Source organism: Octodon degus, unplaced genomic scaffold (genome assembly GCF_000260255.1).
Source record: "Octodon degus isolate 3935 unplaced genomic scaffold, OctDeg1.0 scaffold00026, whole genome shotgun sequence".
Classification (NCBI taxonomy): domain Eukaryota; kingdom Metazoa; phylum Chordata; class Mammalia; order Rodentia; family Octodontidae; genus Octodon; species Octodon degus.
Window position 1 is genome coordinate 3847799 of NW_004524602.1, and position 70612 is coordinate 3918410.

Genomic DNA, 70612 nt, shown 5'->3' on the forward strand with positions numbered 1-70612 from the left:
ACATGCCAGGAAGACATGGGCTGGTTTTCTTTCTGGCTGTGGAGAGGGAGGAGAATGAGGAGGTGTCTTCCTGCACCACAGAGGTTTGTGTAAGAAGGAAGGCAGGAAGGAGATGCTTGGAGTTGCCCAGGCTAGAGAGAGAAATCTGGGCCCACGTGCAGATCCAAAACCACCTCAAAACATGTGCAAACAAGCATTACTATCAAGAGCTTTGGGGGCCGGGGAGATGGCTCAGCAGGATAAGTGCTTGACCTTGCAAATGCAAGGATCTGAGTTCAATCCCCAGTTCCGCCAAAAAAAAAAAGAGCTTTGTGGCCAGAGCTGCCACCAATAGCCACCAACAGTTCAGTGGTCAAGACCCTTCCCCACAGATCCACCATCTAGACTACAGCACCCCCAACTATTCTGGACAGTAAAACTGAGGGGGCTGGGGACTAGCAGTGGCACAGCACCTGCCTGGCTGGCATGAGGCTCTGAGTTCAATCCCCCTTGCCCCCAAAAACAAAAGAAAACAAAGCTGAGCAGAAACCCAGGATAGGATCTTCTAAACCCTTGGGCTTTTCAGTTCCCTTGCAGCCTAGTTTGGAGGCGCTGTCCATGGTTCTTCACAGGTCTCAGCTCCAGCCTGGTGTCCTGTTCTTTCAGAATCTAGGCTTGCCTCCCTCACTTCCTCCAGCCCCTGAGTCTGTCACAGCGGCGCACTCCCATACCTGCCATCAGATCTAGCTTGGCTTCAGCTGAGAACCTTGGGGCAAGGTTCTCATTCATGGGGAGCTCCAGAGTGTCCCCCAAGACAGGGCTGCCTTCAACAGCTTAGGAACCAGAGCCTATGCCCAAACTACCTATTAGAAGAAAATCATTTTAAGGAAATGTTGTGCTACTACATTGAAGTTGTCCTCATAAATATTTTAGAGGTGTTTATTAGGAAAACTGCAGGAGCAAGAAGGAGACTGGTGAGTCTGAGAAGAGAGGTGTCCCTATGGTTTCATTGTCACTGCCATCACCCATGAAATATTTACTCCCCAGAAGAGGGTGGCCCTCTGGGGAATGCAAAGAGGACCCAGTTTGCTGGGCTGACCCAGCCCTTGCAGGAAGTGACAGCTTGGATGTCCACACCCCTGACATCCCACATGGGCATAAAGCAGAGTCCTGAAGACATGGCACTGCAGGTGCCCCTGGGCCCAACTCTAAGCTTTGCCCCCCTTCGCTGGACAATTTCTCTTGTTCTCTGAGCTCGGTGATACAGTGGAGGACAGGGGGAGTTTCCTTCCTTGGCAGTCTGTGTGCCCTGATTTGTAAATGTGTCCTTTGTCCCCTCCTCTTCAGTTCCCCTCCTCCCCATTATCCAGGGCTGCCCACATCAGACCAGGAGCAGCCCCGGTGGAGCAGGTTCCTGGAGTCAGCAACCTGGGAGTCCCACAGTCCAGGCACTTGGCCAGGCAGGGAGAGCCCTGGCTGGAGTCTGGGGAAGGGTAAGCCCTGTGTGCTTACCTCTCTGGAGGGAGTGTGGCAAGGATGGAGACACCATAGCCACATCCAGGGCAGCTCTCTTTCCAAGAAGGAGCTTCTTCCTCTTCTCCAAGTCAGCATGCCATTAAACTGAGACAGCAGGGGCTACCCTAGGCCAGGGAATTAGACTGAGGTGCTGTGCTGGGGCTCAGGGGCGTGGCTGCTTCCTCCTGCTTCCTCCTGGTTGCTTTGAGAGCAATCTGGAGCTAAGCAATGAGCAACACTGCCTCTGCCTCAGTCCTTCCCTCCCACTGCACACCCACTGTGACAACCCAACCCCTTGATGTTGGCCTCAGGTCAGATCTCTTGCCACGTGCACAGAGCTACCTATCCACACCCCATGATGGTCCTGTCCTCTGGGGAATCTCTTTCCATTTCAGTCAACTAAAGAAATGGGGTGCTCTTTTTTCCAGTCTTGGGAGTCAAAGTCAGGGTCTTCTACACACCAGGCCAAGCAAGTGCTCTGCCACTAAGCTCCGTCTCCCACCCAGAAGTGAGGAACTCTTGACCCATTTTCTAGCTGGGGCTCTCAAGTACACAGGGCCTCCAGTGCCCAGCTCCCTGGTTGTTCCCACCGCACAGAGCATGGGACGAGGCCAGCAGAGCCTAAAGAGCCTTCTCTGGTAAATTAAACAACATCAAAAAAAGTTGCAATTACTATATCAATTGTTTCTGGGTAGGGGCTGGAGAGATGGCTCAGTGGTCTAAGGCACCTACTTAGAACAAGCTTGGCAAAGCATCAGGGACTGCGGTTCAATCCCCCAGCACCACATGCCAGCCAGCCCCGCCCCCTGGTGGGCTGAGCTGGCCCCACTCTCTCTCTCTCTCTCTCTCTCTCTCTCTCTCTCTCTCTCTCTCTCTCAAATAAATAAAAAATAAAAAAAAATTGGTTTAAAAAAATTGTTTCTGGGTAAATAGGGGCTTCTAAAAGATTTTTAAAATAGATTATTCCTTTAAATAGGTTAAGCACCCCTTGGAAGCCTTATTTACATTATTCATTTGCTGGGAAACCCTTTCTTTTTCTTTTTTTTTTTTTTTTTCCTCTCTTTCACGGTGAGTGCAGAAGTGAATTCCAGCCACAGTCAGGTCCACTCAGAGACTCAGATCCATAGGTTCATGCTCCAAGAGTGAGCCACAGGCTGGAATCTCTGCACCCAGGACTAAACAACCTCATCCCCCCCCACCGCCCCCCCCCCCCAGTGCAAAGGATGGGCCAAGACCTGGGTAAGGCACAGAGTTCAGGAAAAGAGGGAGGGACTGGGCGTGTAGAGGCCTGCGGTGGAGGAAAGATGCTGAGCAAACGCTTGGAGCCGAGACTGAACAGGGAATGTGGGCTTCTGCCTCCCCATCAGCACCTTGGCCGCTTCTCCCCTATACCCACTGTGTCCCCACTCCCTCATCAGCCATCTGCAGACAGAAGGGAACACACTGTCTGCCCCCACCAACATCCTAGGCCAAGAGCCCCCAGCCCCAGCACATCTTCCTGTTGGGCTAGCGCAGATCCTCCTGGCCACATGGAAGAGCAACGCAGACAAGGCCCCTGGAATTCAGCACCCTGGCCACACCTCCCAGGTCACCAAAGGCCTCGGCCTGGTCATCGAAGAAGGCTGAGCCTCCTTTGTGCCCTGGCCAGCTCTCGTGGCTGGAAAGCTGGTGGAGGCTGCCATCAGCAAGCACGTGGGCCTCAATGCAATTACAAAAGTGATGGGAACAAGAAGTGCGTCCATTCATTAGCAGCAAATTACACTCAATTATCTTAGCAAATACAGCACAACATCAGTGCAGTGGCTGGCAGGCTGCTCAGGGAGCCAGGAGGGCCCTCTTCTTTACCTCAATGAAGGGGAGCTTGCACCATGCTGGAACATTTTCAGGAGGTAGGAATAAAACGCGAGGCATGCAGGGACCACAGTGGCCTGTGCCTTATGGGATAAAGCAGTCAGCCAATGCATTCTTAGAGGAGCAGGAACTGGAGGTCAGAAAGCTCAGGAAGTTAAGGGTGGGGGAGGGGTAAAGGGGGGAGTACTGCCTGCGGTCCCTCTGGATACTGCATATCTGCCCAGTGGGGGGGGAACCCTAGGATGCCCTGGGGAGGGGCCACACCCTGGGTGGGGCAGGGGCAGCGTGAGAGAGAGGGGGCTCTTTCTGCTGAGGCTGGCACAGGCACAGACTGGTGGTGAAGGAGCAGACAGATGGTCCTTCTCTCTGTGGAGCTCCCAGTGCTGGAGGGCAGAGGCAGCCAGAAGCTGCAACATGACTGTGCACATCTGGAGGCCTGGGGGTGACAGGGAGAGACGCACAGGGAGAAAGGGGGAAGGGGAAGGGAAGAGAGAGGACCTAGGGGGGAAAGCGGAAGTCCCATTTCCCTGCAGCAGCCAGAAATAGCCTAACCATCACCCGTGGGTGCCACACACACACACACACACACACACACACACACACACACACACACACACCATTGCTTGACTGATGGCAGGAGTTTGGGGTTTCTGCTCTTCCTTGAACTCTCTCTTTTGAGACTTGGCCCACACTAAGCTTGGCCACTTCCCCCAACCTTTCGGCTTCTGAATTTTCCATGCTTCCCTTAATTAGGAAACAAATCTTTTGGTGCTGACGCCAGTGATCAGAGAATAGCTCACCCTGCTCAGGTGCCTCACCTCAAAGTCTTTCCTCCGAAATCTATTTTGCATTAACTTGCAAGCCAGGCTAGAACTCCTGGAGTATGCACATCAAATATTTAGCAATGATCTCAAGCAACTGCATCAGAACTCCTAGGGAGGGAACCCAGGCACCAGTTATTAAAAATTCCCTAAGTGATTCTAATGGGCAGCCATGGTTGAAAACAACTGGACTAATGGAATCTGGGTCTGTATGACCAAGAGCATAATGTGCAGAATTGAGGAGGTGAAAGGCTGATCTATTATGAACTGAAACACAGTGCAAAGCAGAGCTTTGATCTGAAAGGAACAATGAGGAAACCTGTCTGGAGGAGGCCAGTGGGGGTGAGGCAGCCTCATTAGCAGAGCGAAGGGAAATGTGTTGCTGCTCAGGTGCTAGGGCACAGCTGGGGTAAAGGTCACCAGGCTTAAATCTGAGGCTGCGGTGCCTGTCCTTGGAGACCTGGGCTTTTCTTTGCTTTAACAAAACCTAGCCTCATTAGTAAGAAAGCAGGGCCACCACAATTATCCGGAGCTGGTGGTGCTAAGTGGCAGGTCATGGGCATACCCTGAGGCTCTGCACTCAACAAGATGCCAACGAATCTCCACATCAGCTCTGGCTGCGGGCTCATGGTGCACACCCACTCACCACCCCACAGGAGTCTCACACCGGCCTCAGTTTCTGGGGCACTGAGGAGGCTGAACCACAGACAGACACTGAAGAACCCACAGGGGGTGATGGGAAGGGATGTCACATGCCCTGCCCACCCCGGAGAGCACAGCGAGGGTGTGAACTTCAATCACAGTTCTTGCCCTGTCTAACATCAGTTTTGCTAGTGGCCCAGGGCTCTTGTCTAGTGTGTTCTTACATGTGACCAGCCACAAGGGCTGCCTGAGCTGTGGCCATTGCCCCCAGAGATCCCTTTCCTAGGAGTCCCTATTGCAGAAACTGGAGCACCACCACCACAAGACACTTCTCTATTTGTATCCAACTATGGTAAAATGTATTCTAGAAGAATAACACTACAGGATACTACGGAGTCACTTAGAAAGAATGAAGGAGAGCCTTGCAAGGAACCAGACACAAAATAGCACGTACTACAGGATTCCATTTATATCAAGTTCATGAACAAGTGAAGCTGAGCCAGCGAGATAGCTCAGCAGTCTAAATCGCCTGCTTAGGCAAGCTTAGGCAGGCGCAGGGGACCATGGTTCAATCCCAGCCCCACATACCCTTTAGCTCCACTCTCAAGGGCTGGCTGAGCCAGACGGGGGGAAAAAAAAAGAACAAGTGAAACTCATTTGTGGGGAAAGCAATCAGAATAGTATTTTGGGGTAGAGCTATTGACTGCGAAGGGGCACTAGGGCACTTTTGGGAGTCCAGGATTGTTTTCTATGTATTATCATGTCTGTCTGTCTGTCTGTCTGTGATACTGGACAGTATGCTAGCGCTTTGTGCATGCGAGGCAAGCATTCCTCCACAAAACTACATCCCCAGCCCTTTGAACGTTGAGACAGGGTCTAAGTCACCCAGGCTGGCCTGGGACTTATGATCTTCCTGCCTCAGCCTCCCAAGTTGTAGCTCATATTATAGGCATGTGACAGCATCCCCAAGTTACAAAGTTGTCCAGCATATTGATTTGGATAGTGGTTACATAAATGCTTGTGTAAAAATTTACGGAGCCAGACGATAAGGATTAATATTTGTAAAAATTAGAGTTTTACACATGAGTTTGATAAGTGGATGACACTCTAGAAATGACTTGGGAAAACAATAAAGCCAAGCAAAGAACACACTGCAGAACAGTAGGTAGGATGCCATTTCTGTAAGCATACGAGCCTGAGGAAAAATCTGGAAGGATGTCACGCCCTCGGTGACAATTCGTGCTTCTTGGGCGCTCTTGCACTGGAAGATTAGAGGTTTTAACTACTTGGGCAAACTTTGGCCTCAGTTTGAGACTTGGGCTTTGTAGTGGATCTCTAGACATCATCTGTCTGGGGTCTCTGCCCAGCAGCCTATGCCTGCTAACATCCTGCTCAGGGACAGAGAAGGGCAGACCCCACAGCAGGTGCCATCCACGGCTGTGCATGTGAGCAGAAGTCCCTGTGCTAAGCCAGCAGAAGAGGCAGGCCGACTCCAGGCTGCCACCACCACGCTCCCCCTCAACAGCTCCTCCCCCCCAGTTTCTGAGTGGTCTGCTCCACTCCGTCGTCTTCACAGGCCTGGTTACAAATGGCCTTGGAGGCCAAATGCGGTCACTCCTTGGGCCAGGCAAATGAACCCTCGCTGTCCTCGCTTTAATAGGAATGTGACACCTGCAGCCTACAGCTTGTCGCACTGTGAGAATTATTTCTCCATTAAGATGCAGGAGTTGGAGCTTTGCCCAGGAAGGGCAGCTAAAAATACTACTCTCGAAGGCATTTGTCACCCAGCGCCCTGATGGCCACATTCCTCACCCCACAGCTCCCAGGCAAGTGCCACACCTGCTGGGTCTCTCTTGAAGCTCATCACACTCTGTCCTGTCAGAACCCAAGCCCAGCCCCGACAGAGATGAAGCACGGGTCACCACGTGTCACGTAGGTTTCCATAGCAGGGCCACTACTTCTAATCTAAAGCCACCTAGACAGCCAGTGTGGTCCCAATTGCTGGGAAGAACAGAACCAGCCCTCCCCCATGGGGGCTGAGGACCAGCAAAGGGAAGCAACATGCCCACAGGCGTGAGGGTGAATGTAGGGGCAAAGGCCAATCTTCTGCACAAGTCTTTGGACTCCAAGACCCACCTAGAGCACTATAGGTAGACTACAAGCAAGGTAGTTCCCAAAGCCACCAACTTCAGAATAATCTTCTACATGCAACCAGGCGTACTGGTGCATACCTGCAATCCTAGCACTTTGGGAAGCTGAAGCAAGAGGATCACAAATTCAAGCCCCCTCTGGGTGATTTTAGTGACTTAACAAAGCATTTCTCAAATAAGAAAAAAATACTTTAAAAATAACACGCACTTTCCGAGAGAAGCTTTATCACCTCTGTTTGATGAAGAAATTAAGATTGAGAGCACCAGGAATGTGGTTACCAGTTAGCGGCAGAACAGGAACACCAAGGGGAAAGCACTATAGACCTCACCAACTGGTCCTGGTCTCTGGCTTCCCGCGTGCCTGCCATGCTCACCCCTCTCCTCTGCCTTTCCAAGAGAGTGGCATTAGAACTTCTGTCCCATGTTCATGCCGGAAAATCAAGGTCCAAGAAGGTCGGTCTCCTGCTCAGTCGCAGAGCAGAGCTAGGTCCTGGACAAGGCCTGATACCAGCTCCATGGGTCAGTCAAGAAGTGTACATAATTCCTTTCCTGGTGTTGGTGTTGTCTTGGGCCATGAGGTCCCTATGATCAAACTGGGACATTAGCAGGGGCTCTGAACAAGGCTAGGGTGTGAATCTTCTGAGTTAAAGAACTGAGGTGACATTTCCACAAGTGTGACAACCCCCACCCTCCCTGCCCAAAGAGCCTGGCCACTTGGCCAGACATTTTTCTGAAAGAGAAACTGAGGCTAGGAAACTGAGGGGGCCATGAGGACCCAGGCATCCCAGCCCCAACCACCCTACTGCTTTTGAATACTCTGCAGAGAAACTTTTGAAAAAAAGCATTTATTTTCCCCAGATCCACCCCCAATATACAGAGTCCCACATTTAAATTAGACATCTTTGCTCCTGGGGTGGCAGAGAGACCAAAGGACACAGGACTCAGAAGCTCCACTCTTCCGAGACTGGGGGCTGGCCATATAAGCCTGGACGTGTCCGCCCAGGCCCCAGTAGCACCATGGTGGCAGGCAGTCCCCTCTGTGTCCCCAAAGTCTGCCCTGGGCTCCAGCCAGCAAGGACAGGTTTAGAGGGGCCTGGCTGCTGCCCATCGGCTCACCTTGGACAGACCCCTGGAAGCCTCCTGATTCTCTGGTGTGACCGGGGTGCCCCTCACGCTTCTGCCTCAACCCAGTCTCTGGGTAAGGTGTAGGGATGGTAGGGGGTGAAAATCTGCCCCCAAATGCACTCTGCAGGCCCCCAGAGAACCAGTGTGACCAGCACCTGCTTCCCACGGGTGCAGGTGGCATGGGGGGGTGCGTGGCCCAGCACGCACAGTTGGCAGGGAGGGCGCCTGGTGTCTCTGGGCACTGTGGAGAGGCCGAGCACAGGACACAAACAGGAGGAACAGAAGAGGCAGCTCCAGACTCAGGGATGTCCAGGAGTCAGACCACAAGCAGGTCGGGAAAGGGCTGAGGAAAGGGAATCAGTGCACAGTGCCACCAGAAAGACAAGGCAAGAGGTGACCGTGTAGTGCATCTTGGAGAAATAAGGCAGAAGTGCACCTGAAGGCTGTGTCCTCTGAGAGGAAAGGCGGCCACGCATCCTGTGTGGCTTGGAGGAACGGGGCCGTGGCGTGGTCTCAGTACTGTGTCTGTGAGAAATAAGGCAGCAGGAGGACCTGGGCATCGTGTCCCTTAAGAGACGATAGGCGGCAGCGTGGTCTGTGTACCGCATCCTCTGGGCCCAGATAGAGCTGGACCCATGGGTGGGGGCAGGGCTCCCTCTGAGGCCCCAGCGCAGCCAGAGGGTGGAGCCCCCGGGCGGGGGCCACAGCGCCTGGTCAGGCGATTTCATGTCCATCATCTGCTTCTCCTGATGGAGAGGGGAAAAGGAAACAACAAGTAAATGCTATTTGCTCTGCTCTTAGGGCAGAAGTCTCGGTACCTGCTCAGGTAGTCAGGCAGTGATGTGGGTGACAATGGCCGGAGGGGTCTGACAAGCAGCCCACCAAAGGCTGCTCGGGAGGCCCAGACGAGAGTGCAGGAGCTGGTGTGAGGGTACCCGCACGGCCCTAGGGACACCATCCTCCTGTCACCTCCATCCCTCAGGCCCCTCACACTGCCACCTCCTTCCTGGTGGCCTCTGTGTTTGCAACTCACTGCCACCCCTTCCCGCGTCTCCCTCCATCTCGGGCCACACAGATCTTTACCTTCTTTGCTTTCCGAGTGTTTCAGAGGCCGCAGGGCTGCAGAAGAAGAGAGCGTGCCAGTGAGGAGGGAAGTATACAAAGCGAGGGGTCGTGGGAGCAGCGAGGGCGTGCTGCTGGAGGGCAGCACGGAGGGCAGGCGAAGAGGGAGGAGGGAGACCGAAGGAAGGCGGCTGGGATGCCTCAGTCCACAGGTCCTAGCTGCACTCAGAGGCTTGTCGCTCCCCGCCCCTGGCCTCAGTTTCCTGCACAACCATCCTGTATCCCAGAGATGAGGGGGTGCACTGAGCCTGCTCCCCAAACAAGGAGCACGGAGGTCCAAAAGGATGATGGTATGTGGGCAGAAGGCCCAGGGACCCCAGCTGATGAACTCCAGAACTACCCCTTCTCACACCCAACCCCCTTCTGCCAACTGCATCCTCCTCTGGCATGGAAAAATGAGGTCTGATCCCAGGGCTGTCTCCATACCTCCCTGCGCCAGGCACCAAAAGACAGAGAATTAACTGGCATAATTGATTGCAGTCCCCAGGTGCTGATCTCCTGCCTCCCTTCTGCAGGGTGGGGAGGAAACTCCAACCCAAGTGGCTCAGTGCGAAGCCGCCGCTCCCAGCCCAGGGGTGACCGGAAGTGAGGCCAGTGGGGCAGGCACCAGGTCCACAGTGCAAGGCCCTGCCTCCGCAGCCATGGGAGCTTTACAACAGCCCTGGGCACCATCAAGGTTGGGGCCAAGATGACATGTCAGATGAAAACTGAGGCCCAGAGGACCAAAGCCTAGCAAGAACAGGATGGGCATGAGCTGGGTGCTTACCAGTCACAGGACTCGAAGGACCAGGCACTGATAAGGCACCAGGCATGGGACTGAGTCTTTCATACACATTATCTCATTTAACCTAGCCCAGGAACCCACGGGCCTATTGTTATCCCCACTGTACATATGGGGAACAGGCCAGAGAGACAGAGACTTGTAGGATGCCCCGTCCCCTGAGGTCCTGCTGCTACCCTAAGGAGGCTCCCAGACTACACAGGCTCATTTGAAGGCCACAGCTTTGGTGGCCGGGCACAGAGAGATAGGAGAAAGGAAGCCACTTGGAAGCCAGGGTGGGGAATCCACCCAGGTCTTCATCTGTGCCCCAAGTCCGGGGAGACTGCACGCAAACCCCAAAGCACAACTGGCCCTTCTAGCTGCCGAAGTCTTCTCTCCTACCCTGTGCCATCCATGTCACAAGGGCCACCTCTGAGCCCAGACTCACCCGTCTTGGAGCCTTCTCCATCCCCATCCTGGTCCTCAGCCCCTGGAAACGACAGGGTGCAGAGTGAACACAAAGCTCTCCCAGCCCCAGTGTCACCCCCACGCTCCCCACCCGGGAACCCCCTGTGGTCCAGAAGCTGGATACTGGGTAAGCACCTCAGAGCAGGGCACTGCAGAGGCCAGGCCAGGCCAGGACGCCTGGCCTACAGCTTACCACTTCCCTGGCCATGGCTTCTACCCATATTCCTCAAACCCAGTCCCCCAGTGAAACATACATGGCTCACATTTGGGGTCACACTGATTTGCGCACACACACCCATCCCCTTGGAACACTCAGCCTTAACCCACCACCCCCTTCCGGCCATACCTTATCCTGTCACTAGACACCAGTGCAGATGCCACGGAAACAGCCACTGCCACAGTTTGAATGTCTGTTCCCCCCAAACTCACCTGAAAGGCAACTGCCCCATGGTATGATTTATTGACTGTTATAATTATATTTTTGGCAGTGCTGGAGATCAACCTTAGGGCCTCGGGCATGCTAGGCGAGCGCTTTACAGAGCTACCCCACCACTGTGAGGTACCAATTCGCGGAGTAATTAGGCCACAGAGGCTCCACCTCACTAACGGGATCAGTGCCACCTCCTGACACAGCAGTCACATCAGTAGCCAGCACCTTGGTAGTGGATTTCCAGGCCTCTGGGTCATTTCTGACCTTCACTTTTCCCAGTCTTGGTCCACAACAGCAACACGCACCAAGGCACACATGTGCACAGACATACATGTGCGTGGACACACACACACACACACGGACATGCTCACACACAGACACCCTAACACACACCTGAATTCTCCTCCTCACAGCTCTGCTTGATCTTCCTCCAGCACACGAAGGCCAGAGCCACCAGCAGTACAAGGAGGCAGACAGAGAGTCCCACGGTCACCCACAGGGCCTCCGGAGGAAACGTCACGGGCTGCCCTGGGAGAGAAGGCGATGTCACACACCTCTCGATCTCCAGGGTGGGGACACACTGTGAATGAGGCCCACACACTGCTCTGGCAGGCAAGGCCTGAGGAGTCTGGGGTGGATAATGCACCCCAACCTTTCGTGGGCCCTTACTGACTTCCCACACGCACTCCAACCCTCTAAGGATTATGGAACCTAGCTGCAGCTCCCTTCCTGTGCCCAGTCTTTCTTTCCTAGCTCACCATGGGAACGCGAACCCCAGCCAAGCGGGCATCTGAACCCTGGAAAAGGCTGGCTCCTCCCAGCCCCTACACAGCACTGTGTTCCCTTCCTCAATGGCACTTTAGACTCTTTCCAGTCCACCACCATTGGGAAGTCCTCCCTGACTACACCAGTGCCAGCCCCATCAGGGAAGTCCGCATCCTGCAGCTCAGGAGCCAAGACACGGTGGTCTGTGATCAACAGGAAACAGCTGGTGGCCAAATGTGGGGGTAGCCTGTTGTGTATACAGCCCAAAAGCTAGTATTAGCTGTTACTTTCTTAAGGGTTACAGGAAGGTAGGGAGGGAAAGAAATGAAGGAGGGAAAGGAAGAAAGGAAGGATGGGAAAGAAAGGAAGAAAAAGCCAGGCATGGTGGCACATGCCTATAATCCCAACACTTAGGCTGAGGCAGGAGGATCACCAAGAATTCAAGCCGTGGGCTACACAGTGACTTTAAAGGCAGCACGCACTACAAAGTGAGACCCTGTGTCAAAAAGAAAAAAAGAGAGAAGAAAAGATGGAGGGAGGGAGGAGGAGCAAGAGGCACCGAAGGACAAAGCAGCGACAACAGGGATGCTGCCCTGTCCACAGAGCAACCACCTCAGCCTTCCTAGGACGTGTGTGCTGAGCTCTGCCTACAGGTGACGGCCCAGGGGTAGGGATCCTGAGTCCCACAAGGATTCCAGCGGGCCTGGGGAAGCCCTGCCGGACTCATCAGTAGACCCTGAGGGCCTCCTGTGAAGAGGCACTGAGAAGCCAGCTGGGCCAGGGCCTGCAGCTGCTCCGCACAAAGCCTGATGGCTCCATCCCTCCAGTGGGTCCTGGGCGGAGGCTCATGGGAAAACAACGCAACAAAGACAGTGCTGCCGGGGAGATGGCTCAGTGGAATAAGCACTTGTCTGTCAAGCGGAGGGGCCTGAGTTCAATCCCCAGTTCTGCCCAAAAAAAAAAAAAAAATCCTAAAAGACAGTGCTGCCTCCCTTTGCTGTCTGCAGGCATGGAGTGGCAGCAAGGGGCTGCAGGCTCTGCATAGGTCCCTTAACCCTGCAGTGTTGGAGGTTCTGGCATAGAGCACCCTGGCAGGTCCCAACAGCAGACCTTCCTTCAGCAGGCTCTGGACAGTGGAAGCCAAGGAGCTATCACCCTAGGTGAGCAGGAAGGAGTTGGCCTTAGGCCAGTAGGGACAGTCCAAAAAGCATAATAAGAATCTCCTGGAAGTTCGGCATGACGTCACGTACCCGTGATTTCAGTAACGCTTGGGAGACTGAGGCAGGAGGATTGCTGCAAGTTCAATGTTAGCTTGGGCTACATAGTGAGTTCAAAGCCAGCTTGAACTGCATAGCAAGGCTCTGTGTCAGAAGGGAGAAAAGGGAGAAGAGGAGGAGGAGGAGGGGGAGGAGGGGGAGGATGGAGCTGCAGACAGACTCAAGAGCAGGGGCTCTGTGTTCACCCCACAGCCACTAGCAGTGCCTAGAACACGGACTGAACTTGCCCCCCTTCACCCACTAAAGGGGAGCGGCCAGCCAGGACTCAGCCACACATCTTCAGGCTCTTCTCCACGAAGAGGACAGCTGGAGCGCTCAAAATCTCAATCCCAGAATGTTTCACCAGGCGCAGAGCTACTCATAGCAAAATACAGGCCAAGGGCTCCAAAGTAGGCCAGGCCTGCTGTATCAAATTCAGGAGGCTGGCAGGTGGGGGAGGCCAATTAGGCTGAGAGGCCCCGGCTGGATCCTGATCCTGTTTCAACTTTCTACTGCAGGGTACGGGTGCTGAGCTGTGCAGACTCCTCACAGAGAAGCCAGGAGCCGCCCAAGTTGTATGCAGACCAGTGCATTTGCCAGGTGCTTAATCTTCAAGGAGGTGCTGGCTCCCCCAAAAGACTCTAATTTACTGTGCTGGTCTGTGCCACCCCCAATTTGCTTATCTGTGACACATGGCTGGCCACACTGGTCTACATGAAACCCCTTTACACAGTAGCTCCTGAACCGTTATGCAATTAGGAGGGGTGAGCGTCCCTCTTGCAGTCCCATTTATACTCATTAGCCCTTTTTGCACGGCATAGCAAACATCTGATTCTGCCCCGTGTGCAAAGGCTTCCAAATCCTCCTGTTCTTCCCAGTGAATGGCTCGTTCTCTGCTGGGCTTGCCCTCCCCTACATTTGCTGCTTTCCTGCAAACGCTCTGCTTTCCCTGCCAGGTCATATGGTGAACTCTAAGAGGTAGAGAACCCCCCCTCCCCACACACACCTTTCAGAGCATCACCCGAGAGCCCAGGGACAGACAGGGTGGAAGAAGTCCCTGAGCCCTGAGGTGTGCATGACACTGGGGTCAGAAACTGGCATTGGGCAGAAGTCACAGAAAGAGAAAAGTGAAGTATGCAGATAGACACCACTGTCCTGAGATGAGCAATGTGAGAGGACCCTGGGAAGGTCGAGGGGCCCCGAGGAGGGACTCAGGAGCCAGGCCACGCACAGCGCACAGAAAGGGGTGGACCTCTGACGGACTTGCAAAGACCCGGGAACCAGCGGGGCCGGGGAGATGGCTCAGTAGGATAAGCGCTTGACTGACAAACGCAAGGATCTGAGTTCAATCCCAGGTTCCGCAAAAAAAAAAAAAAAAAAAAAAAAAAAAAAAAAAAAAAAAAAAACAACAACAAAAAGTCCCGGAACCAGAGATTTCAGGAAATCACCCCATGGACAGCCTCGATATGTTTGGCCACACGGGGGCAGCAGAGTTGGCCCTGGCCACCCACCTGCCGCCTGGTGTTGCTGCAAGGAGTTGACCTTGGGTTACAGAAGGCACTGCCCACCTGGAAAGGCCCAGCTCCCTCAGGGCTTCGGAATCAGATGGTGCCCTGGCCTCTGGAACCCATTCATGCCACCCCTACAAATTCCCTCACCATACTCCTGGAGTGCCCGTGGCTGGCCCAGAATCCCGGCCCAAATTTCAAGATTCCAGGTGGGAGTACTTTGCCCCTGCATGAGAAGCTTAAGGACCATGCGAGCCGGCTTAGGAGAGCAAACATCATAAACGATTCGATTCAGCTTATTACGTATCAGCAAATCCTTTAGGGCTTCTTGTTGGGAAGACTTGGAGGCACCTAACATCACTAAGCACCCGACGTTCAAAAATTCTCCTGCCTCACTCAAATCTGTTGAAACTCCAATGCAGAGTCCAGAAAAAAGGTGGCTGCGCCTCACATCCTAACCCTGCTGACCACTGGCCCCTCACCCGTGATGGTAACAGAGCCGTGCGTGTCCTGCTGCAGCACCCGGTTGCGCACCACGCAGCTGTAGGTGCCATTCGCGCCCAGCAACACTCGCAGCACGCTGTGCACATCGAACAGGCCCTGCTCATTGGCGATCTGCGACGTGGTCACGTTGCCGGTCAAGGACGTGCCCTGACCGTCCCGCCACAGCACCTCAGCTTCGGGGTAACCCCGGTAGCTGGAGCAAGTGATGGTCACCAGGTCCCCAGGCCGCAGGTCTTTGCTGGGCTCCAAGGTCATGCTGGGCTTCGAGTAAGGGGCTGGAGACAGACACACGGCAGGGGTCAAGGACAAGGGGAGGACAATGGGCGTGCCGGGGAGGGGGGGGGCTGTGAGCTCCTGGGTCAGCCCTAGGGTTAGAGCTGAGGTTCCCGCTGGGGCTGCAGGACCAGGAGTGAGGCCGGGGCGAGGGCGCCCCCTGCCGGCTCACCCGCCACCTGCAGGCTGACGGCGGCGCTGCCAAAGTCTCGGATGCTCACAAAGCAGGTGAAGCTGCCCTCATCCGCCACGCGCACGCGCTGCAGCCTCAGCGACGCGTTGCCGCGCGCCAGCAGCTCTGGGAACAGCGCGGTGCGGTTGGCATAGGCACTGCCCTGGTCGCGGCCCTCGGCGAAGCTGTGCACCAGCTGTTTGGTGTCGGTCAGCTGCCAGATGAGGTTGAGCTGCGTAAGGCTGAAGTCGGGTTCCGGGGAGAAGGAGCAGCACAGGGTGGTGTCGGTGCCCACCAGGGCCACCACAGGGTCCTCAGGGACTTGGACGTCCACGGCTCCTGGGGTGGGGCAGTGAAAGGGCAGGGTGGTGAGGGGCATGGGCGGTGCAACGAGGAAGGGCGGGACAACCTCAGTCCTATACCCCCAGGCTCTGTGGCATCTTCCCATTTCTCTTTGGACTGAAAAAGCAGGTTAAGCCTCAGGACTCTCAGTCTTGGGGTCTTCCTCATCAGAGACGCCCAGCAGCTTAGCCTTGGTTGCTGGGCCCATCCTTGGGGTCCCGACCTGGGCAGCTAGACCCTCGGGGGCCGAGCAATGAGCACACACCCCCACCTCCACACAGGCACCCTTTCCCTCTCCTGTCCCAGGCTCTCTCTCTAGTGGCCCGGGTACATATCTAAGCTTTCCACAAACCCTCGAGTCAAGGTCTGTGGTCATTAACACCCCCTACAATCTGTGGTCTCCTACCCTCATCTTTATCACAACCACATATCTCACTGTTTTGGGGGACTCAGGTAGGGAGAGATTCGGATCCTCCAGGCCCTGCTGTAGAACTGGAAACCTCCCTCCACGAGGCCACATACCTGCAGGGGTCCTGTGGGGCATGATGGTGATCGAGTTGTGCGTGTCCTGCCGCAGCACCCGGTTGCGCACCAGGCAGCTGTAGGTGCCATTCGCGCCCAGCACCACTCGCAGCACACTGTGCACATCGAACAAGCCCTGATCATTGGCGATCTGCGACGTGGTCACGTTGCCGGTCAAGGGCGTGCCCTGACCGTCCCGCCACAGCACCTCAGCTTCGGGGTAACCCCGGTAGCTGGAGCAAGTGATGGTCACTAGGTCCCCATGCCGCAGGTCCTTGCTGGGCTCCAAGGTCATGCTGGGCTTCGAGTAAGGGGCTGGAGACAGACACACGGCAGGGGTCAAGGACAAGGGGAGGACAATGGGCGTGCCGGGGAGGGGGGGGCTGTGAGCTCCTGGGTCAGCCCTAGGGTTAGAGCTGAGGTTCCCGCTGGGGCTGCAGGACCAGGAGTGAGGCCGGGGCGAGGGCGCCCCCTGCCGGCTCACCCGCCACCTGCAGGCTGACGGCGGCGCTGCCAAAGTCTCGGATGCTCACAAAGCAGGTGAAGCTGCCCTCATCCGCCACGCGCACGCGCTGCAGCCTCAGCGACGCGTTGCCGCGCGCCAGCAGCTCTGGGAACAGCGCGGTGCGGTTGGCATAGGCACTGCCCTGGTCGCGGCCCTCGGCGAAGCTGTGCACCAGCTGTTTGGTGTCGGTCAGCTGCCAGATGAGGTTGAGCTGCGTAAGGCTGAAGTCGGGTTCCGGGGAGAAGGAGCAGCACAGGGTGGTGTCAGAGCCCACCAGGGCCACCACGGGGTCCTCAGGGACTTGGACGTCCACAGCTCCTGTGGGCGGGGTGATCGGGGGTGTGGTGATCTGGAGGGAGTGGCCTCGTGTCCTCCCAGACTCACTCTTCTTCATTTTCCCATCAGTACTGACTTTTTGGGAGACAGGGTCTCGTCGGTCTTGAACTTATTATGTGGCCCAGGCTGGCCTCGAACTTGTAGTGATCTTACTGCCTCAGCCTCTTTTTGCTTACATTTTTATAAATTGAGAAGGGAAGCCTAACAGACATGCATATTAATAGCTATTTTGTCTGAATAAGAGGATCACAAGTGCTTTTTCTTTTCTCCTCTTCCTAAATATTACTTAAAAAAATTTAAAAAATAGGAAAGCATGCCCATATTTAAAACAGGGTAGTGAGGCATGAGCTCCGTAAAGAAATGACAGAAAGTCAAAATGCAAAGTCCGTGTTAAAGGGACCAAAAGAGAGGGGACAGAAGATGGGGAGACCCATCCTGAATCTATCAGAAAGCAATCCATGGAAAATTTAGAGAGAATTTATTTTGGGGGATTTTCACTGTGGATTAACACCTAATTTTTGCTGTGCACAGAGATCTTAAACTGGCTTTGGATCTCTTCCTCAAGCCCCAGGAAAACTCAGGCCACCTGGATCAGGGTGTCCGCTGCGGGAGACAATGAAGCCCTTTCTATAGAAATCAGAACAGCCACGGTAGAGATGTGCACCGCCTGGTATGACCACAAGATGGCAACAAAGACCTGGCTTTGTCTTGCCATGGAGGACAATGTCTACTGATACAGGACACAGTTAAGGTTGGGAAACGAAAGGGCTGAAGAGTGAGTGCCATTCTGTTTTATACAAGGAATCCAAGAAAGCCTTACAGAATTGGTCACATTTGGTCCTCAGTACTCACATTCCCATTTTACAGGCAGGTTGTGGAGGGTAGCAAAGGAAAGGGAGGCTGCTCTTGGGTCCCAAGGGTGGAAATGAGAGCCAACTTGGCAGAAGCCCAGGTGGGGGGTGCTCCCACTGCCAGGGTCTGTGTCCCTGCTCTCACCTGTGAGGCAGAGGTACAGCATGCCCAGGGCTGTCCCCACGCAAACACCCCTGCCGGGGCTGCCTGGTCCATGTAGCATCTTCCTGTGAGGCAGCTGACAGCTGGGCACTCCACGGTGAAAGGCTGACCTGGCCTGCAGGGTAGAGGAAGCAAGGTCTTCGTTGTCTCCCCAGGGCCTGCTCCCCCGGGGAGGTCCAGCTGCCCATGCTGCAGGGTTCCCTGCTAAGGGACTTCGGTGGGATGCTGGCAGTGGGGAGGGTGGGACAGAGCCAGCCAGCTGTGACCCTGAAGACATGTGTGTCTGGTCTGTTGAGCAAGATGGTACCTGAGTCACTGTGGCCTTAGGCAGGAGCCCATGGGGAGAGGAGGAGCCAGGCCTCAGCCAAAACTGTGCCTGTCGCCAGCAGTTAGGAGACACTACGCAGTCCTAAACCAAGAAATGGCATGGTCAGGGCAGAACTTCCTATGGATTAACCTCACAGTGTCTCCTGGATAAATGTGGGGCTGGATAAAAGCAGCAGCATCTGAAGGTATGGACCCCCAGCGGACCAGAAGGGCCTTCACTGGGGCAGAGAATTTGGGCTTGCAGAAGACTGGTGCCGAAGTTCCCAGGGCAGAGTTTGCACAGACAACTGCATGTGTGAGGAGGGACTTGAGACCCAGCCACTAGTGTAATGCTTGTGTGCCGAGTGACCTAGACTGGTCAGAAATGGAGGAGGCTGGGAGCAGGGCTGAGCCTGGAGGCTGGAGTCAGGACCATCTGAGAGGCAAAGCCAAGGCCACAGCCAGGTGGGGCCAGGCAGGGGTCCCCGGCTTCCCTGGGCACACCCTACTTCCCGTCCGGCCTCTGCTGAGGGGCCCACCTCGCTCAAGCAGGCTGTCCACATCTCCCTGTGTCCCACAACCCCTGCTCGCTGGGCCACTCCTGCTGCATCCTGCTGAGGCCACGGGACCAGTATCCACCTCCAACAGCCACCTCTGAGCGGGGAGAATACGGGCACCTCACTTCCCCCAGCCCTCAGGAGCCAAGCCACACTACTTGGCTGTGTTTCTGTAGGACAAAAAGAAGAGTCCAGAGAGGAGACTGTGGTGTATCTTATCATCTGCCTGTGGGCACAGGCGAGATCCCAGGCCTATTGGCCCTGCTTGCCCTTCCATGGAATACACCTCACCCTCATAGAACCCCAACCTCCACGTGGGTCCCCACAGCCTCGGCCACCCTGGGGGCATCCTGGCCCCCACCCCCCAGACACCCACTGGGGAAACCCTGAGCAGCCACTTCCTTTCCAGACGCTTCCTGTCCCACATCTGGCAGCCTCAAAGCCTCACCACCTGCTGACTCAGCAGCCTTCTGCACCATTCACAAAGGAACCCTTGGTGGGCACCACATCCTGCCCTGTGGCGAAGGCCACCCCAGCCCACAGGAAACCCTAGCAGGCAGCTCCCTGCTGTGAGCATCAGTGCACACACCACACACCACAGGAAGCCCCAGGCCAAGGACAAAGGAGTCCCTGGTTCCGCAGTTCCCTTCCATTCTCCCACTCCGACAGAATCTGGGCCAGTCTAGTTCTCCCCAATGCCCAGCTGCACCCTTCTCCCCCATGCTGGTTTTTCTGTCCCCTTACTTAGCCTGCTAACTCCACTTTTCCCATCAACCTCACTCTCTCCGGGCCTTCTTTTAAGACAGGAATCTGCTCACCTCCTCACCCTGCTCCAGAACCTCCCATGGCTTCCGTTAACTCTACAAGTAAGCCCACCTTCAGTCTTAAGCCCCTTCTTACCCCTGCTCCACAGGGCAAATGCATTCCTCCTGCCCCCAGGGCTTCCCACCACGAGCATCTGCGGCCCAAGCACATTTATGGGGAGGCAGAGCGCCTCTCCTGATCACACTTATCAGGGCTCTCCAAAAGCTGAGCTTGTCCTTTCCTCCAGAGGGAATATGAAGTGGCTCCCAAAGGTGGGTGCTGGGTGTTCTCCCTGATTCTTTTCCTAAACTCGGGGTCCAGCAGCCCACCCCAGGAAGCTGTGAGAAATCCACAGCATCGAGAACTCCTATCCAACATCTGGCACCCAAGGAACTAAAAACAGGATAGAGAAACACACCGCAGGGGGAAGGTGGCATTCGGGGGTCAGAAGGGTGGCCCTAGACAGGAAGCCAGTCACTGCCCATCTGGACTAACAATGTCAGTACACTGGAGCCTTCCAGAATACAGACTTCATGTGGAACGCAGGCTACTCAACTGCCTTTCCTATAGCAGGGAATCCTCTTCCCCAGGCAGCACCTCTGAGAGTCCCCAACTGGCCCTCCAGCCTCCTCTTCCCTTCCTCTTTCTGGATCTCAGCCTCAGCCAGCGCAGGACCTCCCTGGACACTGCCAGTAAGACCACAGAGGGTGTTGGCCATCCAGAAAGAAGTGCAAAGGAGACCAGGAAGCACCCCAGGGGCACTGTGGGTGCCTCCAACCCCAGCACAATGGGACACAGGGGCAGCCCCAGAGCATGGTCCAAAATGCTCCCCCCAAAGCCAAAGCAGAAAACTGGACTGAGACCTGCCTTCAGTCCAAGATGCCCCACACTTGAGGGTGCCCACTAGGGACTCCTTGTCCAATACTTCCCACCAGGAGGACAAGAGGCCAGAGATACCCAGAGCTCTGGGATTTCAGCTAAGCCCTGGATCCAGCTTGGCCCAGCAACCTGAACTAATCTTTTTTTTTTTTTTTTTTTTTAACTTTAAGAAAATTTGAGCTAAATTTCAACAATCTGCAAGTGAAGGAGCCCATGAATATAGCAGATTCAGTCACATATTCAGAATTCATTTATTCACCGAGTGCCCAGGAGGGGGGCAATGGAGACAGAGAGATGACGCACCAGGTGACAGCTTTGAGTAGGGTGGGGACTGTGGGCATACAAACAAATCAGAACACTGGTACAGCATACACTGCAGTGAGGGCCGCTTGAGGGCATCTCAGAGCCATGAGAGCTCAAGCATGGGACCCAAAGAGCCGTGACCACCGCCCCAGGTGAGGCTGCAGAAGATGGCCCCTTCCGGGCCTCAGAAGACCTGAATAACCAGGTCTGCTGGTAACCAGATCTCCTCGGTATGGCAGAAATCAAGCCCAATGCTGACACTCTGCTGTTCAGTCTACACGAGGTGATTTCCCTTCTCTGGGCTCAGTGATCCCATTTCTAAGAGATTGAGGGGCCGGGGAGATAGTTCAGTAGAATAAGCGCTTGCCTGGCAAGCGCAAGGGCCTGAGTTCAAGCCCCAGTTCCACAAAAAAATTTTAAAAAAATAAAAAGAGATTGCTGGAAGCTGACAGAATTGCACCCGTATTCCAAGGCTGCATGTATGTACCCTTAAGGTTTGGGCACAGCTGCCACCCAAGTCATACTGAAATGTGCACAGTGATGGTGGCAGACACCCACCCTCCTCTTGTATAGGGTGTTTAGCTGGGCACAGGGCCACACAGCTGCAGACTACAGATCCCAGCCTCCCTTGCAGCTGGGTATGGCCACGTGACCATTTTTTGCCTAATAGGATTGGAGAGGAACTGCTGGTTCAACTTCTGGGTCGTGCCCTTAAAGTGGAGGGCATCTCTGCTGTGCCCTCTGCCCTCCCGCTGGCTGGAGTGCAGATGCTAGGAGCCTTTGAGGACCATGCTGCCAGTGGGGGCACCACAGGGCACCAGGTCAAGCATCCTGCAGGGCTGTGGTACCAGCCCTGGGGAGGACAGACCCAGACGGTCACATGGAGGAGAAATGAGCATCTGTCCCAGCATAACTCAGTTATTTTGGGTCTCGCTGCATCTGAACTAATTTAAGCAGCCATCATCTCTCCTCTCCCTGCCCCCACCCTCGGAACACCAAAGGAAACCACATCTAAAACGAGTGCCTCAAAATCTCAGCTGACACCATCTCTGCAGGGTCACTGAGAGCTACCTGGGACCAGCTTCAGGGAGGCAGCAGGGTGGAGGCTCCATGGGGGCTGTGTGAAGGGAGTCGAGTGGAGGACAGTCAAGGCTACAGCAAGACATGGGCAAACGTGGTCACACAGGACAAGGCGGGGGTGGGGGGCACAATGCATGTGCTGGAGGAAGAAGCTGCTCTGAGCACCAACATTGGGCCATCCAAACCTGAGGGTCCCGTGGGCTCAGCTCAGAACAGAGGACAGAAGCAAAGCTGCAACAACTGAGGGAGGCAGCAACAGGAGAAGAGGCCCCAGGATAAGTTATGGGGAAATTTCAGAAGCTCGTGGTCAAGTAAGGAAACAGGGGCTCTCCCAGGCCACCCGGCATCCCTGCAGCAACAAGTGCCACCTCCATCCATGACACACCTCTGGCTCTGAGCCTGCTCTCAGTGGGGAAATGCCACCTGCTACTGAGCTGAAATCTGTCCCCGGTGCAGCCCACGTCAGCCCTCATTCCAACCTCGGAACACGCAGAACAAGTCTGCCCCCTTCCTTACAGCTCCATGAGTATTTCGTATTTCTTGGCAATGCCACCAGTGGGCAGCCATGTCACACAGGCTGCCAACAGAGACAGTGGGCTCTATGGCCAACAAGCAAAAGTCTCTATTCTCCGCCAGTGCCCCAGTCTCGCAGTACCCCTACTGCTGGAGGGGGGGGCGTGGCTTTGTAGGTTTCTCTGGTAACTAGGACAGGTCAAACCCTTCACTCCCACTACCATGACCTTGTTATCTAACTCGGCCAAACTCCCACAACACAAAGTTGATCACTGTAGCCCTGTTGAGGTAGACAGCTCAGTGGCATGACCTATTCCCACAGCAGATGTAACCAAGTCACGATTTTTTTTGAAGGACTGTTTCAGCAGACCCTGATGTACAGGAAATGCTCACTAATTTTTTGGTGGGTATAAAAAAGAAAAGAATGCTGTTTTCTCCCTACTTCATGTCATGGGCCCTGCAGAAAGAACAAGACCAGGAAAGGTCACAGTACGTCTGCCCACACAGCGAAGTCCACTGAGGTGCATCCTGTGGAGTGAGCAGTGCTCCTTCCCAAGATCACCAATCTGCCATAGGCTACTTTTTTCCCTATAAAGCTGGTTATTTGCCCATTTGAAACCTACCATCATTCATTCATTTATTCATCCCACAAACATTCATTTGGCACCAATATACCAGGCATTGTGCTATGCACTACAAAGAAGAGCCAAAGGGGCCGGGGAGATGGCTCAGTAGAATAAATGCTTGCCTGGGATGCGCAAGGGCCTGAGTTCAATCCCTGGTTCTGAAAAGAAAGCCAAACGGACAGACATGAATATACATTTGCAAATGCTGTCATTCCCCTGCTCTCACCCATGGTGTTGGGAACCCAGGCCTAAACACCCTCCAGCCCTTTTTTTAAAATTTATTTTTCATTTTGGGACAGGGTCTTCCTAAGTTGCACAGACTACTTGATATGCAGTAGTCCTCCTGCCTCAGTCTCTGAGTGCCAGAATTACAGGCACGTGCTACTGTGCTCAGCTAAATATTGCCATTCTTAAACTCAAGAGTGTGTCTAAGTACTATGTTTCAACAATTATCCATGAGATACACATCTATGTATTTATGTCAAATAATGATAGAAGCCAGAACTGCTGAAAGCTTGTGTGTGGATATTTCTACAAAAAATAAAAATAAATATTCCATTTGACCCAGTTATTGCCCTTCTAGGTATCTTCCCAGAAGAGGTAAAGGCATCTTACCACAGGGATATGAGCATAACCGTGTTTACAGCAGCACAATTCATATAGCTAAGTCTTGGAAACAGCACATATGCCCATCAACAAATTAATGAGTAAAGAAAATACACTCTAATAGACACAGTGGACTATTACTCTGCCATAAAGAAGGATAAACTTGACTCATTTGTAGGAAAATGGATACACCTTGAAACCACAATGTTATGCCAAAGAAATCAGACACACAGGCTTAAAGATTGCATGGCATCTTCTACATGAGAAAAATAAAACAACAAAATAAGAGATACATAATAGGAAATGTGGGGAGAGATCTTTTTGCAAAAGAAGGGGGCAGAGGACCAAGAGGAGGGAGGGCTGGGGAAGAGGAGGGAAGAAGAAGGTGAGGAAAAAATTAAGACATGTCACTACATGTGCAGTGATAAAAATTAATTTTTTAAAAAAAATTTTTTGCTGTGTTCCAGGCTCTTTGCTAATCGCTTCTACACATATGAACTCCTTTAAGCCTTCCAACAGTCCTATGAAGCTGGTACTACCATTGTATCACAAAAAGAACACTGAGGGCGTGAGGGATTTGATAATTCGCCCCACAGTGCATAGCTGTTTAGTGATGTAAGTGTTTACAATACCACATTTTGATGGTTAACAAGGGAAATATCTAGGAAGCGAGCAGAAAATTGAAGTCTGCCAGTGAATGTTTTTTTTTTTTTTTTTTTTTTTTTTTTTTTTTTTTTTTTTTGAGACAGGATCTTGCTGTGTGGTCCCAGCTGCCCTTGAACCCAGACCAGCCTAGAACTCACAGCAATCTTCCTGCCTCAGCCGCCCACATGCACCACACCTTCCCGGTTGACACAACTTAAACGCACTATCTCCTCCCCATCCGGTCTGCATTTCAATTCCTTCCGAACATCTGCTCCTTCCTTCCTTTCGTAGCCAGGCAGGCCAGTCTTAGCTGTTCTTTATCCCAGAGTGCCCCTCTCCTGCTCCAGATTGGCTCCTTCGGATAGCAGTGCCTGGCCTTCCCGCAGGGAACCTGGCCCATCTGGTGCTGAGGGCTGAGAGCCAGCTTCAGGACAGAGCACGTGACCAGCTCTGACTCACTGGAGAACCCCGCCCCGCCGGCTGATTGGTTCATCAGGAGTGGGCTGGGAGCCAAGCTGCACCCAATCAGCGACCTCCCCCGCTTGGCTATCAAGAAAACCTTTCCGGCTGAGGCTACCTACGAAGGGTAGCTCTGGGACGGTCTGGCCCTCAAACTCAGGCCCTTGCGCTTGCCAGGGAAGCGCTTATTCCACTGAGCCATCTCCCCGGCCCTGGCCACTGGCAAGCTATAGAACTGATCCAAACACATTACTACAGGCAGAGATAACAGCCACAGCCCTAAAACCATGAGAGAAATCCTGACACCTGCAGCACCCTACATACCTACATTTCTGAAATATTTGGGCCAATCCTTCTCATTTTTGTTTTAAACCTTTGAGCTCAGAGTAGGCTCTCCCTGACACATCTTTGCTGTTTCTTTTCACCTCTGCTTCTCTACATCAATGTCTCCGGCTGGGCGAATGCACAGCCCTGTACTGATCGCTCCCCTTTCTCTCTTCCCCTCCCCATGTTATAAGGGAAGGGTGATGTCGTGTGAATTGAACCCAGGACCTTCACACTGAGATACAGCCCCAGCCTTTTTACTTTTTATTTTGAGACAGGGTCTCACTCTGTTGCTCAGGCTGGGTTTGAACTTCCAATTCTCCGCCCTCAGTCTCCCAGAGTCTAGGATAACAAGTGTGTACGACTGTGCCCAGCCCTTCACCTGATACAGTGCTGAGGTACACTCTACACAGCGGTCAGAGTAAGTGCTCTGAAAACACTACCTTCCATCGTTTCCCCCAGGGGTGCTCCCTTTACAGCATCTGGGCTAGGATCTCAGCTCCTAAGAGCCTGCCTGCTCTGGCCCTGAGCATTTCCTTAGGTTCATATCCCATCTCTCTCTCTCTCTCTCTCTCTCTCTCTCTCTCTCTCACACACACACACACACACACACCCCACAGAGCTGCACCCACACATAACACCATTCGTCCTAACTCACAAGATTTTTCAAAGCACGGTTCCATCATCCTGGATGGTACCAAGTAACACCTCTTTCTGCTGGATGCCCCTGGAGAAAAGTCATGGCGGACGTCTGTCACTTATAGGGGTCTCTGTTATTCACTGCACAGGGCCTGTTCTCCTCACTCCACACTGGAACCTCCCTCAGTCTGCTTTCTTTAACACTGCACCCTTCATTCTGGGCCCAGCACATACAGGCGCTCAGAGTATGGCTCAACAGATGGAAGAATGAATGCATGGATGGATGGACCGACAGGTGGGTGGAGGGACAGGTGTCTGAATGTGAAAAAAGCACCTGGAAGCCTAATGGTGAGCTCCGCCTGGGAATGAGGGTAACTGTCTACACTTGATTCATTCCTTTTTTTTTGCGGAACCGGGGATTGAACTCAGACCCTTGCGTTTGTCAGGGAAGCACTTATTCCACTGAGCCATCTCCCCAACCCCTCATTCCGTTTTTGACAAGGAATGTGTACTTATTTCACAATAAACAAAAGAAAACAGAAAAAGAGCAACATCAAAGAGTCACGTGGATTTCAGACAGGGTTGCAAGCACTGGCTGTTCTGCGTCTTCACTGTCTCCTAAGCCATGGTGGTGTAAGGCCCGGGCCACTGTCCAAGATGAGCTCAGATTCACATGCTGGGTGGGTGTCACACAAGAGACTCAGGAGGGGCCAGGGAGATGGCTCAGTGGAATAAGCACTTCCCTAGCAAGTGCAAGGGTCTGAGTTCAATCCCCGGTTCCGCAAAACAAAACAAAAAAGGCTCAGGAAAGAAAGGAGCCCTGGTGGTTACAAAGATGACTGCTTCGGGGTTGGAGAGTTGGAGACAGGTTCAGACCCATGCTCCGCCACATCCCAAGTCATGTGGGAACTTAGGCATCACTTAGGGAAATGGGCTGATCTTCAGGGTGGGCATAGAGCTCAACTGAGGAAAAGAAGCCTGAGGGACTAATGAACAAATGTCCCACGGGTGGGTGGAGGCCTGGGGAGAGGAAAGAGGGTCTCCAAACTTCCCAGGCAGCGCCTCTTGCTGGCCTCCCCTTTCCCTGCTAATCTGAGTCAGATGGGGCCTTTTGTGTCCAAGGCTGTCCACTGGGCACCACGCCCCAGCCCCAAGATCCCACCCAGGAGAGCAATCCTCTTCCTTTCCATGTGATTTGTGTGTGTCACTGGGAATCACCAGGCAGAGCAACCCAAGGTCTTCCTGGCATCCTCCACCTGCTTCCCCTGGGCCTGCAGGAAGCACTAGGAGAAAGGGGAACAGGAAAGAGCACAGGACAGTGAGTGGCTCCCCCAGTCACACTGTCCTTGCCACACTGAGGGCAAGCTCAGAACCCACAAAGAGAAAACCCTAGGCCTTGGCAGGCCTGAACACATGGGGAGACACTGCTGCCGCAGCTGGCCTGCCTTTCTCACACCCCTCTGGCCAGGAAGCTTCCCTCTAAATGAGTTTGCATCAACTGGGCCCAAAAACCACCCGAATAGAATGCATGACACTGTGCTAGATGCAGAGGCTGAGAAATTGGCTGACACATGCTTGGGGTGCTCAGGAGGGTGGGTACACATGGCACTGAAGACAGAGCTCTGGAAAAAGGGAACCCACCCACCAACTGAGACAAGAAGGAATGTCCTGAAGGGAGTTGGAGGGGGAAGGCAAGCAATGAGAGTGCAGGAGACTCCATTGGACAGCAGGACCACTCTCCCTGTATCCCCCAAAGGCTGACTCAGCAAGGCCTGGATGACCTCTTGGCGCTCACAGGACCAGTGCCCACCTCTGTGCCTATTGTACAGACGCTCATAAGCCTAGAGGCAGAGCCTGGCAGCCCAAGGGTCCACACTCCTTCTGCATTCATTAACAGAGGTGGCCAGGAGCCAGCTCTTGAGACCTTCTAGGCCTGGACTTTTTTGTTACATGGAACCAATAGGCTGTCTTGCCTGCTGCCCGGGGCACAGCAAGGACTCAGGAGCAGGCAGCTCTGGGTTCAAATTCCAATCCAATAGCCCAGCTAGACACACAACCACCTGTCAATGACTCCACCTACTTGACACTCAATTCTGCAGCTCTACAACAGGAGTAACAATGCCTCCCCTGCAGGGCTGCTGGGAGAATAAGAAAATAAAAAAAGACTTATACAAGTGCCAACATGAAAAGAGCAATAATAATTATTCCTGTTGCTGCTATTACTGCCAGAGGCATGGAGAAAGTCCTTCCGGGCCTTTTCTGCATGAGCTTCCCTTCCACTGGACCTGTTATAAGTGTGGGTGCCAGGACCTCTATCTAGCCTTTCTGTGCCTCCCCCTTTCCTTCTAGAGCCCCAACCCCACCCCAAAGTGGCAAATACCTAATTCTTCTTCATCTCAGGGTCTGGCTCATTCCAGAGGTCCTGTTCCCCTCTTCTCTCCAGAATCCTGGTCAAGGCTCTAAGCATCATGGGCTCCAACCTGTACTGTGGCATGTGCCCAGTGCATCAGTATGACAAGGACCACTCATCAATGGCCCCAGCCACATGTGAGGACCACTAGGATCTGGATCACCATGTTGGGCCCGCCCTCTCCCTGTCTCCCAGATGAGCCCCCTCTGTCCTAGGGACCCTGAGCACATTTGCTAGGCCAGCTGTGTGTCTGTGGGCAGGTGACTTGCCATTCCTGAGCCTGGGTTTCCCCACCCATACAACAGAGCCAGCGTACCCACGTCACAGGACTGAGTACAGGGGATGATGTCTATTAAGCATCCAGCACTATCCCGGCCTCAGACCTGAACCTCAGGGCTCCTATCTGGCACATGCAAAGGTTGTTCAACTGGGATATGCAAGCAATGATTGAGACATATGTGGCCCTCCCCCCACTGTGTTGTCCATCTTGAGCTCCTTTCCCACACCCCCAGGCCCTGGCTTCGACCTCCACCACTTGCTGGTGGACTTCCCCGGCACTCTTGCCTGGAGGGTGTGGGAAAAGGACAGCAATGAGAAGTCACCACCCACTCAGAGGAAAATAAACTCCTGGGCAGTGACATCACCCTGCCCTTCTTCCTTCTCCCCTGCCCCTGTGACTCAGCAGCCCCAGGTGGTCACAATCTCAGAGCCTGCTTGAATGTGGGTCATTTTTCTGCACACAGGCCAAACCCTGTAACCAAGAACTGTCTGGCAATAGGTGAGACACTTGATCTACACCACTCTGTAAAGAGTCTCTTTGGGTATCTAGAATCCCAACAAATGGCTCTAGGGCCACACTGGCTCTCTGCTCCCAAACTGTGTTGCCCAGCTCAGTGCCAAACCTAAATCCCATTCCAAAACCTGAAGAGTTCCTACTGCAGGATGACCAGTGTTGAAGGAGGGGTTTCTTCAAAGTTCAGGGTCAGGTTCACCAGAATCTAAGGCCTCAGATTTCCCAGAGGACCACACTTCTATAACTGTTGTCCCTGTAAGGATTAAAGCATGCAGCATACTGCCCACTGTGAGGCACTGAACATCTCCAACAGAGATGTTCTAGCCAGTGCCCAGAGCTGAAGAAGGACAGGAGAGGAAATCTGGGTCAGAATCCTGCCTCTCCTGCCATCTTTTTTTTTTTTCTTTTTTGTATTTAGTACAGGGTCTACAGGATCTCACTACACAGATCAGACTCCCAAGAGCTGGGATTATAGGCGTGCCACCATGCCCAGTCTCAGTGGCCATCTCAAGAGTGCCCCAGGGGCAGGGCCAGCACAGCGGGGATCGAAGCCCAGTCCCTGCATCTGCCTAAGCAGGCACTTTAATACACTGAGCTATCTGGCCAGCACTTCTCCTGCAATTTTGAGGCTGGCATTAGCCCATGCTCCTCTCATCAGCGGGGTGGTCTCATTGCTTGCTGCACAGGAGTCAGGAGGGCACTGGGAAGCTCCCTGGGGGCAGGCAGAAGCCACCACTGATGTGATGCTACAGAGATCTCTAAGGATCAGTCATAGGGCACACAAAACATCACAGAGGCCACATAACCCATGGGTTAAAAAGCTGTCTCCATGAAGAGTTCCACTGTCTTGTGAGGCCTTCATGCAAAAACTGATGTTCACAGGACTGACCCAAAGTCACAGGGAAAGCTCTCATTGCCATGCAGACACCCCGTGTAAGCTGATTGCAACATCTGTCACACGGAAGTGGAAGGTTACCATGGCCAGCAGGGATCAGGGAAATGCACACAAGCAATATTCTCATTCTCAGGTAAGCAGGAAATCTGAGCCCCTTCTTCCCAACAGAGCTGCACACCGCACACCGCAGCCTGCCACACCTCAGGCACAATCCACTGGGCAGGTTTAGGCTTTCACATAGACTTCAATTTCCCTGGCCTTCAGAAGGGCCCCTCAACACACAAGGGTAGGTCCCTGAAGTACAAGGAGGGCTGCACTCCAGCATCCCATTTCTTAGGATTTCTCAGAGGTCCAAGGGAATTAGGAAGGAAGCATCACTAAATAAAGAACTCTCTTACAGTCCAATCTGAAGTACCACAACTACACAGGTGTGCATAGGTAAAGGACGTGGGCCCTTGGTGTAATGAAGAAATCCGACTCATTTTCAGACTATCCACAACCAATTTGACAGTAAAATCGTTTTTCTCAATTAAATCAACTCCTCTTCCCCATGCACAACACACTATTTGCTTTCCTGTCAATGATAGACCTCAGGGCTGAGTCACCCGTCACGCATTTCCCATTAGGACAGGTTTGGCTTAGGAATAAAGCGACTTCTCTGCCAGCTCACTGTCTGAATCCGCCGATCTCCTAGCAACATAGTAGCTACAGAGGCCCCAGGCACCGGGATTGCACTCTAGTTCCCTAGGGCCCTCCACCCTGGGCCCCAGCTTCTCTCCGTTCCCTCCAGCTTCTCTGCATCCTGCCTCTTCCCCAGTGCCTGCACCCCAGATTCCTCCTCATCCCCTAGTCTTTCGTGGGCCTACCTGTCCTTCCCAGACTCTGCACCCCGCCCGGTGCCCGCTGTAGCCTGTGGTGGTCCCCCCAGCTGCAAGCACGAGACCCACCCAGTGTCTCGTGTCCTGGGCGCGCGGGGCTTAGGAGGAACTGGGGCCTCAGCTTCTCTCCCAGTCCAGGCTCCCCGCTTTCTTGAGCTTCCAGCCCAGCCCGCACAGACAGATCCACCTCTGCAGCCCGCTCCGCGCCCAGGGTCTGGGGCTCCGATGGAGCCCCAGCCCCCTCTCCGCCCCAGGAAGGGAGGCCAGGCTGGGGGTGCAGTGGATCTGCGCCTCGGAGCCAGAGGAGCAACCGGTCCTGCGTGCTCACGTGCGCCAAGGTGGGGTACGGGGCGCCAGGCGCGCCCGGCCGCTCAGACAAAGGCCGCCCCGCCCCGCCCCGCCACGCGCGCCCAGCCACGCGGCACTCACCGCGCCGCTGCCGCCACTCGCGGGACTGTAGCCGCCGCCGCCGCCTTCAGGCCCGGCCCGAATGGGGGCCGGGGGCGGCTGGGAGCCCGAGGGGCGGGGCGGCAGCCAGAGGAAGCCCAGGGCCCGGAAAGGAGGCCGGGGAGCGCCCCCGATCCCGGATTGGCCCCGCAGCTGTAGCATGGGGCGAAGGCCTAAGCCCGCCCGCAGGGCAGGGCCGGATTGTGGACTCCGCCCCCGACCCCACCCCGCTCGGGGACCCCGGGGCGCGCTCGGGGAAGGGGGCGCTGGTCTGCTGGCTGCCCCGCCCACACACACACCCGGGTACTACACTTCTAGGGCCGAGTAGAGCGGGACGGGTGATTGTCACTGACTCCTCCCAGCCCCCACACTGCTGGAATCCGACTGTCGCAATCCGGACCCGCGTGGTTCCTGGGCGGTAGGCTGGGACCGCGGCTAGGAAAGAGTTAACCGCTAGGCAAGGAATTAGGCTGCTGGGAGCTCTCTATAAATACAAAGTCGAGGGCGCCAGAGCCAACCGCAGGGCAATTTCCACCCAGATGGTTTCCTCTCTTCCTTCCAGCCTGACCACCCGGCCTGCCCTGCCCCCAAGCCCCTGGCCGGCCGCTGGCCAGCCAAGCTCCAAAAGAGAGAGTAGACCTGACACCCCTCTCCCCTCAGCCTCTGTCCTTACACGGTCCAGTTTCAGCCTAGGAAGAAACCAGGGCCAGGCCTGTCCCGATTTTGCCTCTAAGCATCTGATCCTGGCTCCTATCCTTGGGCCTGTTCATCAACGAGACAGGAAGGTCCCAAGGGCTCAGAGGCTGCTGTAGACCGGAGGCTGGGGTCGGAGCGTTCTGAGTTGGGCCTCTTAGATCTTTGCAACTGCCCCCTAGCTAGATAATATTCCCATTTTGCAGATGAAAAAACTGAGGCTTAGAAAGATGACGGGACTTCAACATTGTGCTGCTGCCATGTGACAGCAACAAGGTGGGAAAGGACTTAGAAAATACGTGTGAATCTATGCATGTCTCTGCCTGTGTCAGGCACTATTTTAAGCTTTTCACTTTTATCTGACTTAATCTTCACTATATCTCAGTGAGGGTAATGCCCCTGTTACAGCCATTTTTACAGGTAAGGAGATCCAAATGCAAAACGTTACAATTTATATCTAGATATTCCCCCAAAATTATCACAGAGCTTTGGGAAGGTGATTGGATTACCTGGCTGTAGTAAGCTTGCTGTTAGGAATCCAGACCTGGTTGAAAGAGGTGGGCCTTGGGGGCGTGGCCTGGACGGGTGCATAACCCTCCCAGCTCCGCCCTTGTCTCTCTGCTTCTGTTTGCTGTGAGGCGCTGTCCTCTGCCAAGACCCTCTGCCGCGCTGCCCTGCCTAGGACTCAGCAGACTATGGGTGGAAACCTCTACAAAGTGTAAGACAAAAATATGGATGGGGCTGGGGAGATGGCTCAGCAGAATAAGTGCTTCCCTGGCAAGTGCAAGGGCCTGAGTTCAATCCCTGGTTCCACAAAAAAAAAAAAAAAAAAAAAAAGAAAAGAAAAGAAAAAGAAAAAGTGGATGCTGGGCATTTTGTCCCAGCAATGAGTGACTAAAACACAAAGAGATTAATTTATTTGAAGAAGCCAGCTATTAAGAGAGCAGCCAGGTTTTGCCCCCCTTGAATGCATGTGCCTATGATGTACATAAAGGGGCACTGGGGCTGGGATGTGCATATTTGTGAACCTAGGTAAGCAGCTCTCTGTTCAAGTCCAAATGGTTCTACATGTTTGATAGTGGTTATTGGCCTCCAGGGACTCTGGATTCCTCCCCACTGCTCCGCATTGCCCCTCAAGCCTGCCAGCCCGGGACTGGCCATACAGGACCACATGAGTGGTCCCCAGTCAGTCCAGCAACCAGGAGCTAAGCATGCAAGGAAGAGGAGTCCCTGGGCCAAGAGAGCCAGGGCTCCTGCAGCAGCACCATAGATAGAGGTGGTGTTTGGAGAATCAGTCTGTACTTTGCATCCTGTGGTGGGGACACTGAAGGAACAGTGAGGATAGCTTACACCCAGCAGAGAATTATCACAATGGCACAAGAGCACAGGTCAGGAGAGAAGAAAAATGACATGGACTGTCACTACTAGCAGCAGAGGATTGAGTTGACTCTGAACTCCAGAGAAGGGAAACAGCTGGGACAGACGTTCTGTACAATGAGCTTGGCCGAGACTCAGATACTTGGTCCTGATGTCAAAGCACACAAGAGCCCCCCCTTTAGTTGAGAGCATGTTTGTCTGGTGTTCCTTGGAACTTGAAAGTGGGTCACATGACTCCTATCTGAAGCAGAGACAATCAAGACGAAGGGTGGGTTCCATGAATTCTGCCTGGACAAGAGTCCACCCCTCGCTTCCTAGACCAGCACAGAAGTGGTTGATTCGGAGTGTTCTATTTCCAGTTTTGCCTCAAAGACCCCAAGAAGGTCAAAGACCAACCACAACAGCCTGGATTGGGACAAGCCCTTCTCCACTCTCTTCTGCTGCCCGCCCATCCTATATGTTGTTCCTTAATGCAACTTGTGCAATACCAAACCATCACCTTGCTCTCCAAACCCCTTTCACCTCCTAGATATCCAAGAAGGATCCAAGTCCCAACCCAGAACTCAGGCCTACACTACTTCTCCAGCTCCCTCACTGACAATCCAGACAGACATCAAGAGGTGCCCTGGGATATCTTTGAAATCCATCCCCATCTTGCTACCCTACTGCCATTTCCACTACTCCTCAGCTGACTGCTCTGGTGGCCTCGCATCTTAGTGACATTTTTCTTGTTGCTGAAATAAAATGTGCAGGATTGCTGGGGCAGGAGCAACTCTTCTTGAAAGGGCAGCAACTGTCTCCATTTTGGCTGAACCTGACCCTATTTCCATGTATTGATACGTACAGGGCTGGCTAGGACTTTTCCCTATCCCTTCAATTGGCTTTAAGCAATGCATACTGGTCCAGCTGAGATGCTAGTGATAGTGTTTGAAGACAGCAGGCATGTTTCCCCAGCCTCCCCCCCCCCCACTGCTGCTCCCTTGTGTGATGCAACTAGGTGGGCAGAATGAGCCTCAAGATAGAGGCTATGACTTCCTGGGGCTTAAAAGATTGCACAGTAAGGGCCAGCAGATAGCTCAGCAGACTAAGCTCCTGCTTAGGCAAGCAGAGGGACTGGTATGATCCCCGGCACTACATGCCATGCCAGTGCTGGCCCTGCCCCTGGGCATGCTGAGCTGGCCATGGAGACAGGGCATGGTGGTGCACACCTGTAATCCCAGCGCTGGGGAGACTGAGACAAGAGGATCACTCCAAGTCTGAACTGTGTAGTGAGACCCTGCACCAAATACATTAAAAAAACCCTTATACATCAGAGTTGAAGTACAGGCCCCCCCAAAACATTAGATACTACCTCAGTTGTTTTTTTTTAACCTTTTTTTTTTTTTTTTTTTTTACCTCAGTTGTTATGCAGACTGCTCTTCCTGCAGATCCTTCTCTCTACATATTGCAGAAGTGATTTCAGGCCTCCTACCCAGCCCAGCTCGTGGCGCTCACCTACTTCCCACCATTCTCAGTCGTTCATCATCGAGCCACCTTTTTTCTCCACTAATAAGTAAAACCCAGGCTTAGCCTTGAGTTGAGGCCTTGGTTCCAGATAGCCATCACCAGGGCTGGACTTAGGACGGACCCCTTGGCTCCCACAAGTATAACGATGCCTTAGTGTCTCTATTCTCACTGTGGGTTGAACTGGGTATGGTAGATTGGAATTAACTTGACAGGATTCCAATTATCCATGGGATTATAGCTATAAGATGAAGATGAGGACCAGGAAGGGCTCTCTATAAAATAATACATGACACCCAAAGATAATCAGGGAAAGATTCATTTAGCTCACAGTTTGTAGAGGCTTCAGCCCATAATTGGCTGGCTCCAAGGCAGGGAGGCACATGGCAGAGGGGCAGCAGTTCATGGCAGTGGAAGACAGCAAAATCAACAACCAAAATTGAACATTGTCTTTCTGCCCCTTATATTCTGCTGCTGAGATTAGGGTCCACTCAGTGGACTGATCCAGCAATCACCTGTCCTTAATCCCAGCACCCTTAATCTCAGCATTGCACCACCAATGAATCACACACTCTAGATTCAGCCATTTCCAAAAAAAAAAAATTTCTATGAAGAGGTTCATCACTCTTTAGAACAACTCTACAGTCCATCTTTTCTTATTTGTTTGGTTTGTGAGGCAGGGCCTTGCTATGTAGTTCAAGCTGGTCCTAAGCTCACTATGTCCCAAACTGGCCTTGAATTCACAATATCCTCCTGCCTCAGCCTCCCAAATGCTGTGGTTACAGGTGTGCACCACATGCTCAGCTCCAACCCATTTTTTATTTTTATTTTATTTTATTTTATTGAGAAACAAATATCAATGAGACAGTTTCAAAAACTGATTAATAGGACAGTTTTGATAATTAATACATTGTACATTGTTATCTTCTTAGTGGTTATCTGTAGTACAAGATGCAGACAGAATATCCTGTCCAAACACTATTAGTACAAATCTTTCTTCTCATTGAATTAAGCGAAAGTAGCTCTATATCTATCCAAACTATTCTACATATACAGATACAAAATGGTCCTTCCTTTGTATCACCTTTTTTTTTTTGTTTAGTCCTAACATGAGGTTTTTAGTGTTTTTTTGTTTGTTTGTTTGTTTTTGTTTTTTGCAGAACCGGGGATTGAACTCAGGCCCTTGTGCTTGCCAGGGAAGCGCTTATTCCACTGAGCCAGCTCCCCAGCCCCTCCAGCCCATCTTTTAGAAAACAGCTTAGAGATGGTGAAATGCCTCACCTAACAATGATACTCAAAGCCTACTCACGTAGGGCTGGGAATATAGCTCACCAGTGCAGTACGGTCCTGAGTCCGATTACTGGTACTCCCACCCCTCAAACAAAGCTATTCATTTTATCTGTTTCTGAAAGATAAAACAAATCCACTCTTGGCTGTGGCTGGGCTTAAGGTGCCATTTGAACATTCTTTGAGGATTGCTGTAACACTTAATCGGTGTCTTGGCCTTGGTCTCTCTCTGCCTGGACAGGTTGGTGCGCATTACTTCTGGAGTATTTGTATTTTCAGGCCTCAAGTCCTTGAAGTCTTGGCAAAAGCCAACACCTCACCACCTCCACCCTGCCCACTCACTCAGAACTCACAGGGCACCACCCAGAATCATTCTCCAGTCCAAACCACATTTCCCCAGATGACTCAACCCAGTACACAGAGGCTACCTCAGGATCCTACTCCTGAGTCTTGGAACAGGCTGTGGCCCTCCAGCTCCAAATACTCCCAGCTGGAAGCACGGGACAGACAAATTAACAAGAGCAGCCTCAAGGAAGAGAAGGACTGATCTTCCAAGCTGGGTGTCTGGAAAGACCTGAGCCTCACCCCGCTATGTATGCTACCAGACAACACTACAGCTATAACTCACAGTCCTCCTCTGAGCCACCATCCCTTCTTTTCCCTTGCCCACCCTCTTCTGTGTCCTCCTCCTCCTCCTCCTCCTCCTCCTCCTCTTCCCTCTTTCATTTTCCCTTTCCGATGCCCAGGCTGAAAACAATCCCAATACCAGGAGTCTATTTCACTTTGCTGTTGAAGGAGGGTCAGGGGGTCCCCCAAACAGGAGGTCTGGGACTGAGTTAAAAAACGAGATAACAAGCCAGGTGTGGAGCTCACACCTATAGTCCCAGCACTTGGGGAGACTGAGGCAACCTGGGCAACTTGGCACAATCCCAACAACTTGTCTAAGATGAAAGTATCAACAAGCGCTAGGGACACAGCTCAGCACAAGGGAGAGTTTTATTCTGGCTGGCGGTTACAAGCCTCGGCCAGCTGGTTCCAGGGCAGCCCAGCAAGGAGGAAGGGCCTGGCTGAGGAGAACTGCTCACTTGGAGGCAGCCAGGAAGCAGAGAAAGAAGGGAGAACACACCCTTCTGGCCACACCCTTAGTGATCCCCCAACAACCAGGCCTCACCTCTTAACCCTCACCTTCCCACCTCTGAGCCAATGAGGCCTTGGGCACATCTGAACAGTACCACCAGGCCAGGCATGTTTAGGCATCAGACACTGCCTCAGTTAAAGGAGGACTCAGCTGCCCCAAGGGTAAGATGTATGTAGCTAGTTCTCTATGAGGGACTCTCTTTTTTGTTTTCTTTGGTTATGGCCTTTGGTTGAACTCAGAGATGCTCTACCACTGAGCTATCTCCCCAGCCCTTTTCACTTTTTGCTTTGTTTGAGACAGAGCATCACCAAATTGCCCAATCTGGGCTCCTCCTGCCTCAGCCTCCAGAGTAATTGGGTTTATGAGACATTTGGAACTTGCCAGCCCTGGTATAGTCCCCACACCACCCACACCTTTAGAAGCGGGCCTTTCTGTATTGGATCCATTATTCCTTCTGTTTTTGTGGCTCAGAGTGGCTAATGGACACATTCCTGCATTTGTTTCAGCGTAATCACAATTCAGTGCCTTTCCTGTTCTGTTTCCCATGTGACATCATCACAATAACTTCTAAAGCAGTGATGGCAAATCTTTTAAAGCTTCCGATGATAACGAACAGCCAGCTGCAGTAGCACCATAGGTTCGCCATCCATGTTCTAAAGAAATCCTCGCAACCAACCGGGAGACCTGGCACTCCACTGGCAAGCAGTGGGCCTTGGGCTTCCTTCTCCCCGACCCTAGAAATGCTCCAGTCCTCCCTGCAGGTACTCTTATTCTGTGAGCACTGCTGTCACAGTGTGGTCCCTCTCCACCAGCCTCCACACCCATCCATCCCCTCCACACACATCAGGGCTCTCCTCCCAGCCCTGCCCAGGACCAGCCCAGGAACTCAGAGAACTGGTTAACAGTGCCTGCCCCTGCCTCCTTTTTCTCCCCAAATGTTGGTCCCCTCACTGCCACCTTCCTCTTGCAGCCTGCTAAATTCCCCCCCTCCCCCAGTTCTTCCCATCTGGGTGGATATAGGCAATTGCCATCCTGCGCCCCCTCCTGGCAATGGGTGGGGATGTAGCTGAAGGCGTCCTCCTTTTGCACTCCCGGTGATGTTCACTGGTTCCCTCTTTCCTCTTTCCTGGAACAGTTGCTGTCTTCCTTGAAACATTCCTGCTTCCAGAACACGCTTCTTTTTCCTCTCACCACACCATCTGCCCCTGTTAGGTTCCTGTGTGAGAGCTCAGCACTCTGCAAGGCTGAGGCAGGAGGGTTGCAAATTCAAGCCTGGCCCAGGGAACTTAGCAAGACCTTGTTTCTAAATAAGAAAAACCAAATAAATCAGGAAGGGTTGGAGGTATAGCTCAGTGGGGCCGGGAAGGGGGGGAGTTGGATTCAACCTCAGTAGCAGGAAAAAAACCAAAAAACAAAAAACACTTCTATCTCCATCTCTTCCAACAAAACCAAATAAGCCATGCTGGGCCTGGTGGTGCACAACTGTGATCCCAGGCTAAGGCAGGAGAATCACTGTGAATCTGAGGCATGGGCTACGTCCAGGCGTGGCCTGAGTTCTCAAGGCCAGTCTAAAATATAGATAGATGGATGGATGGATAGATAGATACACACCTTGCCTAAAACAAAAACAAAAGCAAAAGCACAAGCCATTTGTCTCACAGCCTTCCTGTTTCAAGTGATGGCAACTCCATCGAGGCCCCAAACTTTGCAGCCATCCTTGATTTTTCTCTTCCTTCTGAAACCCACATCCGCAATCCTGTCAGCTCTGTCTTCATATGGCCCAGAGCCAGCATGACCGCTCCGTCTCTTGAGGCACCAGGCTGTCCTGCGGCCTCCTAATGGATGTGTTTCCTCCTGCTTCCCCACTGTGCAGCCTACTCTCTGTACAATAGCTACCATGATCCTTCTCAGCCCAGGCAACACAGTCCCTCCTCTCTTTAGAATTCTCCAGAGTAAAAGCTGAGTCCTCTAAGGCCCGACAGGGCCTGACCCTGTGCTGTCCTCGGTCTCACCTCCCACCACTCCATCCTTGCCTCGTCTGTCCAGTGCTCCCTCCTGATATCTTAAATAGGCTGGACATGCTTTCTGCAGAGCCTCGGTCCTTGACGTGCCTCTGACTGGGAAATTCTTCCCAGATGCATCTAACTATCTCATTCCCTACTTTCTCCAGATCTCTGTTCAGAGGTGACCTTTCCCTGCAAATCTTCCCTGATCAGCTTACTTAAAATGATATGGATTGGGCCAGTGAGACAGCTCAGTGGACTCAGCACCTGATTAGAAAAGCGCAGGGACCAGGGTTCGATCCCCAGTACTGCATGCCATGCTGGTGACCGAGTCTGGGCGTGGTGGTGCTTGCCTGTAGTACCAGCACTGGGGAGGCTGAAAACAGGAGGATCACTACGAGTCTGACCTGTGTAGTGAGACCCTGTACAAAAAAAAGTGATATGGACCATTTTAAAGTGATTCAGAGCACCCCAAGCCCAGCCATGCCAACGTCCTTTGTTCTGGTTTGTTTTGCTTTTTTAGGGCTGAGGGTTGAACCCAGAGCCTCACACAGGCTGAGCACGTGCCCCACCACTGAACCACACCTGCAGCCCTCCCTTGTTTTCCTTTTTCACTTATTTACCTTCTGACAATATTACGTAGCACTTGCTTATGCGTTTGTACTCTGTTTCCCTCCAAAGAATTCCATTTCTATTAGAGACACAATTGTGTTTCGTTTGCTGCTTTATTCCTGTCCGACAAATATTTGTTGCATGAATGGGAGAGGATGAATGGAAAGACCAGTAGCTGAAGAGTACCCGTGTGAGAGAAAGCAATGCGATGTTATTTTCTCAGCAGGTATTTTTAGAACAGCTTTAGGTTCCCAACAGGACTGAACGGAAGGTACACAGATTCCCCATATGCCTTCTGTCCCTACCAAGGCACAGCTTGAAATCATTCCCAACATCCCACAACATCAGAGTAGGTTATGTTTGGTACCACCACCATACTCACAGGGACACATCATTTTCATAGTTGACATTAGTGTTCATATTTTTGTGTTGTGCCTTCCATGGATTTTGATAAATCTATAATGGCACTGTCTCAGTTATGCTTCTCTTGTTGCTGGGACAAATACCCGATACCCCAATTGAAGGAAGGAAAGGTTTATTTAGCTCACAGTTTCTGGAGGTTTCAGTCCACACTCAGCTGGCTCCAAGGCAGAGCAGCACAAGGCAGAGGGCAGCCTTTCATAGTGGTGGCAAAGAGCAGGAACCCAAAAAGAGGAGTAGCAGCAGCTCAAGCAGCTAACTTCTTTTTCTTCCCTACATTGAAATGCAAATTTCCTGCTCCAGGGCAGGTGCAGCATCCACACCTGTAATAATCAATCACAAACTCCAGAAGCCACCCCAAGACTGCATAAGGCTTTGGGGGGACAACTATACACAAACCATAACAGGCACCTATCCACCACTATGGTACTGAATAGCCTAACTTTCCTAAAAATTCTATTAATCCCCCCTTCCTATTAAATCCTGCCAACCACTGATCTTTTCTTCATCTCCATCGTTCTGCCTCTTCCAGAATGCTGTACAGTTGGAATCAAACAATATGTAGTCTTTTCAGACTAATTTATCTCAGCACTGAGCATTCAAGATTTCTCCATGTTTTTTCCATGGCTTGAGGGCCCATTCTTTTTCAGTGCAGAATAATATCCCACCATCTTGATGTTCACCACAGTGTATTTATCCATTCATATGCCAAAAGACCTCTCAATTGCTTCCAAGTTTTGGCACTTGAAAATAAAGCTGCTATAAATATCTTGTATTTCTTTTTTTTTTCTTTGCGGAACCAGGGATCGAACTCAGGCCCTTGCGCTTGCCAGGGAAGCGCTTATTCCACTGAGCCATCTCCCTGGCTCCAATAGTATGTTGAGCTTATATTTCTTTTTTCTTTCTTTCTTTTTTTTTTTTTTTTTGCTATAAATATCTGCATGCAGGTTTTTATGTAGACAGAAATTTTCAGTTTCCTTGGCTAAATATCAAGGAATGTGATTTCTGAATCAGATGGTAAGATTATGTTTAATTATGTAGGAAACTGACAAACTGTCTTCCAAAGTGGCTGTACCATTTTGCTCTCCCACCAGCAGTGAATGGGAGTCCCTGCTAGTCTAGATCTTTGCCAGAGTTTGACATTGTCAGTGTTCTGAATTTGGGACATTCTAACAGGTGTGTACTGTTATCTTGTTTTAATTTGAAGAATAAATTTTCTTCTTTTTGTTTTTGCAGAATATATTTCCATAAGCTTATTTGCCCTATGTTTTCCTCAGCTGTCTGTTAAGGTCTCTGGCCCGTTTTTTTTAAAAATTGGGTTACTTGTTTTCTTATTGTTGAGCTTTGAGAGTTCTTTGTGTGTTTTGGATTGCATGTTCAAGGCCAGCCTGGCTACCTAACAAGAAAGAAGGAGGTTTTTTTTGTTTTGTTTTGTTTTGTTTTGCCCCCGCCTAAGATGCCTTCAGGGCAGGTCTGGTTTGGCTTGAGGATGAGGGGATTGAACCACAGCATCCTGAGCCTGACTGCTTTGTTTCAGCAGGCACTTAAACACCTGAGCTAATGGGCAGACCCCTGGAAAGAAAAAGTGCTAACTGCAATGATTTAGAAGGTGGATCTTGTTTTCAACCTTATGGGAAAAGAATACAGCAGTAAGCATTAGTGTCTGTTGGCCTCAGCTCATATAGGTGCAGGAAATAATTGGCAAGTTTCCCAGCAGGAATAGAAGGCAATTGAAAGAGACCAGAAAATTGGGGTTTTGCACAGCGAGAAATGAGAACTACTTCTCAACCTTATCACAGAAGAAGAAAAATGAAGAGGACTTTAACGGACAAAGACCAATTGACACTTTAGCCTTTCCACAAGGTTTGAGTCCAGTTTATGGCTGTTTCCTCCAATAATAAAATCTTTTGAATGGACAGAGATGTCTCAGAGCAAACATCCAGCTCAGGGTGAGATATATTCAATGATTCCTTTTAATTTGACAAAATAGTGCTGGGGAAAGAGACTGAAAGTGCCGCTCTCCTGCCAATGCCTGAGGAGCGCAATACCCTATGTGTAATTCAGTGAAGAGGAACTCATGGGGTTGGGTCAAGAAGACAAGAAATACATGGAATGCAAGGGACACATCCAGGAAAAAAACTGTAGGTGATCTAGTATATAGAGCCAAATGGAATCAAATAAATAAGGCTCCTAAAGGGCCGGCCAGATAGCCCAGCGGACTGGGGTTCGATCCCCAGCACTGCTGTGCCAGCCCCACTCCCGGGTTGCACTGAGACAGGACTGAGACTGGGCATGGTGGTGTGTACCTGTGATCCCAGCACGTGGGAGGCTGAAAACAGGAGGATCACTATGAATCGGATCTGTGTAGTGAGACCCTGTAGACCCTGTACTAAATAAAATAAATAAATAAGGCGCCTAAGTTTTAAAGAGTGGTGTATTAGCAAAGAAAGTGTGTAAAATTATATACATGGAAATTAGAAAAAAAATGTGTGATTCTTTGAGTCTTAAAATAAACAAGCTTCAGTTGTAGTGGGCAGCAAAGAGGCTAATTCCTTTTTCAGACAGTGAAGAAGAAAGAATTTTACAGAAGTAGATCCAGGGGTTTATGGAGAACAAAGGACAGAACTGTTAGTCCCAGGACAGGAAATCAGAGCCAAAGCAAGGAACAGGTCCAGCCCTGCTCCTTTAGGAAGGGAGGGAATATGTTTATTTTGAAGGGAAGAAAAGCAAACTGAGAATCTGTTGACCAAGACAGATAGCAGTTGTGATTATTCTGATTTCCAAATGTTTCCAGTTCTTTCTGGATGCATAATGGGGTTACACGTTTCAAAACATTCATTAGAAAGCTATACAATATCATAAATATAATCTCTTTTTTGATAGACATAATCTTGAAACACAATGTTATCCAGAAAAAGAACTAAAGCATTTATGTTAAAAATACAAACATATACGACACAAAAATATCACACATCGTAGGAGGAGGAATAGGAGTTAAGTTGAACATCTTAAAGAAAACATGGTTCATAACTCTGATCAAAGAAGATCAGGAGCAGGTGCTTTGGTGATAGGTACAGGGACCACTGCGAAGGGGGCTTGCAGTAGGAGAGCTTGGGCCCAATTCTGATGCCACCAAGGAGAAGGATTTTATAACTGCAGAGCGGGGTTGGGGTAGGTGGATCCAGGAATGGAAAATTACTAAGAGGAAACATTTGGGTGGGCAGAGGGATTCTTGCTAGACGGGCTCAACAGAATTTTTACTGCAGGCAGCCCAGAGAGTCGGATATCAAGAGCGGGAGATTGTCACCAAACTGACCTTGCAGGACTCTTGCTTAACTGACATTCTGTAAAGACAGAGAGAGAAGCTACGCTGAGCCAGGTACTCAGAGCTCAGGAGGTGAGCCAGCCCCTGGAGGTCTTGGGATAAAAAGGTGGGGTGTGGCGGCCAACTGGAGTGAGAGATCACTGTACCCAGAGGGCTACAGATCTGACCAAAAACTGACCCTAAATTTCATTTTACTTTGATAATAATGCATATCCCTAATAAAATTTCCCAAAGTGGGGGCACATTTCAAAGGACATTTTGGATCCTGGGCAAACTCGCACCTGCTCAGTAACTAAACTCTACCCTGTTTGGGAGCCCTCTGCCCCCTTGAAAAAAAATGCTATAGTAATCAATGACATTCCTCTGGAGCCCCAAAGAAGTAGAATCTCCCATGTTAGGGGCTTCTTTGTGTCCACAGGAGCCAGCTCTCAGTACGAACAGTAGCCGACTTCTCTGACTACAAGAAAGCCAGCTTTGTTTCCTTTCTGTAATGAACTTTCTTTTTTTTTTTTTTTAATTTTTTTTTTATTTATTAGAGAGAGAGAGAGAGAGAGAGAGAGAGAGAGAGAGAGAGAGAGAGAGAGAGAGAGAGAGAGAGAGAGGTGTGTGTGTGGCCAGCTCAGCCCACCAGGGGGCGGGCTGGCTGGCCTGTGGTGCTGGGGCATTGAACCGTGGTCCCTGTGCTTCGCTGAACTTGTTCTAAGTAGGTGCTTTAGACCACTGAGCCATCTCACCAGCCCAATAAGGTTTATTTATTTATTTATTTATTTTCGCTCCAAATGCCCTCATGGCTGGTTTGGCACGTTTGGCTGGTTTGGCTGGCTGGAGAGTTGTGGGGATCGAACTACAGCAACCTGAGGCTGACAGCTTTGTGGAAGCAGCCACTTAAACAACTGAGCTAAGGCCAGGCCCCTCTGTAATGAACTTTCCAACTAAAGCTCCAGCCTGTAGATTCATGATGTGCCTCAGTTTTTATTTCTGTTCTCACTGAAGCAAGGACCTCGGCTAGCCAATAGAAGCCCCAGAGATCCACAAAAGCAAAGCTCAGTTCATAAAGATGGCATCCAACTGATGGAGCAAGTGCTGCAGGAAGGTTCTCATCCTGGGCCAGTGAGATAGCTTAGCCGCCTAAAGCGCCTGCTTGGGCAAGCTCGGGCAAGTGCCCAGGGACAGTGGTTCGATCCCCAGCACCACATACCATGCCAGCCCCGCCCCCAAGGTTGGCTGAGCTGGTCAAATAAATAAAATAAAAACTTAAAAAAAAATTTCACTAAAAAAGAAAAAAGAAAAAAAAAAAAAAGAAAAGAAAAAAAAGGTTCTTATCCTAAACAGACGCAGTAGAGATTTGATAAGCAAGCTAGAGAAGCTTTCTTTTTATTTGTTCCTCCCCCCACCCCCAAAGATCTTCAAAGAGAAGCAGAAGTGGAACATAGGGGAACTGGGCGGGTGTGGTGGTGCACACTAGGTGGTGTGTGCTAGGTGTAGTCCTAGCACTTGGGAGGCTGCAGAAGGAGGGATGTCTCAAGTCTGGGGCCAAAAAAGGAATATAGAAGAACTGATTAAAGCTGCACTCTGGATCAACAGCCAGATACCCTGTCTTCTCTGTCTCCATAGAGCAGCTGGTGCGATGTTGTACCACACAATTAACTCACAATTAACAGTCCCTAACCAGACTGAGACTCTGCTGGAGAATGGGCCCTAATTAGATCTTGAGCCCAGAGAACAGATTAGGCCCAAGACAGTTCTGTAGATACAAAATATAAGTGGAGGAAAGTAAGGAAGGGAAAAGAAAGGCAGCCCTACCCAGGGCAGAAATAAAGCACTTGTCCCTAGAGGAAAACTTCCCTCACTCCTTGTTTTTAGCAACTATGAGAACTTGTTTGACTGTTTCTGACCTTCCTACACTGATAGCCTTTCATCAGTCTTGCAATCAAGGAAAATGGTTGGTTATAAAACCTTAGCTTCTACTGTTCAGAATGGATGTAGTCATCTATTATCGTGGTCTTGATTTATGAAATATAAGTCGAGAAATTAGTAGCGACTTTAAGGAGCCCAACAGCATGGAAGTGAAGAACCAAGATGAACAAATAAGACATTCAGGGGCCGGAAAAATAGCTCAGTGGCTTGCAAGCACAAGGTCCTGAGTTTAATCCTCCATACCAAAAATAAATAAATAAATAAAAATCAGCCCTGGAGGACATAGGACATAGAACACAGAATTAATTCCAGAAATAGGAACTTTTTGTTTTTGTACTAAGGCTCAAACTCAGGGCCTTGCACATACTAGGCAAGTGCTCTGTCACTGGGCCATTTCCTGTCAGCTTTCTGTGGCTGTGACAAAATACTTGAGAAAATCAACCTAAAGAAGAAAAGATTTATTTTGGCTCATGATTGCAGAGTCTTCAGGCTCCAGGCCTCTGGCTCCATTGCTTGTCTGTCTGTGGTGACGGCAGCTTGCAGTAGATGAGGCTCACCTCATGGTGGTCAGAAAGAGAAGAGAGAACAGGTGAGGACAGGGGAGAGGAGGGAAGAGGAGGGAAGGGGGAGGGGAGGGAAGGGAGAAACATCAAGACAAATGTAGTCCCCAAGATGGTACCCTATCACTCACTCCCTTCCACTAGGCTCCAACTCCTGTTTCTGTCACCCCTGTTTTAGTCACTTTTCTGTTATTGGGACAAAATACCTGATATATAGAGCTTAAAAGCAAAAGGGTTTATTTGGCTCAGCATCACCTGGCTCCAAAGAAGAAACAACATGGCGGAAGCTTATGGCAGAGGAAAGCTGTTGCCTCGTGATGAGATGAACTAAGAGAGGAGGGCAGGAAGAGGTGAAGAGAAGATAGGCCCTTCAAGGATGTGTGACTCTCCATCAGGGCCTCCCTTTCAAGAGCCCAATCAGGTAGGAACTGATCAATGGATTGAGGGAAGCCTCGTGATCTAATCACCCTAAAAAGCCTCACCTCTCAGCAACATTCAATACATCCATCAGTCTTTGGAGGACAATTCCTATTTAAACCACAACAGATCCCAATAATGCCATCCAATTTTGAGTCCATATTTGGATTAATACACTGGTGAATTTAGAGCACTCATGATTCAGTTGCCTTTTGAACCCCCACCTCCTGAATATATGGGCTTTTGGGGCACAGTTTTTTTGTTTTTGTATTTTAGGGAAGGGTCTATAGGGTGTTCAGGGTCTCACTACTAGATTAGACTTGTAGTGATCCGCCTGTTTACAGCCTCCCAAGAGCTGGGGTTACGGGTGCGCGCCACCACGCCCAGTCTCAATTGCCATCTCAGCCCGCAGGCCCGGGGATCTGGGGCACAATTTTAGATCTAAACCATAGCAGGTGGTTAGCATGTGGGCCTACACTGCATCTTAACAATGATTTTGCTGAGAAATCACAAGCAAAAGAAAAAGTTTTAGGTCTACAAAGGTGGTAAAGCATGAGAAGGGAAATAAGAGTTTTAGAAAAATCAAAGGAGTAAGGGTTATTAGTGCAAGCCCACACTGGTGCCAACTCTGTCTTCTTTAGGGCCATAAAGCTTCCTGGGAGAAGGGATTTATGGCTGTCCTCATTTCTACAAGTTTTTGTTTTTCAGCAGATGAAGGAAGTTCTGGGAAGGCTGCTTTCTATGTCTGTGAGTCACAAATGCCATCAGCGCAACACAATTGTATGCAAAAGCGACATACTTTGATCCCTTATAAGAAAAATACATAATAATTTCACAAAAACAAAAATAAACTACCTCTCCTTTAGCTTCCCGGCCCTTCCATGGTAATCCTCAGGCCTCTCTGAGTATTTTTTTAGGGGAGTTCTGAGGATTGACCCTAGAGGTTTTTGTATATGTAGGCTACGTACAATAGGATTGATTGATTGATTCATTATCCCTTTATTAGGTGATAAGGACATGGGGCTGTACAACACAGGGCCTGGGAGTCAGTTAAGGATGGTGACCAGAAGGTTTGTTACAAAAATAGCCTGGAAAGGGGCTGGGGAGATGGCTCAGTTGAATAAGCGCTTTTCTGGCAAGTGCAAGGGCCTGAGTTCAATCCCTGGTTCCGGAAAAAACAAAAAACAAAAAACAAAAAAATAGCCTGAAGATACTTCTAATCTGCTATGAGGGTGGGCCACAGAAGTACCAGGGCAAGAGGTATCATCCGTGCAGGAGCTACCTTGCCCATGATTCCCACTTTACAGCCTGGAAAACACACACCTCCCCTGACCCCATTTCCTACCAGCTGCCCCCCAGTTCCCAAAGGAAGGTGACCCTGGCTCTTAGAGAATGGGAGGCTGGAGAAAGGACCCTTCCTCTGCAAGCCTATAGGACTAGAATGCTGTGAAGTGAGGGGGTGGGAAGGAGGTGCCTAGGTCTCCTCTGACCTGTGGCCCCAGAGGGTGTGCCCAAGGGCACCTACTTGACACATACCAGGACCATGTACTCAGTACACGGGATCCCAGTCATGCTTGCGTACTTGGTATACAGAATCCAGCTCAGCCAAATGACCCACAGACTCAGCCCCACAAGGGCTGTTTAAGTGAATTTGTTTCTATACAACATGTAGAACGAACGAACAAACGAAAGAAAGAAAGAACCCTTTCATATCAGGCCCATAGGATTCATAAGCAAGTGCTTTCTCAAACTCCAGGAAAATATAATTTCCATGATATTTATACCAGCAATTTCCAAACTTGACAGAACATCAGAATTATCTGGGTACTTTTTTTTTTTTTTTAATTTTATTTATTTGTGTGTGTGTGTGTGTGTGTGTGTGTGTGTGGCCAGCTCAGCCCACCAGGGGCACGGCTGGCTGGCATGTGGTGCTGGGGGATTGAACCGCGGTCCCTGTGCTTTGCCAAGCTTGTTCCAAGTAGGTGCTTTAGACCACTGAGCCATCTCACCAGCCCTATCTGGGTACTTTTTAGGGGAGTTCTGAGGATTGACCCTAGAGGTTTTTGTATATGTATGCTGCGCACACATGCTACCACAGAGTTATACCCTCACGGCCCTGGTTACATTTCTGAAAATGTATATGAATTTTCTGGCTTCCCAAACTCAATAAACTACAGTCTCCAAAATTTGGCCATTGCATATGCAAACATATGTAAAAGACCATCATACAAATATGTTTTAAAAAAACTGACCCCAAAATAATGAAGAATGCAGAGAACACAAAACATTAATAGAGGGGCCAGGGAGATGGCTCAGTGGAATAAGCACTTACCTGGCAAGCACAAAGGCCTGAGTTCAACCCCTGGTTCTGAAAAAAAAAAAAAAAAAAAGAAAGAAAGAAAGAAAGAAAGAAAGAAAGAAAGAAAAAGAAAAAAACCTTAATAGAGTCTCGGTTCCAGAGATGCTTGTAAGTGATAACTTCCCCCCCAACAAGTAGACCGCTATGATGAAAGAATAGTCGTACAGTAAGAAATTCTTCTTAGAATTGTAATAGTAACTGCTAAAGTTAGAAATACAATAAAGGAATGGTCAGATAAAGGAAATCTCTTAGACTATAGTGCACACAGCAAAGGAGACGGGAATTGTGAGAGGAAATAAGAGACAGAGTTAATTGGGAGGTCATTTAGAAAAATAAAATAGAAAACACGGAAGGACACCACTCATGCTAAGGAGTAAAGAGAGAATAGTTCTAATTTTAAAAAGTCCAACCACTACTGAGAAAAATGAATTAAAAGACTTTGTTGGGGCTGGTGAGATGGCTCAGTGGTCTAAAGCACCTACTTAGAACAAGCTTAGAAAAGCACAGGGACTGCGGTTCGATCCCCCAGCACCACATGCCAGCCAGCCCCGCCCCCTGATGGGCTGAGCTGGCCACACACACACACACACACACACACACACACACACTAAATAAATGTTTAAAAAAAAAAAAAAAAAAAAAAAAGACCTTGTTGTGAGAGGCTGACACAGGAGGTTTGCAAGTTTGAGGCCAGGCTAAGCGATTTTGTGACTGAGCGAGACCCTGTCTTAACCTGTAATCCCAGCACTCAGGAGGCTGCTGCAGGAGGATGGTTGCAAGTTTGAGGGCACCTTGGGCTGCAAAGTAGGCTCAAGGCTAGCCTAAATTGGTAGGGAGACCTTGTCTCATAAAGACAATAAGTTAATCAACTAATTAATTAAAAATTTTAAAAGGCTGTCTTAAAAACAGAGGAACAGGAGTAGAAGTGGGCAGGGGATGTAGCTTTGCAGAAAGGCACTGGGTTCAATCCCCAGTACTGGTGTGTGGGGGGGAGTTTTTTGAAAGAAGAAAACAAGATGACATTATTCAAATTGAGAAGAGGGAAAGAAAAAGTGGAAAGCAGTGTGACCTACATCTTCATTCTTTGTAGTACAAAGTTGATAAATTAAAAAGTATCAGGTCAAGAATATTATTTAGGGGGCCAGGGAGATAGCTCAGTTGAATAAGTGCTTGCCTGGCAAGTGCAAGGGCCTAGGTTCAATCCCCGGCTCCACAAAAAGAAAGAAAGAAAGAAAGAAAGAAAGAAAGAAAGAAAGAAAGAAAGAAAGAAAGAAGAAAGAAGAAAGAAAGAAAGAAAGAAAGAAAGAAAGAAAGAAAGAAAGAAAGAAAGAATATTATTTAGATCCGTGGGAGAAAATGTTAGAAGAAGCAAAGTTAAGGACAGTTAAAAACAACTGGTCCAGGGGCTGGGGAGATGGCTCAGTTGAATAACCTCTAGCCTGGCAAGCCCAAGGACCTGAGTTCAATCCCTGGTTCTGAAAACAAACAAACAAAGAAACAAACAAACAACAACAACAACAAAAAAACAGCTGGTCCCTCTATGCAGAATTAAGTGCTATAAAAATTGTGAGCCTGTAATAAACAATTAGAAAACAAGGCAAAACAGATGAAGCAACACAGATTCCACAGACCTGAGAGAAGAGAAATAAACTTGGGGTGTTTTACAATTGCCCCAGTTTGCCTGGTGACTGGCAGTTTCTCTCAATGATTTCTAGAATATTCTTTGGTGGTCAGAACACATATTTTGCATGGTTTGAGTACTTTTAAATTTGTTGAGACTTGTATTATACCTGCACAATAGGCTATCTTAGTGGTTGCTATGGGCACTTGGAAAGAATTCATATTTGGCTATTATTGGGTAGAGAATGCCAGTATGGCCCATTGACAGTATGGTAGAAATTCTCTCTCTCTCTCTCTCTCTCTCTCTCTCTCTCTCTCTCTCTCTCTCTCTCTCTCTCTCTCTCTCTCTCTCTCTGGCAGAACCAGGGATTGAACTCAGGCCCTTGTGCTTGCCAGAGTGGTAGAGATCTTCTCTAACCTTACAGATTTTCTGCCTATCTGTTCTATCAATTACTGAAAGGAAAGTGTTAAAATATCCAACTGAATTTGTGGATTTTTCTATTTTTGCCTTTCGGTGTTTCTGTTGCGTATCATGACCATCTGTTATCATGTACAGTGCGTACTTTTTGGATTGTTATGTACTCCTGGTGAGTCGAATCCACTGTCATTGTGTGATATCTCCATTATTCATTGATAACATCCTTCTTATGAAAGATATGTTGATATTAATATAGCCATCCTAGCTTTCCTTTAATTCCTGTCTGCAAGGATACTTTTTGTTGTTGTTCTTTTACCTTAAATCTATTTGTGACTTCATGTCTGAAGTGACTTTCTCATAGATCGTTATTGTTGAGTGTTTCTTTTCTTTCTTCATTGGTACAACTTAGATATATATAATAATAACATTCATCCTAGGGAATTTGGACCTGTACATGATATATCTGTTTTGTTTTTGTTTTCCAGAACTGGGGATTGAACTCAGGCCCTTGCATTTGCCAGGCAAGTGCTTATTCTACTGAGTTATCTCCCCACTCTCTACATGATATATCTTGGTACCTCTTTTTGTCCTAATCCTCTCCTCTCCCCTCAATCTTTCTTTCCTTTCCCTTATTTTCATGAGCTTTATTTCCACTTTTTCCTTATATTCTTTTCTTTCTTGTCCCTTCTTTCCTCTGTTCCCCTTCTTTTTTAATGCATTTGGTGCAGGGTCTCCAGGGACCACAGGTCTCCCTACATAGATCGGACTCATAGTGATTCTCCCGTTTACAGCCTCCCAAGCGCTGGGATTACAGGCACGCACCACCACGCCCAGTCTCAATCGCCGTCTGCGCGTGCCCCGGGGGCGGGGCCCGCACTGGAACACCTGGCGTGGAACCCGGCCGCTGTGCTCAGCCTAACAGGTGCGTTAGTCCCCTGAGCTATCTGACCAGCCCTTTTTGTTCCCCTTCTTACTTGAACATTCTTTCCCCATTTCCTAATAGTCGGTTTGGTGCTTATTTACACTTTCAGTTTCTCACACCAAAGAATGTGCTACTTAAATATGTGTGTCTGATTTATTTTACTTAAGAATATGGTCTCAAAGTGCTTTCATTTAGCTAAAATGTCTCAAGCTTATCCTCTTTATGGCAGAGTAGTATTGTGCTGTATTAAAAAAAAAAATCTTGGGGCTAGGGAGATAGCTCAGTAGAATAAGAGCTTCCCCGGCAAGCGTGCAAGGGCCTCAGTTCAATCCCCAGTTCCGCAAAACAAAAACAAAACAAAACAAAACAAAACACTTTATCACCCATCAGCTGATGGGCAATTGAGCTGTTTCCAAGATTTAACTATTACAAGATGTGCTGTGACAATCATGGGTGTACATATATCGCTGTGGTATGTTCTTTCAGGAAGACACCGAGAAGGGGGAATAGCTGGGTCAAATGGAGCCTGTTGTCTTAGCATTTGGAGGAATCTCCACACTGATTTCCACAGTGTTTGCAGAGGTCTACACTCCCACCAACAATGAGAAGGGTTCTTTCTTTCCCACAGCCCCACCGGTACTTGCTATTGGTGGAGTTCTTGATGATAGCCATTCGTTCTAGTATCAGGTGCAATCTCAGCATTATTTTAATTTGCATCTCTCAAATGGCAAATGATGTTGAACACTTTTTCCTATATTTATTTGCTATTAATATTTTTTCAGCTGAGAGGTGTTTATTCATTTCCGGTGGCCATTTTTGGATTGAGTCTTATTTTTATTTATTTATTTATTTTTATTTCTGGTTCCAGAGATTGAACTCAGGATCTTGAGGTGCTTAAACCACTGAACTATTTCCCTGGACCTTGGATTGGGTCTTTAAGTCTGGACAACCTGATTTTTTTAAGTTCTCCATATAATCTAGATATTAGTCCTAGTGTAAGGAACGAAATTTTTTTCCCACACTGTGGATTGTCTCTTCACTCTGTTGGTGATTTCTTTTGCTGTAGAAAAGTTTATTATTATTTTTTATTTTATTGGTACATTTTTGTTTGTTTGTTTTTTTATTTAGTATGGGGTCTATGGGGTCTCACTACACAGATGGGACTCGTAGTGATTTTTCTGTTTTAAGCCTCCCAAGAGCTGAGAGTACAGGTGTGTGCTACCATGCCCAGTCTCAGTTGCTGACTCAGTGCACTCCGAGGTGGGGCAGGCACAACCCACTGAGTATGAACTCGGTCCCTGCACCAGCCTAAACAGGTGTTTTAATCCTCTGAGCTATCTGGCTGGCCCTTTTTTCGGTGCATTTTCGATGTACATAGTGGTAATACTCATCCCAGAGTTTGTACACCCTATATCTTGCTTCTTTCTTTCTCATTTCCTTCCCCCCCATTCAAACCTCCTTCCTCCTAAAAGCAAAAACTTTTAAGTAAGATGAGACCCCAGTTGTTGATTCTTTGATGTAATTCCAATCAAAACACCACTAGCATACCTCACAGAATTAGAGAAAACTATCCTAAAATTCATTTGGACCCAGAAGAGACCTAAAACAGCAAAAGCAATTCTGGTCAGCAAAGGCGAGACAAGAGCATCACAGTCCCTGACTTGTGGTATTTTCTGTACAATCAAGATTTTGTTCATAAAGTCTTTGCCTACATCAGTGTCTTCAAGAGTTCTACCTACTCTATCTTCCAGCATATTTAGGGTTTCTGTTTTAATTTTTAGACCTTTGATCCATTTTGTTTTTAGTTTAGCATATGGATGAAAGATATGGGCCTAGTTTTAGTATTCAGCATGTGGAAAGCTAGATTTTCCAGCACCATTTATTGAAGAAGCTCCTTCCAATGAAGGTGTTGGCTTCTTTGTCAAAGATAAGGTAGTTATCTATCTTCCAGCTTGTTCCATTGACCTCAAGTCTGCTTTTCTGCCCGTACCATTCTATTTTTAATTACAGTATCTCTTAATATAATTTCAAGTCAGGGATTGTGATGCTCTTGTCTCGCCTTTGCTGATGAGAATTGCTTTGGCTGTTTTAGGTCTCTTCTGGGTCCAAATGAATTTTAGGATAGTTTTCTCTAATTCTGTGAGATATGCTAGTGGTATTTTGATCGGGATTGCATTAAATCTGCATAATAGTTTTGGAAGTATGGCCATTTTTATACTATATTGGTTCTTCCTACCCAAGAAGAAGAAATATCTTCCTATATTCTTTTTTTTTTCTTCCTATATTCTTTTTTTTTTTAAATTTTATTTATTTATGTGTGTGTGTGTGTGTGTGTGTGTGGCCAGCTCAGTCCACCAGGGGGGCGGGGCTGGCTGGCATGTGGTGCTGGGGATTGAACCGTGGTCCCTGGGCTTTGCTAAGCTTGTTCTAAGTAGGTGCTTTAGACCACTGAGCCATCTCACCAGCCCCTCTTCCTATATTCTGACAACCCCTCCAATCGCCTTTTTTTTTTTTTTTTTTTTGGCAGAACTGGGGATTGAACTCAGGCCCTTGTGCTTGCCAGGAAGAGCCATCTCCCTGGCCCCTTCCAATTTCCTTTTTCCGGGTACAATAGTTTTCAATCTTTTGCATCCTTCATTAGATTGATTCTTGGGTATGTTGTTTTTTTGGATGCTATTGTGAAAGGTGTTGTTTTCCTAATTTCTCTCTGTTTGTTTTTTACTTATGTACAGGAAGGCTATTGATGCTTGAGCGTTGACTTTATATCCAGCAATGCTATTGAATTTGGTTATTATATTTAGAAATCTTTTGGTAGCGTTTTTGGGGTCTTCTCTGTGGCGTATCATGTCATCTGTAAATAACGATAACTTAACTTCTTTCTTTCCTATTGTTATTCTGAGGACTGTTGTGAGTTTGAAATCAACCTGGGCTACAAAGTGAGCTCAAGACCAGCCTGAACTACATAGTAAGAACCTGTCTCAAAAAGAAAAAAAAAAAAAGAAAGAAGTGAGTTTCCCAGCTGTGGAAAGGAGATTAGAGAACTAGATAGCCTCTGAGGTATTTGGACGATAGTCAGAGAGTGGCAGATTCTCTTTATGAAAGCCAGAACCAGAACCAGAACCTCCTTAAAATGCCATGTGGTCCGGCATAGTGGCATAGAGCTATAATCCCAGCGGCTTGGGAGGCTGAGGCAGAAAGATCACAATTTGCTGTCCAACCTTAGCAATTTAGCAAGACCCTCTCTCAAACTAAATAAGGGCTGGGATGTAGCTCAAGGAAGTGATAGCGTCAGAACTCAAAGTTTTGGGCATCCTGTCCCAAACACTCGCCCTTTTGGTTTCCCAAGCACAAGGCCCCCAAACTCTCTCCTCCTTGGCTCCATGTAGAACCAAACCCAAAACCATAGAACAAGTTCACCTGACTTTGACCTGGGCAAGCAACCATAGAAACTCCTTTGTTAACATTGAAAGTCCCCCACAGACTGGGTAGCCCCACCAAGATTAGCTCTCCCTCAGCTGTTGCAGCTCACAAGCACCCTCCCTGCTCCTTAAAAGCCCTGTGCCTTGCCTTGTTCACTGCTATTCTGGTCCACTAGACATCCAGCCTGCTTGCTAACCCCAGTAAATCCTCTACTCATGTCAGAATGCTTAGTCTGGTCAATTGTGTGGGTCCATACCTAACAGGAAGGCCTTGGGTTCAAGTACTACAAAAATAGATAGATACTAAAAAACCTGCCTTATGGACCAATTTGACTGATTTTTTAATAAGTATTTCTCCATGCACCTTCAGGAATAAAAAGTGCCTCACTATATTTCTCTCTGTCTCTCTCTCTCTCTGTCTCTCTCTCTCTCTGTCTCTCTCTCTCTCTGTCTCTCTCTCTCTCTCTCTCTCTCTCTCTCTCTCTCTCTCTCTCCTTTGCTTTAAACAATTTATTTAACTGAAACGGACTTACATTTGTTTCTGAAGTGACTTCCATTTATTTTGATACATCTTTTCCCCATGATGATTTACAGGATCTTTAAGCCAATATAAATATCTGATTATTTGGGTATACACTTGCACAATACCTCAGCAATATCCTTCAGCAAGAAAAACTCTGAAGAGCAAAGACTAGACACAATTACTAAGTACAGTGAAAATCTGCTGCAAATATTTCTGAGGTAAGAAAGCACCACATACCTGTTCAACTAAGAAAACCACCCTTACAACACAGGATGATTTTATTTTTACATAGGACCTAGAACACTTAAGATGCCAATTAGGTACTGAATGGCAGAGCAACACCCCCAGTTTGTGCCATGAATTCATAGGGAATAGGTTCCAACAACTCGGGTTCCTTTCCATTGGTCCTCACAAAGTGTGCTTCTCTGGGAAGGGCAGGCTGGCTCTTTAGTTGAACCCAGGTACCTTTCTCTTTGGCTTTCTTCTTTTTCTGATCATTTTCCTTGACAAGTTTCAGGAAACTGTCATGACTTTTTAAATGTTTAATATGCTCAATATGCACATTAATCCTCTTGGCAAGTGTCTTGCCCTTAACTTGCTTGTTTACAACAGTGCCAGCAGCATGTTGGGTAACGGTGTACACTCTTCCTGCTTTGCCATGGTGACATTTGTGAGGCATCCCTTTTTGCACAGTACCCATTCCCTTGATGTCTACACTATCACCCTTTTTGTAGATTCGCATGTATGTGGCCAAAGAAACAACCCCATGTTTTCTAAAAGGTCTAGAAAACATATACCAGGTTCCCCTCCTCTTGCCCCCCCCTTTTTTTTGTGGAACCAGGGACTGAACTCAGGTTTTTGCGTTTTGCCAGGCAAGCGCTTATTCTACTGAGCCATCTCCCCAGCCTCTCTCTTGTCCTTTGTGTTAGTCATTTTTGCAAATTACTAGAAGATGGCAGTTCCAGCCGAAAGGCAGTGTACCAGTTTCTGATAGAGGTAACACCTAGGACAGGTTTCAAAGTGTGGTCTCCCAAGCAGCCTCTTTGGTATCACTGAGAAACATGAAGTGCAGATTCTCAGGCCCCACTGGGGAGCTATTGAATCTGAAACTCCGGAAGTGGGGTCCAATCATCTGTCTCTTCATAAACCTTTCCTGTGATTCCCTTGCACAAATTTTAAACATCAATGCTACTCCATTGGAGTGCCTACTCTCAATATTGGCTTGATACTGGAGCCCACTGGGGAATCTTAACAATATATTAATACACGATTCTCTCCTCCAGAGGTTCTGATTTAATGGGTGAAGTTTAGGGTTTGGGATTTTCAAAAAGTTCCCCGAGTGGTCTATTGTATGTCAAAGCATGACGTGCAGGACACTTACAGCACTTTATCTTTTTTTTTTTTTTTTTTTTTTTGGTGGAACCGGGAATTGAACTCAGGCCCTTGCGCTTGCCAGGGAAACGCTTATTCCACTGAACCATCTCCCTGGCCATCATTTCATTATTGGAGCAATCACAGCCTCTTCCTTCTTCTCCCCATGGCCGTAGGCATGTTTTCTGGTAACAACTGTGAAAGAGAGACTTGAGCAGGCTTGAACCCTGCTATCTGCAGACAGAAAGTGTTAAGCTCTTGCTTCTCTCTGATGCCCTAAAATTTCCAGAGGGGAAACTTGCATTTTTCGTATACTGCTCAGACTAGACAGAGCTGCCAAATTTAGTAGCCCAGTGTTAGCACACTTGTTATCACAAGAGCAATCTATGCTCTCCAATACCATCTTTATAAGGGGGCTATTTTGAAAGCTTGTTTGGAGGTTCTAGCAGGCGAGCGCAGCTACTCGTATACCCCTGACCGAGGAACGGTCCTCCTCTGTCCAGGGTGGTCATCCTCTGTGACCGAGTGCTCAACTTCGGGAGAGATGCACATGGATCGTTGAAGGAGGAAGGGGACACACGCCTAGCCAGCCGGATCAGCTGAATCAACCCTGGAGATCAATGGGGTGACAGATGTCACAGCCAGATTGCCCTCACATCCAAGGGGGCTATTTTGATTGCTACATGTCTACCCTCAATCAAGGATTACAAGGGTGTTAAGTGTAAACCCCAAACTCCCTACCCCAGCCAGGAGAAAGCCTAACTCTGCTGTTGAGGTGCTCAGCCCCATCTATGCATTAGTCATCAGAGGTGAAAGGATAGCTCAGGTACTTCCTAAAAAATGAACACCCCACACTTTTGGTCAGGAGATGAACTGGTGTTATACTTACCTTAGCAGCTCTTGACTGGAAAGTTTACTCAAGGAGACTGCTTGTCCTCAAGAGTCATGCTCCCTGCAGAGGGTCATTGTGAGAGATTGTTGTCCCCCCTTCCCAAGTGGTGACTCAGCCATCCTCAGCATCTTGCTTTAGGGATTCCAACAACATAGTTTCGAGTTCTACCTTTATTCCCTCTCATCTTGGGCTTGGAGACAAGTCATTCTGCTTTTTGATCCTGGGTATCTTGTTTATAAAGTGGGGTTTTGTGACACTTAAGTGAAATAATGGGACAATGAGGTTTGGTATTTTTTTTCCCCCGCATTTAGGGTAGGGTCTACAGGGTTTTCAGGGTCTTACTACTAGATTGGACTTGCAGTGAATCTCCTGTTTTACAGCCTCCCAAGAGCTGAGATTACAGGTATGTGCCACCACACCAGTCTCAATCACCATCTCAGCATGCCCTGGGGGTGGGGCCGGCATGGCAGGCCTGGGGATTGAACCCCCAGCCCCTCTCCCTGCTTGCAGGCAAGGGACAATGAGTTTTGAAATGCTGTTCAAACTGTGAAATGCTGCAACATGCAAGAGGTCATTACAACAAGCTCCTGGAGGCCAGGGATACAGCTTAGCAACGTAAGCACCTGCCTGGCAAGTGCAAGGTCTTGAGTTCAATCCCTGGTACCACCAAAACAAACAAACAAACAAACAAACTACAAGCTCCTGTTCTGGAGGGCAGAGATTGGAGGTGGAGACATGTAAAATTAACCATCATTCCAGGGTTGGTAGCAATTTTCTCTATTAAAATTTTTTTGGGTTGGGGAGATAGCTCAGCCACATAAGTACCTGTCTGGCAAGCTCAAGGTCCTGAGTTCCATCCCCACATGCTGTCTGGGCCCCAGAACCAAGTGTGATGGCACATGCCTGTAGTCCCAGTGCTGGGGAGACTGAGACAAGAGGATCACTATGAGGCTGAACTGCATAGTGAGAACTTGTATCAAAAATAAAATAAGGACCAGTGAGATAGCTCAGTGGACTAAGTGCCTGCTTAGGCAAGTGCAGGGACTGTGTTCGATTCTGGTACCATGTGCTGCTTCAGTCCCACCTCGGGCATGTGAGCCACTGAGTCCAGGTGTGGTGGCATATGCCTGTAATCCCAGTGCTAGGGAGGCTGAACACAGGAGGATCACTAAAAGTCCGAGCCATGTAGTGAGACCTTGTAACAACCAAATACATTAAAAATAAATAAATTTCTTCTTTCTGAGTTAGGGTCTCGGTATGTTCACACTGGCCTCAAACTTGTGGCAGTCTTCCTGCCTCAGCCTCCCATGTGCTGGGATTACAGGTGTGTGTCCCCATGCCCAGCTGCAGAAGTTTTCAGTGGCACAGAGAGGAGGAAGCACTGATGGCTGGTCACATGGCAACCACTGGAGTCCCTTTAACTGGAGCAAGAGTTGGTTCTTTTTCACCACCCACCACACTGGTATCTGTTCTTTGTTCTTCTTTCAGTTTCCACAAAACAGCAGCCAGAACCCCATTGCTTCAGGGGAGAGTTCCTGCGCCTTTCTGCTCTAACCCAAGAGATTCATCTCTTAATTCCTTGCTGCACAGCTGAGCCTGGAGGAAGAAGCTAAACAAAATGTTATTAATAGAAAAAATATGGTTCTGGAGAATGACACATGGTCAGGCTTATAGGTAGCGCAGCTTAACTATTTGTTTGGCTTCAATATTTCCCTTCATTGATAATGAAGTATTCTGGTCTAGATTCTGTTACAAGAAACTACATGTTTCCTCTTAGGTGACTGAAATCTCAAGTTCTTAACCTGGCCCTCTCCCCTTTCCCTTGCTCCTTACACTGGACTCCCCTGGAGACCTCCTTCAGAGCCTTTCCCGACCACTCTTCCTGCCCCAGACTGAGGCTCCCCTGTAACATATTTTCTTTTTTTTTTAATTTTTTTTTTTACTTATTTATTTGTGTGTGTGTGTGTGTGTGTGTGTGTGTGTGTGGCCAGTTCAGCCCACCAGGGGGCGAGGCTGGCTGGCATGTGGTGCTGGGGGACTGAACCGCGGTCCCTGTGCTTTAGCTTAGCTTAGCTTGTTCTAGGTAGGTGCTTTAGACCACTGAGCCATCTCACCAGCCCCTCCATTCACTTTTGAAGAATACAGTATCTGGGTTGTTTCTTATTTAGCTCTTATGAGTACAACAGTTATGAACAAGACCTTTATGAATAGTCTTGTTCAAATCATTTGGTGGACATATGTTTTCATTTCTCTTGGGCCCTGAGGATAGTAGATACAGAATTTCTGGTTATAGGTAACATGCATATTTAACTTTATGCTAAACCGTCTAACAGTTGCTCAAGGTAAAGCAGTCATTTTTCTGTGCATGCTGACTGTGTGTGAGTTCCAGGTGTCTACATCCCACCACATGGTATGGTCAGGTCTTACAACTTAGGGAAGTCATGTGTATGAGGTGGAACCTCATTTGGGTGCTACTTTTTATAACAGGAGGAATGATCAGAAGCTGACATCTAAAGAATGAGAAGTAACCAAGTGAACAGGATGGAATCTTGGTTCTTCTAGATAAATACAACAAAGTCCACAGAGGCCTCAGTGAGTGTAAGAAGCAGCAATCACAATGAACTGAAAGGGAATGTAATGTGAAGAGGGTGCAGTGGGAGTGGTAACACCTCTGAGCCATTCGCTTTCGATGGACTGTAGGGATAACCATCAGTGGCCACAGTAAACAACATCAATGAAAGTAAATGTCTTGGGCTGCATAAAACCCCAGGCATTTCATATGACCCTGTGGAAGTAATGAGGGAGATTCATAATGACCTAAATTGAGTATCTTGTTATCCTAGTAGAAAAGTGCTCAGAAAATTTGATGTAGATGGAGGACATGTGACCTTTCTTCCACATGTCCATTGTAGTTGCAAATTCATGCTTAGCACATATGAGACTTATGGGTGAGATCAAGTACTCTTACAAGGCCCGAGATTATGAATTTAAAGTGAAATCATTCTTCCTGTTTGTCCCCCCTCCCCGCAACAATCAGCTGCTCAGTGCAGGTATAAAGCCTCCTTTTCTGAGAGTAGTGCGCAGCTAGATTGTTGTTTTCTCAGGAAAATACTGGTGGGCAAGGGAATGGTTAGTGATACTTCATAGGCTCTCAATTGGACCAGGAGAGAAACGAAGAATGAACAAAAAGCTGATGGATTTATAGATTAGAAATCTCAGTTAATTTGAAGAATAATAACAAATGAGGTGCTAGCATAAGGAGTAGAAAGGCTAGGTAGTGGTGAGCAAAACTGGAGCTCTTCTACGGGGTGGCGAAAGTGTTCAGGGTCTGACGTTGGAAGGAATAGTTCAGTTGAGGAGAAAGTAAAAGAACTGAGAGACCAGGATACTGAACAGATCATTAACATGCATGTTGAACTCATCCATGAAGTTTAAGGATGATGCTAGGAGATGACTAGGAAGTCAGAAGGATGGATGGCATGGTATCCTTGAATATTAAGAGCTTTCAAGTTGCAGAGATCTTTGCAGGAGGAGGGGGCAAACCATTAGGAAGTTCAAGGTCAACTGTCGGAACACCACCAATACACCCTTGGGGTTGGCAGTCTTCCAAGGGCTGAGTGACCCACCCACACCAAACCAATGGTGACCGCTTTATTACAGACCTTCCCACCAGGGGGCGCTACCAACTTTGGAAACCCAACCTGCAATGTGTCCGTGAAAGCCAGGAAAGTCTCAGCCTGAGCTCTGAGGACCCCTAGGGATCGTTGGAGATATTGCCAGGAGCTCGGCCACCCTCAGCACAGCTACACTTGGGAGAGTTTATTTTAAAGTGAACCTAAATCTTAACAAAAAAATCCAGATTTCTAAAAAAGCTATTGAATTATTCGAAGATTTTACTTATACATGTATTTTTTCAACAAAAGGAGACTACAGCTCCAGCTACTATCTTATGGAGTTTGGTGATCTCCTTAGGTAAGTTTCTCACAATTACATGTTTTTAAGAATTAACACCATACTGAAATTTTTCTTTATCCATCTCTTTTTGGAAGCATAACACAGTGAAAAGGATGCAGGGATAGAGTTAGAATTGTAGTATTGTCACCATCAATATTAGAGTGCTTACCAGAAACTGTTCTAAACATTGCACATAAATTATCTCACTCTTTTTGTGATGTTATAGGGTTAGAACTATCATTAACCCCGTTTAACAGGTAAATAAGGATAAAGGCCACATAACTAGATACTAGAAGTGGCGATGGTGGTTGGGATGGAAATACCATCCAGCTTTTGATAACTAGGGTCAGCCAGGGTATGCTGTAAGAACAAACTTCTCAGTCTCAGTAGTTTACTGTGTGGGTGACTGAGAGGGCTCAGCTTATCATGCCAACTGGAGGAGCAGGGCTAACGTAAGCTTCATGTTGACATACTCTCACCACCACAGTTACTGATCATCACTAAGATAAGAGTATGCAACCCCATCTATACCAGAAACGAAATGCTTCTGCTTGAAAATGATCTCACTTCTCATAACAGAAATCCATCAATTCTCATTTTACTGGCTGAAGTAAGTTGCAGGCAACTCTGAATTGCAATCATGAACCTAGAGGCAGGTAAACCAGCCTAATTGGCATTAATGAATAACACAAATACTCAAGAGATCTGGGCAGGTTATATCTTCCCAGCCTCAGTTTCCCTATCCACAATAAGAGCATGAACATTTCATTAGGCTCCCTTGTGGCAGAGATCAAATAGGGGTGTTTGCTATGTTTACTACATCCAATCAAAACTTCCATCAGTTGAGTATCTTGGCCCTATAGCAGGCAACCCGTCAGGTTCTTCTTACAGGGCTGCTTGCGGAACAGCCTTTGTTTAGAGGGAGATACAGATCAGTCTTTGTCACCTGCACACTGGAGGTTTTGAGCTATAGGTTTTCGTTTTAATCTGTAGCATAGTTGTAGTCCTGGCCCTTCCTAGAAACTTGTGTGGAATCATCAGATGTCCATGTTAGCTTGGGAGACTGTAAGGAGCTCCTTCCTCCGGGTTTCCCAGCTCTTTGAATCAAGTCAGGCCCCGAGTTTCACTCCACAGAACCTCTTCAGGATGTCTGCTGTGGCTCAGGGATGTGCTAAGCAACAGAAACTCCCTTGCCAATCAAGAGCATCCCCCAAAATTCATACAACCAGCAGTGACCACGGACCGACCACCTTCTTGGAGGATCCTTCCTCTAGGTCTTTAAGACTCTTCCTCAGTCCTCTACCAGACCGGGATACAAGTTTCACCAGAGCCTTGCTCAATACTCAACAGATGCTTCCTGCATTCGAATGCTTTAAGACCTCTTCATATCAGGTGATACAAGATGATTTCCTGTAGAATTGTGTCTAGAGATGCAACTGGGTCAGTTGAACTTCAGGTCCTGAGAGCATGTGAAACTAAAATAAAGCCAAACTGGGGATGGGGCGGGGGAGTAGGTGAGCGGAGCAAAGGAGAACACGCAGGCCTGGCGGGGGAGCAGACGTGGAGGCGGGAAGGCACCAGGCAACAGAGGCCACAGCCGGTGCAACAGGAGAGGAAGGCTGGGGAAGACACCGACAGAAGCCTATGGTCAAAGTCCAGAAAGAAGAAATGGCACGCTTTTGATAGGGCACAATACCAGGACCGGCAGGATGGGTGGAGGGCCCATACTGAGTCGGTGCCGCTTCCTTTCACTTGCCAGCGCTTACGCTCCCCAAAGGCGCAAAGCGGACACCGACTCTCCAGCACACCCTACAGCGCGAGTAGGCGGAGCCTCACCGCACCCCATCACGTGGCCAGAAGCGCCTCCGGCACGTGACCTACCCCGCGCTGAGCCAATTACTGCCTGCAGGGGCGGAGAGGCTGAGCCCAAAGGGCGGGAGCATCCGTAGAGGCCGTGTGTTCTCGCGATGTTTGCCGCCGTCGCCCCAGTGCCGCCCACGACCTGGAGCGAAGGTCTCGCGAGGCTTGGGCGCTGCGGCGGTAGGAGGTGGACGGGGAAGGACGGAGCCGAGCCGCTTCTGCCTCCCTCGCTGACTCCCTCGCGCGCACGCCCGCCCCCTCCCTCCCTCCCCTCCCTTCCCCCGCCCCGGCTCCGGCCCATTCGCAGTTCCGTCTTGTGCTAGGGAGGATGTCGGGCTCGTCGCTCCCCAGTGCCCTGGCCCTCTCGCTTCTGCTGGTCTCTGGCTCCCTTCTCCCAGGGCCGGGTGCCGCTCAGAACGGTAAGCGAGGTGCCGGGGGCGGGCGGGCTGGCGGGCGGGGCCCGAGGGCGCCGGCAGCTGAGGATCGGGGTCTGAGGGGCAGATGCTGCCTGGGGCCTGGAGGAGCGGGCGCCGCCGAGGTGGGGGCGCCCGGCGCGACCCGCATTGGTGGGGACTGGAGCAGCTCGGGCACCCGAGGAAGCCGGCTCGAGGAGTGGAGTAGCGGGGGCGGGCGAGGGGGGCGCAGCTCCTCCTGGAGGTAGCGGGGGACCGGCGTCTGTGTGCTAAGCGACGGGCTAGTTTCCCCAAGTCGAGGCTCTCGGAGCTGGCCTCGGCTGGGATCCTCCGGGCGGGGGGCGGGGGGAGCCCTTAAAAATCAGGGAGAAATGGAAGGGAAGGGAGTTCCTGGTGGTGAGCTGAGTGGAGAGCCCCGGGGAGGGGTAGAGAATCGGGAACCTCGGGTCTGGAGGTGGAGGGAAGGTGGGTAGGAAGATGAAGGAGTGGGTTGACTGCAGTGTAGGGGACCTGGAAAGAAGCAGCGGTGTCTCCACTCGATCTGGGGAGGAGGCTGGGTTTGCCGAAGAGGGTGGAGTGCTGGGCGTCCGAGGGTAGCGGTTGGGAGAGCTGAAAGGAGTTTCTAAATAAGGAGAGGAAAATGAGCAGAGGATGGGGAGAAAGGGTTGAAACTGAGGTGGGGGAAGCACTGGAGAAGTAGGGTGCCTGGCTGTAAAGGTGGGGGTGGGGGAAAACGAAAAATAAGGGAAGGGAGTAAAATGCAGGAAGCTGAGGGTGTCACGTTGGTTTGCAGTGTGGAGAGTTGAGTTTGGGAAGACAGGGACACAGCTGCAACTGCAGTGGTGGGATTGAGGGCAGTTAGTGGCGGGAGAGAGACGGAGGACGTGATTCTGAGATCTGAAAGTTTTAAGACTGAAGAGATGCTATTTTTGAGAAAGATGAAAGTGGCCTTTCGGATGTGTCCAAGGTGCAGTGGAAAATGAGGGAATTGAATTTTGAACTGACGCTCCTTAGAGAAGATGGAGAAATGCTGGGAAGTCAGGCGTGGGAGAATCTAGACGAAACAGATTCTTCTTATTGAAGGCAGGTGTTAACAGTTAAGTTGCGGATTGTGAACCTGTTTCTACTCTTGTGAAAGAGCTTTTGAGGTTTAAAAATATTTTTGTATGAAAAATTTATGGAGAGTCAGTATAGGAGAATGAACTACAAATTATAATGTTTCTTCATTTTTGTTAAAACCATAGCAGCCTTTAAAAAAAAGCAGTGACATTTACATGATTTTAATTTATTAAAAAAAACCCACAACAACCACCAGTGGTAGGGCCAGTGGAATTGAGTCTTGTATAAAGAAACTGGACTTACATTGCTGAAGATTACAATAAAAATCTATCACAGGATTGAAAAAACATTGTTGGAATGAATTGTACTATTCAAATCTTACGTATACTTCATGGCCTTGGGTTATCGCTGCAGGGGTCAGGAGGAAAACATTTTTGTCTCATATTGAGTGTAGTAACTATATTGAGGTGTGTGTGTTTGTTTTTTTTTTTTTTTTTCTTAAGTGTGAAGTCACTGTGGAAGGCAGAGTAGATTTTTACAGTTAGTATGATTTGTCTTACCAGCTTTTCATCTGTCTTAACATGAGTTAAGCCTAATTCTGATTTCAGCTATTTGATTTATGGAAATAGCATGGTTTTGTTTTGCACAATAGGTGGAAGATCCTTGGTTTTACATGTTAAATCTCAGCTGGCATAGTTTCTTTCCCATGATTTATAATATGGTGAAATTGTAGTTTCTTAGCAACTAAAGGTTTTTGGATAGGCCTAGTAAGACTCATCTGGCTGCTCCCAATGATATGTGTTCTAAATACAGCAGAGTACAGCCTTTCCCTTGAAATGAGCTTGAATTCAGTCACATGACATAACCAGGAAAGTGAAGCTGAGCCTGTTGTTGACCCAAATGAATGTAAATTGAATTCAAGGAAGAAATGGCTATTTTTTGATTTGAGTTTATGTAGTTAAAGGTGCTATTTTATTGCTTTCAATAGCATGTCCTGTGAAAATATTCAAGCTTTCAATTGGTAATGGCTCTGCACTAGTCTAACAGCTTATACATTTTGTGTTACAGTGCTTAGAAAGGGATACCTTACTCTCTGTATGATGTCAAAATGCTCTATAGAGAGGTTAGATTACTTATTAAAAGTGATGCTTTGAAAGAAAAGTGCTTCTGGATTCAAGAATGTGGTCGTTGAGATTTTTATAGGTAGTATGGATGCTTTTCACAAGGCCTCTTGTCATTCCTAAAATGAAGAATTTGAACTGAGTGATCGTCATGTCCTCTTCTACTCTGTATTGAGTCTAGTGGTAATCCCATTGCTGGAGAGATTCAGGGCTTTTGTTCAGATAGATTTGTTTCTGATCCAAATATTTAGACTGATAAGACCACAGTTTCAAGTAAAATCCTTATTTGTTTTTGGTATATATTAATACAGTTTATTTCGTCCAGGTGTGTGGTTGCACACACTTTTTTTTTCTTTTCTTTTCTTTTTTTTTTTTTTTTTGGTGTAACTGGGGATTGAACTCAGGCCCTGGCATTTGCCAGGCAAGCACTTATTCTACTGAGCCATCTCCCCGGCCCATGCACACACTTTTAATCCCAGTACTCTGGAAGACCTGGGTTGGAGGATAACAAGCCTGGGCAATTTAGTGAGACAGTAGCTCAAAAAATATAGGAATGGGGATGTAGCTCAGTGCGAAGATCTCAGTTCAGTCCTCAGTACTGAGGGTGTGTGTTGGGGGAAGTGGGCCATTTAAGCTTGGTGGTGTGATATGTTTATGGTTCCAGCTACTTAGGAAGGAGGTTGTCAGGAAGATCATAAGTTCTAGGTCTGCAGGGCAGTTTAGTAAGATCTTGTCTTCAAAACAGGAACAAAAAAGCCTGAGAATGTAGCTCAGTGGTAGAGTGCTTGCCAAGGCCCTAGGTTTAAATGGCGTGGGGGGAAGATTTCATTTTAAGGAAGAAATTTGTAAGCCGTTCAAAAACTTCATATAAAGTCCAGTGAGTACCAACTGCACAACATAATGTGATCAAGAGCACAGGGTTAGCATACACTAATACAGGAAGAAAAAGAACATAGGCTTTGTAGACTGGTACAGCTGGATTTGAATTATAGCTCTATACTTGAGTGATCCTAAATAAAGCTACAGTTTCATTTGTAAAATGGGATTGTGGTGATGTCAGCCTCCCAGGGGTTGTGTGAAGATTAAATGAACTAATGGCTGGCTCCTTAGAATTAGCCTGGCATAGTCTCAGTAAATGTTATCTGTTACTCTTCTTACCATTTAAAAAGCATCTTTAGCTGGGCATGGTGGTACATGCCTATAATCCCAGCACTGGGGAGGCTGAGGCAGGAGGATCACAGAGTTTGAGGCCAGCCTGAGCTACATAACCATGTCTCGAAATGCCAAAGAAAAAGCATTATTCTTTTTCTTCACATGTTTGTCATTTTCAATAAAAGCAAATAGGCCAATTGAAGGACCCCCACCCCCAGGGACTGTAGTTTTGCTGTTTACCTAACTTTAAGAAAAGTGACCAGAGGGCTGGCTAGATAGCTCAGCGGACTAAAGCTGCCTGCTTAGGCAAAGTGCAGTGGTCAGGATTCGATCCTGTCTCCACCTTCAGGGCGTGTTGAGATGGCGTTGCAGACTGGGCATGGTGTGTACCTGTAATCCCAGGCTTGGGAGGCTGAAAACAGGAAAGAGTCCCATCTACATAGTGAGTCTCTGTAGACCCTGTACCAAATGCATTAAAAAAAAAAAAAAGAAAAAGTAAAGTGTCCAGCTGCACTATTTGCAGTTGTAAATCCTGGTGAGGAAGTTCTTATTTCCATTTGGTTGAGAGGTTTCATACACTGCTCTCACCACCACCACCCCTAAAACAAATATCTTTGAATATGGGCCAAACATCACCTTTTCACAGAATACCACTGTGATAAGAAAACAGAGTGTAATACCGGGCACATAGTGGGAATGACTGGATGAGTGAAGGTGAATTGTAAATATCACCTTGGAGCCAGGTGTGGTGGTGCTTGACTGTAATTCCAGCAATTGGGAGGTTGAGGCCAGCCTGGGGCTACAAAGTGAGTTCGAGGCCAGCCTGAACTGTGTAGTGAAAAACCCTGTTTCAAAAAAAAAGCCCAAAAAACCTGGGAAGCTCAAGATCCTGAGTTTCATTCCTTATACAGAAAATGAAATTGGATAATTAACAGTGGAAGACAATGAGGAATCAAATTTGACTGTTTAGCTCTATTTAAAGAAAACATTTTGCTTGGGTGATACTAGATACTTTTGAGGGTTGTGCTTTGTAACTGTTGCAGTATCTACGTTAGATTATTTGTCTTCTTGTTTTCTGTCAAGTTAGCAGTTTGCTTTTAACTGCAAGTCTTCTTGTGAACTGAAGCCTCATCTGTGGTAGCTGTGGCACAGATACGCCAAATGTCAGGTCACAGATTTTATCGTAATTAAGGCAAACAAGGTTTGCCCACAAGGATTTTGCTTTGGAAGCAAGCCTTTTTAAAAGAGGTCGTGGGCCTTCTGCCTGCAGGCCCCTGACTGACTGAAGTGTCACCAGCGATACAGTGGAGCACACAGATGTGAGTGTTGGGCAGGGTCTGAGAGAGGCCGTGCTTCTGCATCAGGACTTATTGCTAGGTTAGTTTTACAAGGTGCTGGATCCATACTGGAATATAGAAGAGTTTTTTAATTTTCTTTTTTCTCTTTTTTTCTTGACACAAGCAGTTTAGTGAATGTACTAAGGTTTAAAACAAAGGAAAATAAAAAGTACAAATGTGCTTTGCAGTTTATTTATTTGCCATAAACTAAGATTGATGTTCATTATCAGCCTGATCTTGTATAAGCTGTAAAGGGCCTTATGAGAAATTAGACTTTGGGTTTTTTTTTTTTTTTTTGCAGAACCAGGGTTTGAACTCAGGCCCTTATGCTTGCCAGGGAAGCGCTTATTCCGCTGAGCCATCTCCCCGGCCCTAGACTTTGGAATAGATTTTTTTTTTTTTTTTTTGCTCTGAATGCCCTCAGGGGTGGTTTGGCTGGCTGGAGTGTTGGGATCGAACTACAGCAACCTGAGGCTGACAGCTTTGTGGAAGCAGCCACTTAAACAACTGAGCTAAGGCCAGGCCCCCTAAATAAGGTTTTTTTTTTTGCTCCGAATGCTTTTTTTTTTTTTTTCTTAATACTGTTCTGTCACGAAATGTTTTTTTCTTGTGAAACATTACCTGTAGACATTAGTAATAGGCAACTTTTTTTTTTTTTTTTTTTTTTTTTTTGTGGAACCGGGTATTGAACTCAGATCCTTGCGTTTGCCAGTCAAGCGCTTATCCTACTGAGCCATCTCCCCAGCCCCATTAGGCAACTATTTTATAGTGTCTTTTTCTTAAATTTTGTTTTTTAAGTAGTAGTTTCAAAGATTTGGTTTCAAAGAGGACCAGATGTAACTAGAAATGTGTTCTGTCAGTGTGGATGGACATTGTTTTAAGTAAGATGTTTCATATGTAAACTTTGAAACTGCTGGATTCAGGTAAGTTGTTTTTGTTTTTTTTTTTTCCCGTCAGCCAATGTGGGAAGGAGGTATGGTACTAGAGAAATGAACTATGTAGAAAAACAACAAACATTGATTACAAATGTTCAGTGAAAGTCTGAATAAAGTTAAGCGATGAAGTTTTGGAAAAAGCAAAGTTTGGAAAAATTTTCTGATGCATTCTATTCAATACTATATTTACAGTGGGTGCAGTCTGGACAGGCTCAGACAGAGAGATGAAGTTGTGAGAAAGGGAAAGAGAAGACAGGCTGCTGTAGCACAAGGAGAAAAGCAGGGAGCAAGAACGAGGAATGAATCTTCATTGAGGAGCATCTGAAAACAAGGTGGCAAAAGAATAAGTAGACCAGGGACCTCTACGGGAAATGGACACATCAGAATTAAAGCTGTGGTGCAAGAGCTGGGGAGGCTGAGGCAGGAGGATCACAAGTTCAAGGCCAGCCTGGACTTCATAGTGAGATCCTGACTCAGCAGTTTTTAAAATCACCTGTAAACTATTAGCTTGGTCTTTAGGATGCTTCTTTAAACAAAAACATAATTTTACATACAGATGCCTCTAATAATGCAGTGTTTAATTACATGATGCTTTTATTTGGGATAAGGTGCACTTTAAAACTTATTTGTGGATTTTTCTTCAAAGATTGAAATTTTAGTTGGTAAGGATTAGCTTTGGAAGACAGGAAACTAATAAAGTCACTGAATTTAAAAGATAATTTAAAATCATCTCTGTGGATACTGATGTCTAAATTTGAAAGTGAATACAAGTGGAATGTAT

The 70612-nt window shown here is 49.0% G+C and overlaps 2 protein-coding genes and 1 pseudogene across 5 annotated transcripts in view; 1 reads left to right on the top strand and 2 right to left on the bottom strand.

Moving 5' to 3' along the window:
• Positions 1-7793: 7793 nt before the first annotated feature.
• Cd276 (CD276 molecule) lies at positions 7794-31501 on the bottom strand. 3 transcript variants are annotated; one of them, XM_023712631.1, is made up of 10 exons: positions 31207-31499; positions 18043-18175; positions 16690-17028; positions 16206-16520; positions 15342-15680; positions 14875-15171; positions 11257-11391; positions 10414-10455; positions 9167-9202; positions 7794-8829 (listed from the first exon to the last, which is right to left on the bottom strand). In XM_023712631.1, the coding sequence occupies exons 1-10, from the start codon at positions 31384-31386 to the stop codon at positions 8798-8800; spliced, it is 1848 nt and encodes a 615-aa protein (XP_023568399.1). In that variant the 5' UTR covers positions 31387-31499; the 3' UTR covers positions 7794-8797. The 3 variants fall into 3 exon arrangements, 2 of the variants coding, with proteins under 2 accessions (XP_023568399.1, XP_023568400.1); XR_002820591.1 differs by lacking the exon at positions 7794-8829 and having other exon boundaries at positions 11257-11386; positions 31207-31501; XM_023712632.1 differs by lacking the exons at positions 16206-16520; positions 16690-17028 and having other exon boundaries at positions 31207-31497.
• Positions 31502-56095: 24594 nt separating this feature from the next.
• On the bottom strand, positions 56096-57660 carry LOC105741855 (annotated as a pseudogene).
• A 6291-nt stretch (positions 57661-63951) lies between these two features.
• Nptn (neuroplastin) overlaps positions 63952-70612 on the top strand; it is a 71830-nt gene continuing 65169 nt past the window's right edge. For both annotated transcript variants that reach the window (XM_004628746.3, XM_004628747.2), the window contains exon 1: positions 63952-64233. In XM_004628746.3, coding sequence (XP_004628803.1) covers positions 64143-64233 — 91 coding nt within the window. In that variant the 5' untranslated portion in view covers positions 63952-64142. The remainder of the gene's footprint in view (positions 64234-70612) is intronic.

Coding starts and splice junctions, on each gene's coding strand:
- Cd276 (XM_023712631.1), bottom strand. CDS start 31,386: ATGCTACAGCTGCGGGGCCAATCCGGGATCGGGGGCGCTCCCCGGCCT. Junction 18,176..31,206: donor CGAGTGGCGGCAGCGGCGCG/GTGAGTGCCGCG, acceptor TCTACCCTGCAG/GCCAGGTCAGCCTTTCACCG. Junction 11,392..14,874: donor CGGCTCTGTTACCATCACGG/GTGAGGGGCCAG, acceptor CTTCTCTCCCAG/GGCAGCCCGTGACGTTTCCT.